This window comes from Zingiber officinale, chromosome 3A (assembly GCF_018446385.1).
Source record: "Zingiber officinale cultivar Zhangliang chromosome 3A, Zo_v1.1, whole genome shotgun sequence".
In the NCBI taxonomy this organism is placed as follows: domain Eukaryota; kingdom Viridiplantae; phylum Streptophyta; class Magnoliopsida; order Zingiberales; family Zingiberaceae; genus Zingiber; species Zingiber officinale.
In genome coordinates, this window is record NC_055990.1 from 106,755,875 (window position 1) to 106,827,963 (window position 72,089).

Genomic DNA, 72,089 nt, shown 5'->3' on the forward strand with positions numbered 1-72,089 from the left:
TCCAATCGATTGGGAATGCTGATTTTGGCTAGGAAAGCTTGATTTCAGCATTTTGAACCATTTTTAGTCTATAAAACCCATCCTTACCCCTCAAAACACATTTGTATACATTTAGGGGGGGTTTTCATGATGAAAACAAGGATGGATTGGTTAAGGGAGACTAAGTAGAGGTTTAGGTTGAGGTTTGGTTTCAATATTAAATTTTTGAACCTCAAAACTTCAAAATTTGGGTTTCCTAAAGGTTTAGGGATTCCAAGTCATTGTTGGTGCAATGACAGAAGTTACGTGCATGTCTTTAGGGGGAGTTACTCTTTAAGGACATGAAAATCTATTTTTCATACACCTTGGAAGGTGATTAACCTTCTTTTAGCGAAAATGCTCAAGGTTGGGCATTTGAATGTAATGGAGAGTGGATATCTTCATTGTTCAACTGGTGTATGCTCACGGATGAGCATTTGATGACAATGAAGGGTATGAGATCTTCATTTGAATCATGTGTGAATATACCAAGTGGTATATGCTCAAGGATGAGCGTTAAAATTAATGAAGGGTATGGGACCTTCGTTATTGTGTTATGAACAACGAGTGAAGTTGTAAACAACATTTGGGTAACTCTGCAGGGGGAGAGTTTTTGATGTGTGCCAATAGGGGAGAATGTGTGGTTAAGTTATGCCTTCATTACCTAAAGAGGAAGTTTGCCCTCTAGAAAAGGAGGAGAATGAAGGAAACCGTCATTCTTACATTGGCATGAAGGAGAGTTGAGGCTATGAGATTAGCCTAACTTAAAGGTATTGTCAAACATCAAAAATGGAGAGATTGTTGGTACAATATTCCCTAGGTCAAGATTGACCTGGTTGACTGAGCTTGAATTGGTTCAAGCTCGAGTCTTGATGTTTGGGTTTCGATGTTTGACAATATATGGAGACAAGATATGGAGATTGCATGTGCAATTGTTCATGTGGTGAGATTGTGAAGAGGGGTCAAGTAGGTCAAGGTTGACTGGATACTTGACTGGAAAATCCTGGTGAGTGAAGCTAGGTGAAAGCCCTAACTAGGAGGTTAGGCAGACTTGAAAATCCTGGTGAATGAAGCTAGGTGAAAGACCTAGTGAGTGAAGCTAGACAGCTGGAAAATCCTGGTGAGTGAAGCCAGGTGAAAGACCTAGTGAGAGAAGCTAGGCAGATGGAAAGTCCTGGTGAGTGAAGCCAGACAAATGAGAAGCCCTAGTGAGTGAAGCTAGGCAGAAGGAAAATCTTAGTGAGTGAAGCTAGGTGAAAGTCCTAGTGAGTAAAGCTAGGCAGAAGGAAAATCCTAGTGAATAAAGCAAGGTGAAAGTCCTGGTGAGCGAAGCCAGGCACAGGAAATCCAAATGGATCAACTTTGATCAGACATCTGGTGTTGGGAAGTCCAAGTAGGTCAAAGGGATTGACCGGATACTTGGCATGGGAAAACCAGGTGGATTAAGGTTGATCGGACACCTGGTGGAGAAAAGTCCAAGTGGGTCAAGGATGACCGGACACTTGGCACGGGGAGAAAAGTCTAAGTGGGTCAAAGGGATTGACTGGACACTTGGTGAGGGAGTCCCAGCAGGTCAAAGGTGACCGGATGCTAGGCATGATGTCCCAATAGGTCATGGTTGACCGGATGTTGGTTTAGGGGGCTTTGGACTTGATTTTTGGCGAAATCATGAGCTAGATCGATCAGCCGATTGATTGGCTCATGCCCAATGTAAAATACCGAAATTAGGCGAATATTACTAAGGGAATTTTCCAAAAATTTTGGAAATTTTTCGAGAATTTTTCGGAACTCGTATGGACGAGTTAACGGGGATAAAATTTGGGTTCCCGAAAAGGCCTGTTTAGGCTACCCATTTAAGTGAGGAATTGTTAATTTTATAAATTCCTTTTTTTTCTTATTTCTTTTCCTTTATTTTTTTTCTTCTGTTTTCTTCTTCGCGAAACCTTGTGCGCCCGACTCCTTCCCCGTGCCCTAACCGGCGCCGCACGAGTGGTTTCCTTTTTCCTCCTCTCCCGAGCCTCTTTTCTTCTCCTCTCACTCGGTGCCGATATCTTCTTCTTCTCCATTTTTGTTTTCCTCCCGAGCCGCACACCCGACGCCAGCGCACACGCCTTCTCTTCTCCTCCGGCCCTACCCAAGCGCCGGCGAGTGCAAGCCATTGCCGGCGATCCATCCTTTGCCCTAGACTCACTCAGCACCGCCGGCCTTCTCCACGCCGAGCTCTGCACAGAGCCACCGCTGACCTAGCACCGCCGCCGACCCATCTCCTCTCCTCTTACCGCCGGCCACAGCCCCGAGCAGTGACGATCAAGTTGACAACTTCTCTGCCCAAGTGCCGTCGATCTTCCCTTGTGCCCTAGCACTACCGCCGGCACAGTGTGTGCATCCCAGTCGTTCCCTAGGTTTGATCTTACAGCCGGCCTTGCCACCTTTTTCTCGGAGACAAACCGATTAAGGTAAGGTTAGATTGTTAATTAGGTTGTTGTTTAGATCTATGATTCCCATGGCTTGATCTCTATTCTTATTTTGATCAATGATATTATTGCTTGATACCATCTTGATCTGTTCCGTGGGAAGAATTCCAGCAAGGTGCTGTTCTGTGGATTGATTGGTTCCAGCATCAACAGTTGGTTGGTCTGTTCTATGTGACATTCTTGTTTCGGCAGGATTTGCTTCAAGTAGTTGAGAATTAAGGTAAGGAGTAGGATAATTGTTACATGTTGATGAATTAGATTCATGTATTGGATTAGGAATACATTGGATTAATCCATGATTAAGTATGATCTTGATACCTATTGATAATTTATTTATCATTAGGTTATGTAGATTAATTAGGTTATATGGATTTAGGTTTTGGATTTTTCTATCAAAAGGGTTATTTGGGGTTAAGGTAATTAACCCTAATTAACTGTTAGAAAGGTTGAGGGATATGGTTTAGGGTTTATCCCTAAATTTCTAATTAGGATTTATTTAGCTATTTGTTTATATTCTAGCTAAATAAAAGTAAATGTATTTGTTTTCACAGGGCTCTGATTCGAGACGATATCTCGACGTCGGATTGGACATTTCTTATTTGGAGGCGGGTACTTTTGACTTATTGTCTTTGATATGCATAGTAATGAAATTAACAAGTTGCATTAATTATGTTCCTCATTTGTTTCGGTTAATCACTACTCGATTACCTGTTACCTGCTTGATTGATTGTTTGTTTTGCATTTCGTGTGGTTATGTACCTGATTACACATGCTCATAGGGGTAGTGATATAACCATGTTTCACCATGTTCAGGACCTAGGTTTGATACCTTATTTGATCAGTGTACTTTGATATGATTTGTTCACTATGGTGCACATCATTATATGTCCATAGATTGGTTTAGTATAATACCATGCTTAGTGACATGCAACATTCGCATGATTGCATGTTGTGTGATAGATTGCTCAATTATTGTCGAGCACATTGCCAGTTTCATTACTGTTCGGTGCTCCGTTGTGATGCTCATGGGTAGCGTGATGCAGCGTGGTAACACGTCAGTTTGCTCTTCCGGTGCTCCGTTGGTCCGCTCAGGGGTAGTGTGACGCAGCGTGTAGCACGTTAGGGACCCCTCCCCGTCATCGTGTACCGAGAGATGAGAGCATTGCGCTCCCCCATTTATGATTTGGGGTAGGAGTATGTGTGTACTCCGACAGCATCCCGTCCACTCGGTCACTCATCAGGAGTAGTGATGCAGAGTGCACGGTTGTCACAGCCCTACCCACTCGGTCCCACTTTTGTTGTGAGTTGGCTGACTGGCGTCAGGGGTGACCATGACATTGGCATCATATGCATGATGCATTTATTGCTTGTGTTTGTGTTTGCTGCATTTATATACTGCATATTGTTTGGATACCTATGTTTGACATGCATACAGGATTTCCATATCACTCGGACTGTTTGTCCTTATACCCAGGTCCTGGTTAGTACAGTATTCTCCTGTTTACTTCAGTTTGTATTCACCTTTATTACATCAGGAGACTGTACGCATGATTAGTGCTAGGTGTTATTTCCTTACTTTGCATATCAGTTGTACCTGCTGAGTGTTGGACTCACCCCGCCTCCATTGTTGATATTTTCAGGTTGAGGCTGTCCGGAGCAGTTCCAGTCGCTAGTCCCCATTTGCACGTAGTGCTAGTCCTTTGCTGGTCTTAAGTTGTTATTTTATCTTAGTTTCTCTATCAGACTTTGTTTTTAGTCTTGTATTGTTTTACTTATGGATATTGTATGGATTCTTATCGTTTGATGGATTTTTGGTATGATTTGGATTTATTCTACTACATGCCTGCCTGGACGGCATAAGAGGTGAGTTCATCGGATTTGAGCTTTACGAGTGTAGTTGAGTAGGGTTGATTTTGAGTCATGGTATTACTGCTTTGGTTTGCTTATATTTATATAAACTGCGTGGTGATGGTTTATTTACATATTATTATCCAGCCGCATGTGGCTGAGGTATATGAGTTTCAGATTGTCCGCCGTACAGGGGAGATGTTGTCGAAATTTTCTCGGACAGGGACTCCTCCGGGGCGTGACACCCAATCGATCAGCTGATCGATTGGACGAGTCTTTGCGACAAGCCCCCTCCCAATCGATCAGTGGATCGATTGGGAGAATCACGCTATCACACAGAACAGCTCTGGATCGATCAGCCGATCGATCCAGAGCCTCGAATCGATCGGGTGATCAATTGGGAGATTCTGTTTTCGCGCGATAAGGGCTGGATCGATCAACCGATCACTCCAGGCAATTCTCAGGAGCACAGAGGCGTTCTAGATCGATCGGTCGATCGATCCAAAGCCTCCCCGATCGATTGGGAGCAATCCAATTGATTGGGATCCGACCGTTGGCGCAGAATATAGCTGTTGGCGTGCGTTCATCTTCGGCAGAGCTCACAATTTTCATCTCAGTTCTTCACAATGCTTCCACAGATTCTCTATAGAGTTCTCACTGCCAGTTCTTGAAGTTCTTGGAGGTTTTTCCAAGTCAAGAGGCAGATCTACAGCAAGAAGAAGAAAGCTAGGGTTAGGGTGTTCTTGTGCAAACCTTTAAGCTTTTGCTTATATTTTGCCTCTTTTTCCTTTTCTTCTTGTAGTGTGAACTTGTAGGACTTCTCTGCCTTCGGTAGTTACCGTAAAGGAGTGTTTTATTAGTGGAGGGTGCGTGAGTGTATGGATCCTTGAACTAGTCACCTCTTCTTGAGGTGGATACCAAGTAAATCCTCGAGTTAGCGTTGTGTGTTTGTCTCTTTGTATTTTCCGCTGCATTTCATCACAAGAAACAAGCAACGATGAGCACGAGATCGCGTCGAGCTATTCACCCCCCCTAGCTACATATTTGGTCCCAACACACATAAATAAACACTATCATAAACCCAACACTATCATAACATACAATCACAGTCATACATTTCTCACACCGATCTCACACATCTATGTATCCTGTCACTGTCTGTGCTATCATGTTAGTCGCAACGTCTCATCTGCCTCAGTCCTCATCATCCCGACATCCTCTCGTATCTCTGGCCGTCCTCCGTTGGTTCAGTGCTAATCGTCAGGTAAGAGTAACAAACAGTGCTCAATCGCCCCTAGCCACCCATGTCCGAACCTAATCGTCATACAATGATCCCTCGGAACTCCGGTAGCCCATCCACGCTCCGGCCCTTCATGCAACTCCACCTTCGATACATATGAATCTCCGGCGATCGTCCATTAAGGCCCCTTGTGATGTGGCGATCAGAAAGTTGTAATATAGCCTCATGACCCTCCCTTCTCTTTCTGCCTTCCATCCTCCAAGGGCCCTGCCGCCGGCTTGACCCATTGCTGGCCAGACACCCAGCTGCTTTGCTGCCACAAAGCTGAACAAAGTCTCCCCTATTCCTCCCACATGACCTCCAGATCTCCCCACTAGCAGGGGATACCATCATAATGGCCCACCATGTTGTGGAGTCCACCCTCAGGAAAAGGCTCTCCGCTGCCTACTGGAGTGCAGTAGTTGGTGGTCACCGGAGTTGAGAAGGGTCTTTGACTTCATGGGTATGGAGTGTGGCTCGAGTGGAGCTCTATTACGACACCCTAAACCTGGCTCCACCTTGGATTTCCCTCTCAATGGATTAAATGTTGGGAGGTTTCAAATTTGAAATTCAAATGTGAAACTCAATTTTGAATCCCCCGATGCCACCTCATCCGGCCCCACTTTCCTTCCAAGTTTGAATTTTGAAAATGTGTGGGAGTTTGAAATCTCCCTTTAGATCCAATGAGGGGAAACATTAACAAAGGTTCGAAATTAAAAAATCAAACTTCATCCCTCTTCTAAGTTTCTCCCCAAATCAGCCCACCTTTGAATCCTGCCGCTCGAGCTTGGCCATTTGAAATTTGAATTTTGAAATCCCCTCCAACTTGGCTCCCTCTCCCAAGTGCCCCCAAGGATGAGCTTCTCCCTTGTCTTCTCCAGCACCTCTGTCAGCTCCGCCGGCCGCCGGAAACTGGAAGCTTTCCGGCCAACTCCTCCAAGAACCAGCTGTGTAGATGGAGCAGGAATAGCGCATGATCTCCGCCGCGTATGAGCTGTCCGCAGTCCACCCTCCTGCCGCTCTCCCCCCCCGTGCCCGGCCTCTTCGCCGGCGCACTTCGTGGCCAACACCGGCGAAGAACTGTTTAGAGTTTCTGCAGCCACCTTCACTGGAAACTTGCTGGAACAGTCCGAAACAAACCATGGCAACCTCCCCATGCGCCTCCTCCGACGAGCTGTCCGCAGGCCACCTCCCCTGCCGCTCTCCCCCCCCCATGCCCGGACCTCCGCCGGCGCATTTCGTGGTACTGCCGGAGAAGACGCCGCATATAATTTTGCTACTTTGATTTGTGCTCCAGCCGACCACCAAACGTCCTTCAAGAGCAGCCCCTTCGTAGACTCCGGAGACTCCCCTTACACGCGGTTAACCTTCTCGGAAAATTTCCTCCGTCTTTGCCGATGATGACTGGTTCTCCGAGGCTTGCCCTCCCTTTGCTTGCCTCCTTCCTCAGCCGCCAAAGGAAGCTGCCTTTGTTGTTGTCACCAGCAGGGACTGCTTCCTCCACCTCCAACAGTGGCCAACTGCTGGAAAAGAGCTCCACAGCCCCTCCTCAAGCCAACGTTGAAGATGATGAGGCTTTGACCAGTGGGGGAGGGGAGCTTCCCCTCCCCCACGGAAGCTTGCTTCTAGGAGTAGAACTCTTCTTGGTCAGATTTGGAGAAGAGAGGGGAAACTCCAAGCTTTCTCTCTAGGAGTTCTAGAGAGAAGGTGGAGCTCCTCTCTCTAGAATTTGGGAGGAGGAAAGAATTGACTATCTCTCCTTTGTAATGTATTTTACAAGGTAGTAGCCAAGGTGTTGGCTAGTCGGTTAGCTATGAATTTGAGAAATTTTTTGAATCTGGCACAAGCCACATTCATGTAAGGGCATTCTATAGGAGACAACTCTTGGTCCCTTGGCGGTCAGTTAGAGGGGGTGAATAGCGCTACAATCATAATTTAAATACCTTTCTCTTGCTTTTGACACTAAGTTATAAAAACACTTTAATAAACAAAATTAAACAGTATAAAAAAAGTACGAGACAAAAAGAATTTACTTGGTTTGCAATCGGTGAGGTTGCTCATCCAAGGCAAATAAAACTCATTTACTAAACTCCTTCTTCGACACAAATTGGAGGTAAAGAAATCTTGTATAAGACGTTAATAGCTCAACCACCAACCAAGCTCCTAGAGAAGTTGCTGCCGGCCACAAGAAGAAGAGAAGAGGGAGAAGCTAGAGCCGACCACCAAGGAAGAAAAGAGAGGAAGAATTAAATAGAGTCGTTAGCTATGAAGGCACCTCTACCCCCTCTTTTATAATCCTTGGTCTTGACAAATAAGGAAATTTAAATAAAAATTTTCTTAATTATTTTGCCATGAAAAAGAAAAATTTTATTAATTAAAATTAAATTCCTTTTTTTTATTACAATGGCCGGCCACATTCAAATCTCCAAGCAAATAAAATTTTAAACACAAATTTAAAATTTCCTTATTTGCTTCCGAAAATTTATAAAAAATTTCTCCAATAATTTTTCCCTTCATGGTGGATTATAAAAAGGAAATTTTATAAATTAAAATCATTCTTTTAAGCATGTGGATAATTTTCAAAAAGGAAAGTTATCTATAAAAATTAAAATCTCCTTTCAATTTACAAATAAGAAAAGATATCAAATCTTTTCTTAATCTTTTGTAGAAACTTATAAAAGAGATATTTAATTTTTAAACTCTCTTTTAAATCATGAACATGGTTAAAAAAGGAAAGTTTTCTTAAAATTAAAATCCACCTTTCAATCTACAAATGAAAGATTTCAAATCTTTTCTTAATCTTTTGTAGAAAGCTATAAAAGGAAAGATTTAAATTTCAAGCTCTCTTTTAAAATCATGATATCCACATAAGAAATAATTTTAATAAAAAACTCTTTTTATTTTCTAGTGACCGACCACCTAAGCTTGGGACCCAAGCTTTGGCCAACCACCTATAATTGGCTCCACCAATAGCTTTGGTCGGCCCTAACTTGGGCTCCAAGCTAGCTTGGCCGGACACCTTAAGGTTGGTAGAAAGGTGGGTATAAATGGGTATAAATCTCTATATATAAGAGGCTACGATAGAGACCGAGAGAAGGAATTGGTTTTGGTCTCCCGATGAAATTAAGCTTCCCGTGTTCACCCCGAACACACAACTTAACTTCATCAATAATAATTCATACCACTAAAGAATTATTATTGAACTACCGCACCAATCCCAAATTATATTTTGGGCTCCTTCTTATTATGAGTGTGTTAATCTCCCTGTGTTTAAGATGTTGAATGTCCACTAATTAAATGAGTTACTAACAACTCACTTAATTAATATCTTAGTTCCAAGAGTAGTACCACTCAACCTTATCGTCATGTCGGACTAAGTCCACCTGCAGGGTTTAACATGACAATCCTTATGAGCTTCTCTTGGGGACATTATCAACCTAGATCACTAGGACACAGTTTCCTTCTATAATCAACAACACACACTATAAGTGATATCATTTCCCAACTTATCGGGCTTATTGATTTATCGAACTAAATCTCACCCATTGATAAATTAAAGAAATAAATATCAAATATATGTGCTTGTTATTATATTAGGATTAAGAGCACACACTTCCATAATAACTGAGGTCTTTGTTCCTTTATAAAGTCAGTATAAAAAGAAACGACCTCTAATGGTCCTACTCAATACACTCTAAGTGTACTAGTGTAATTATATAGTTAAGATAAACTAATACCTAATTACACTACGACCTTCCAATGGTTTATTCCTTTCCATCTTAGTCGTGAGCTACTGTTTATAATTTATAAGGTGCTGATAACATGATCCTCTGTGTGTGACACCACTCACCACATTATCTACAATATAAATTAATTAAACAACTACATTTATCATAAATATAGACATTTGACCAATGTGATTCTTTTATTTCTAAATAAATATTTATACAAAAACTAGGCTTTTAGTATACACTCTAACATATGCATGGAATGAAACTCTACTAATGAAAATTCTATGGGACATTCAATCCAAAACAGATTAACTATGGGTGAGATGGGTGCACCAATACTACATCAAGGGTGTTGATTTTTGGAAATGGGGGGTCAAGCTTTCAAACTCCCCTCTTATTAAGTGGCTGGTGGATATATGAAACAAAATCTTGCAAGGTTCACATGGACAAGGGGCAGCAAACATGGTGTTGATTGAGTGGTTCGCTACAAAGAAGAAAGGGACTGCAAATGCTTATGATTTCTTCAAATCGAGAGTGCCTGTGGTGGCTTGGGTGTCGATAGTTTGGAGGTTGGAGATCATATCAAAGCATCATTTTATTGTATGACTACTTGTACATGAGAAGTTACGAATGATAGACAAGATATCATATGAGTCAAACAAAGCTTGTGTGCTTTGTCATCACCATGAGGAGTCAAATGCCCGCCTATTTTTTGAGTACCCTATCAATCATACTTTATGGGGCAAGGTGAAGTAATGGATAAACATTAGACATGAGGTCAATAGATGAGCTTCTTTTTTTTAGATTTTTAGGCATCACTACAAGGTGGCAACAGCAAAATGAAGGCTCGATACATTAGCATTTCAAGTATGATCTATGTATTATGGAAAGCCCGCAATAGATGTTGCTTTGATGGGATCGTTCCTGATGTCAATAGGATGTTTTGCAAGATCCAGATACATGTGTATCATGTTGTGAACTTACGTTGATCATAGTAATTGTAGACTGCTTGTAATGCTTGTTTGGGTGCTCTTGATTGTGTGTTTGAGAATGAGAGCGGCTAGTGGTTGATAACTCATGTCTAGAGGTTGATAGCTTATGATTGTATGCTTTTGATTGTTTGTTTGAGGTTGTAACCTCTTGAAACATTTATAATACATTTACCTATTTTCAGTAAATGGGAGAGGAGAGAGGCTTACCGGGGCTTAAGAGGAGTTAAAGAGAACCTGTGGAGGAGCCGAAGAGAAGCTACGGATGCGTTGGAGAGAAGCTGTGCTGGAGAGAAGTTGCAACCAATCGAAGTAATGTGAGAAGAAGGAAGGGAGGTTGATGGTCGGGAAAATTAGGGCAACTTCACCAACTGAATTAGGATTCAGTTGCTATCTAGCGATTAAATCATGATTTAGTCGGCAAAATACCGAATTAATCTTAATTCAGTCAGTAAACCAAAATTTTCTTCAATCCACCTACTGGAATATTTAGTTGGTATTTTTTTGATTGAATTAGGATTTAGTTGGCATTTTACCGATTAGAATTAGGATTTAGTCCCTATCAAGCGATTGAATTATGATTCATTTAGAAAAATACCAACTGAATTAGAATTCAGTCGCTAAAATCTTAAGCCTAAACTCATTGGCAACTCCCTTCATGGCCCTACCTCTAAACCAGCGACTGATATATTATTTTGGTCACTAAATTACAATGGAATTAAAATCCGTTGTTATTTTCATAACTATTTGAGGATATTCTTGTAGTGTGAATAATCAATCAAACAAATAAAAGTTTTAAACAATCAAACAAACTTGAACCAAGCTCAAACTGATGACCTAGGGTTTACCCACCATGCATCTGATGCTCCCTCCATATCCGCAGCTAGCATTAGGGGGGTCGTTAATGTAGCGGATCTATATTTGAACTGTTGTACAAAAGGATATCCACATATCTCCACAATAATATGATATTGTCCACTTTGGGCCTATGCCCTGATGACTTTGCTCTTGGGCTCTCCTCAAAAGGTCTCATGCCAATGGAGATATTCTACATTCTTTTAAACTCATGATCTTTATCAAATCTTTTCAATGTGAGACTTTGATTGAACCCTAATATAAACTAAGCTCGAATCATAAAAAATAAATCAACCTAAACTTGAACAATTATTTTAATAATTTGGTTCGTTTTAAGCTTAATTTAATTTAACTCGATTATTTTATCAAATAAATTTAAATACTTTACAGTTTAGTTTGACTGGATTTATTTACCACCCTAGCCATAGTGAAGTGAAAATTCCAATGTCACCCTCGCTTGACTCGCTCAAAACTGCTTCAAACAATCATCGAATGGGAAGAAGTTTAACCACCCGATTCATTATCACACTTATCATTCAAATAAACTTAAATAGTCCACAATCATTATGTTTTTCTTTTTTTTTTAAATTTAAATATCTAAATCTAACTAATTAATTATGGAGATAACCGATTTAATCTCATAAAAATCAAATCCGTCAGGATAAATTTAAAAAGTGCTTACGTCATGCACTCTAGGTTCGACGTTCCTTGTCCCTAATCCCACCGTGGACAATTGCTTCGTGGTATAAGTCTAGCGCACATAATACAATAAGGCCCCGTTTGGTAGGAGTGATAGGATTAATATTATGTTTTCAAAAAGTAAATAATATGTTGTTTGGTAGGGTGAGTTAGGGGTAGGATTAGGGTGGAGTGGGAGTGGGATTCACAATCCCTAGGCATGGGGAGTGATTATTAATCTCACTTCCAATCCTATCATAATCAACCCATTTCTAATCCTATCACCCTTACCAAACACAGCCTAATTTAATTTAAGGTTAATAAAAATAACTTCCTGGAACACACAAAGGTAAATCCTTGACTATTGGGTTAGCAGTTTTAATAGAAAAGTGAAATCTAGCACTCTGAAGGATTATATAGAAGAATGATAAAAAAAAATGATAATATCATTAATATGTGATTGACATGAAATGCAAATCAGTGACACTGCAATTAATTAGGTATAGGTATAATTTCTGAGCCAGGAATTAATCGACGCAAGACTCATCCATAATCTCACTGAATTTTAACCAAAAATTAGTTTATCATAGTCTAATTTAAGAAAAACTATAAATTGCATATGTGAAGAACATGAATCGATCGAATATTAGGAATATTTTAGCTACTAAACCCAACACACACAGAAGGGCAAAATTCTATTAATCAAGTGTTCTCTTTGTAGGATGTTGCAATGCTGATTCAGCCAATTCCATGAAGCTAAATCTACACTTTAACCTCTAGCTGAACTGCAACGTCATCTTGGCAAAATATAAAAAAGTGTAGCTTTACTTCTAGTTGTTTATATTTACTTCAAAGATTTCCAACTAAGTTAGTGCATTAATGGATTAGTAGTGTTTTTTGTCGTTACCCTTATATGTAGTCAAATCATACCAAGGAAATCTCTAATTGGTTGTTAATTCGATCACAAATGGACAGTTTTCTTACAGTGCTCAGTAAGTAGTTGCTCGAGTCAAATCTAACAAATTGGCCCCTTGAGCATTTCCTATGAAAAAATGCCGGTATTAGATATTGTGATCGTGCCACCACTAGTGAAGGGGCCAGAATATGGCACCCTATTGGTCGATTTAGAAAGATAGCTCAAATTGTCACGAAGAAACTTATGGCTACATCAAATCAATAGAAACAGATAGAGTGTAGGTTGTCTAATCATGTCGACAACTATTGGATGGTCTTCAAACTTTCTTGTTCGTTCACTTTGCATATCCTACCCAACATGGTGGCATGCCACTGCCCCCACTCTGTTCGTCAGGTCTGTCTCTGCTCCTCAACTAAGACAAACTTTAAGCATGCAAAGCAAATTGGCATCTCTTATCTTCTTATCTTCATCCCCTTTTGAAATTATTTGATTTAAATAATAACGAAAAAGGTGGCAACAAACTCTAGTGCTCTCCTCTCCTCAATCATTATATATCCACACGCATAGCTCATCGATGATGTATCGGCGAAAAATAGATCCATGTTCCAAATGAGACTTGTCGCGGCCAAGGTTGTAGTAGTCCTGCATCTTCTCTGTCTGGTGGCAGGGGCGGGTGAGTGTGTTTGATTGCATTTGAAGTTTTAGTCGCAGATTGGTACCTGACTGACATGTTTATGAGCTAATTGTGATTGTTGAGGGTGCGAGTGGGTTGATTACCCGGCGTCGGGCGGCAGCACCATAATCCTGGTGGAGGCATGCGTGCCGGGGGATGCCCCGGCCAACAGGGCTTGCATGGATGTTTGCCACTATGGGGGGTGTCGAAAAGGGGGCCGCTGCGAGTTTGGAGGCATTGAAATAGGCAACGCTTGCCGATGCAACTGCTGAGATGATAAATCGTCGTAGTTGTTATGATAAAATATGCTCAATATAGTATAATATATATATATATATATATATATATATATATATATATATATATATATATATATATATATATATATATATATATATATATATAAATATAAATAATTGAGTTAGAGATACTTAATTTTATCTCAATCATTTATGTAAAGAATTGAATTAGCATTTCAATCATTTCGAGCAATTTTAATATTGCTTTAGAATTTAAAATTTTATTTTTATCTCATAAGTTCTAAAAGATAAATATAAAAAGAGAGAAAATCTCAAATAATAAATTAAAATAATAATAAGAAAGATTTTCTTTTTGGTGTGTGTTCAAGAATCAATCAGCGGCGGTTGAAAGTTATCAGTACCGTCACGGCCAACTTCAAGAACACCGTCCCAATGCTTAAGCTTGGCGTCTCCGGCGGTTGTAAATATGATTCCTCTGTTTCTATTAGCTCCGGCGACGGTTAGAATCTCGGCCGTCAATCCAGTGAGAATGTTCACGTCGCCGCCCCTGCTCCATCGTTATCGGCGGCCATCTACTGGATCGCCACTAAACTTGCGGCAGATTACGACCTCCTCGACATAGCTGCACCTGCACCTCGATGGCGCCCGTCGACAGGATGGTTGCTCATCTTATGGCGGACGACGATGCTGCCGCCGTATTTGCAAGCGGCGACGATGATTGGGATATGTTATTTTCCGACGCCCCTGCCCGCCCCACCGTCGACGTCTCATCTGGCTGTGAGCGCCACCGTCGAACATGATGGCGGCGGCGTTAGGCGCTTCGACCGCTGTTGCTGACGTAGTTCCTAACGAAGTAACGAAGGCGACGTCAACGTGGTGCCTAATTTAGGTAGCTGTGTGATTTATTTATTTTTTTTTTCGAAGGAGGGATTAATATTTTTCCCATTTTAGTTATCACGTTGGGCGGGGCCGAGTATCGACGCCGGGTTAACTTTCTCTTCTCTTGTTTTTTCTTTTACTGATTTTTCCCCTTATAATGTCGGAGTCTGGACTTGTACCATATATTCCCCACCATTAATCATTTGGATATTAAATCTGTTGATTCATGCTTGATTATAATTTGAAAAAAAAAAATCAGAAAATAAAAAAATAATCATACTGTCAAGAACTATTATTAGTAAAAAAATTTATCTTAAACAGCAACTAATAAATAATACACTCAAAATTCTAGTTCGTAAAGAAAAAAAAATTCTCATAGGAAGGAAACAAAAAGTAAGACTCATAATTTTAAAAATTGATTTAAAATTTATAAATATAAAAAATAAAAATTATTAAAATTATACTAAATATAAAAAATAACTTAAATAAAGAAATTTAAAAATTATTAAAATAGTATGAAAGATATATATTTGGATCCTTCTAAGTCCATGTGTTATATTTCAAGAACATAGAATATGATTTAATTATTTAATAACGCGTTTGTCAAAAATTAAATAAAATAGTGATGCTTTTAAAAAAAACGAATGCGTTCAAAAGAACAAGCTTCTTCTTATGATGTAGAGTAATCCGATGATATCTTTCGATGCTTAAGTTGAATTCTAATGATGAAACTTAAGAGAAAAACATAGAATATTGTAGGGAGAATGAAGATCTACCCCCTTGTTGATATTTGTTTAATTATGTATGATTTGAGTTTAAAGTTTAAGATTTAAGGTTAGAGGACTATTGGGCCTTGGAGCCCTAGGCCCTCCCCACACAAACATTAGTTTCGTTTAAGAGCAGTCCCGTGGTAGTTATATCTTTTAATAGTCTCTTAGCAATCAGTTATAATAGTTCTGTTTCCCTCAATTTTTTAATGCAACCCTTCAAATAAAACTACAGTAAATTATTGAATTTTAAATTTTATATTATTCAAATTGCTTAGGTAATTTTGAAAATATATAAATCATGTATTTGATACCGATTTTATCCCTCCGCTCATTCATGTTCGCTCTCCGAATCAATTGTTAAACTGTAGCAATAGATTTGTTAAAGTTTTATGAATAAGGACGGTAACTTCAATTGGTTGCTACACTAAAAAAAAATGATTAAAAAACCTTCTATAATAAAAAATTTACTTCTCTCAATGCATTGTATCAAATTGATATGTGACGTCATGAATATAATTAGAAGAACTAGACAAGCACATAAAATATTATTCTATATCATTTCGAACTCTCTAGCCAATTTTAACAAAAATTGACTGATGGACCTAGAAAGCCCGGAAATGATATGGAAAAAGATTCTATGTGTTCATCTAGTTCTCTTGATTATATTTATGCCCTTAAATATCAATTCGATAAACTATATTGAGAACAGTAAATTTTTGAACATGAATCAGATTTTTTTAGACACATTCGTACTCATAAAATTATTGCTCTCAATATTATATATATAAATAATGTTTGAAGGCATATATGTAATCAAGAAAACTACATGAACACATAGGACATAGTTCCATATCATTCTAAGCTCTCTAAGTGTATTAACTGATTTTGACCGAAATCGGCTTATGGATTAAGTGAATTCGGAATGACATGGAATCAGGTCTTATGTGCTTGTCTTGTTCTCCTGATTATATTCATGCCCTCAAACAATATTTTCATACACCATATTAAGAACAATAATTTTTTGAATATAAATTCAACTTTTTAATCGATTGCTATACTATAGTTATCAATTCATTAAATTTCTATGACTATGAACAGTTACTTTAATTGATTGTGACATGGTAACAATTGATTAATTTTTTTTTAATGATTAAAAAGCCTTCTATGATAAAAAATTGAATGCTCTCAATATAGTATATCAAATTAATATTTTATAGTATGGATATAATCAGGAGAACTAGACGAGCACATAAGACCTTATTCCATATCATTTTGAGCTCTCATGATAGAAATCGACTAATGGATCTAAAGTACTCATAATGACATGGAACAAGGTTCTATGTGCTCGTCTAGTTCTCTTAATTATATCCATATCCTGAAACATCAATTCGATATATCGTCTAGTTCTCTTAATTATATCCATATCCTGAAACATCAATTCGATATACCTTATTGAGAGTAATGAATTTTTTATCATAGAAGACTTTTAATTTTTTTAATTAATTGGTATAGTATAACAATCGATTAAAGTTACTATTCATATAATTTTACCAAATTGATTGCTACACAATAGCAATTGATTCGACGGGGCGAAAGCAAATGAGCGGAGGGGGCAAAATCGGTATTGGGTATGCAATTTGGATATTTTCAAAGTTACCTACGCGATTTGGATAATATGAAACTTAAGATACATGGTTCAGTAATTTGCCATAAAAATTAAGAATAAAATAATAATTAGAAAGGTAAGACCCCTTAAGTTTTTTAATGCAAGTTTTAAATAATCCCCCTCCTCCAAATAAAATTAAAAAATAAAAAAGTTAAAGAGCATGAGATATTGAGAAGTTGTCCGAACCCTAAGTCTAATTGATAGAAGTGTCATTGAAAAAATAATGATAATTCCAATTAGCCTCATTGACTATTCTTGGGAGTGACCGGTTCGACTCCATGAAAGTTTTTCACTGACCACCAAGGTAAATTGGGAAGTGCACGCGGCTGCCAGCCCAGAAGCCTAGCATCCTTTGGTTGTATCCCCCATTTGGAGGGAAAATTCCTACAAATACGCCATAGTTGGGATCAAACCACGGATACCTAGGTGATAACCTTGATATCCTACCGTGGCACCATAGTTCTGGGGACGATAGAAGTGGTGTTGAAGAACAAATATAAGAAGCCACATAAGCTTTTAGATAGTTGTTGGAAATTATAGTTTAGAAGTTGTGTGTGCATGCCTTTTTCCATGGACCCGATGTGGCCACTCCGACACTCAAGTTAGCTCTCTATAGAAGGGAAATAGTTTTTGGAAATTAGGGTTTAGAAGTTCTGTGTGCATGCCTTTTTCCATGGAGTTTGCCAACCTTTTATAGGGGCAGGGTGGCTTCATCATGTCCTTTGTGTTATCCACATGCATTACCACGTTCTTCATGTTACTCGTAGACGTTATCACATTCTCTGAAATAAAAGGCTATTATTGTCCATTTATTTTGGAGTGGATGTCTACGTTTTTCCGAAGCTTCTGCCATGATGCTTTCGTAATCCTCGCTTCTCCCTATATAACAGTTTGTCTGAGGACCACCCAGAATTCATGGAGGTCCAGAGTTATGAGTCGGGAGTTGATGGTAGCTAGGAGTCTGGAGTCGGTGATAGTTAGGAGTCGGGAGTCAAGAGTCGGTGGTAGTTGACAGTCGGGAGTCAGTGGTAGCTGGAAGTTAGGAGTCGGTGGTAGATGGGAGTCAGAAGTCGAGAGTCGATGGTGTTGTACCCCGTGGTTGTTTTGATGTGATCAACCAAGTTAAGTTATGTCCTGTTTGTTACTGACTCCTGTGTCTAAGTGTATAGGAGCTTAGAAGCACAGGAAGTCGAGCGGAAGATGCAACTAGCGAGAAGGACGTCACGGGAAGGGAGCCGACGGGCTCGGTGTGTCCGAAGGATGAAAGAGCTGTGGAAGAGTACATCGGTGGACGAGAAGAATGTGCATAATGTTCGAGGGACGAGAAGCTGGGGTGGAAGTCTGCTTGAGGAGAAGGCCGGAAATTGGGTTCGGATGAGCCCTATTTCGGTTGACCGTAATCACCCAAGCAATCAGAACTTCGGAAGCTAAAGTGAAGATGAAGAAATGCTAGAAAAGCAGCTGGAGGCACCTCCACCCTCATCTGATTGAGGGCGCCCTCAACGTCCTTGAAGGCGCCCTCAACACTCGAGATAGAATTTCAAGGAGCTATATAATAGTCCCTAGAGCTAGGAAATAATGAATCAACTCTTGTACTAACTTCCTAGCAACTCTTAGAGCTTTCAGTGTATAAAAGATTTCTCCGCCTTCAAAGAAGGAAATTATTAGTGAGTTGTTCAACTGCCTTGGATTAACAACCACTCAGGTTGTAATCAAGTCAATCTCTGAGTTTCTTCTCTAGTACTTTTATGTTATTTGATTTTATTTTATTGTTGCAATTTAAGAGTTGAAAGTACGAGGACGAAATTTTCTTATTTCAGGAAATTCACCCCTCCCCTCTTGCCGGCCCGTTGCACCAACAGGTGGTAGCCGGGAGTTAGCGGGAGTCGATGGTATATGGGAGTTGGGAGTCAGTGGTAGTCTGGAGTTGGGAGTCAAGAGTCGGTGGTAGCTGAGAGTCGAAAATCGAGAGTTCGTGATAGTCGGGAATTGGGAGTCGGTGGTAGATGGGAGTCGGGGGCTCAAAGTCTTCCCTTGTTGACCCTGCCTACCATCCTTGCCCAATTGTTGACCTTCTTTTGGCTATATTATCTTGATTCATAATGCATATTTTAATGATATTTTCATATCTTAATCTCACATTTTACATCATATCTCAATATTACATTTGATTTTGTACCTAATTACAAATTAGCTAATTTTCATGGTATTTGGTGTTAATATTTGATTCTTATTTTGTAGGCATCAAAAGGGTCATGGACCCGATCAAATCAGACCACATTTGGGCTCGATTCTAGGGTTAAACGAGGTGATCAAGCTATGGATCGATTTGGACTATCCGTTGAAGATCGGAGAGATTTGGGCCATCCATTGAAGATTTGGTCCATCCAACCTAAGAGAGAGTAGATCTAGACCGTAGATGAAGATCAATACCCTTAGATCGGATTTTAGGCAATCTTTCACCGTTGATTTATCTCAGAAGCATCTCAGTCGTCTGATCAAAACTGAGGAGGTTTAAAAACCTGCGTGAGAAGCTACAGTAGCTCGGGCTCAGTCGCAATTTATTCTACAGTGTCTTCATCTTCTCCGTCGCAGCGCCGAGTTCCCATTCCTCAATTCCAGATCCAGATGCTAGCGATCTTCACCGGCGGCGATTCCTGAGCTCCGGCGATCATCGTCCGAGGTCACAGAAGTGGCAAGGGCGTTCTCCAGTCCGTGTAGTTGATGTTCTGACCATTTCCGCAATCCGGATACAGGGGCGTTCTCTGATCCGTGATTTCCAACATCACCGGAGCTGGATGGGCGTCCTTTGAGGCTCCGACGACACTCCCGTTTCTTCATTCCATCAGCAACTCCGGAATCGATCTGATCAATCGATTGGTGTCGCAATTTCCAGAACACAACGCTGTTTCCTTGTGCATTGTAAACTCCAGCCGATTGTGAGCTCGAGGGCGTTCCCAGAGGCTGTGAAGAATCGTTTGGATTAGTTGGAAGCTCGAGATCCAAGCCAATTGTCCTAAGGGCGTTCTCAAAGGGCAATTATGAAGTGACAGCAGGGTGAAGAAAGCTTGCGGCAAGGTTTTGGTTTGTGGAATGCCATAGATTAGGTTTTCTTTATCTTGTCCTTGAATTGTTCATCACTTTTCTCAGATCTATGATATGATTTTCTTCTTTGTAATTTCCGTTTGAATTCTTGGCTTTGCTATCAAATTTCCTTTTGATTTCTGTAATCCAAACCCCTATTCAGCTACTTGGTGTTTTGTTTGAAATTCATTTCTGATTTCTTCATGTTAACTTTGATTTGTTTCTTTAGATTGTTGCAATTGTTAGATACTAACTATTATTTAGATACTAACTAGTGTTTAGATGCTAATTAGTGTTTAACTAATGTCTAGTTTTGAATATTCATGTTACTAACTTGGTTTTGCTTATTTAGTTTTAATTCTTAAATGTGTGATCAAACTCTTGCTTAAGATATCAGAGTTTATTGATTGAGATTAAGTTTGAATGTTGGATAATTCACTTGAGTTTTGAATTGTTTACCTCCATAATATGTTGTTGTTGTTGGTTAGTGAGAGTTGAAGACTTAGTGAGTGGATTAAGTGTTGAATTTAATTGTGATAGAGATTGAAATATAATTTCTGAATTTAGTAAGTGAATTAAGCTCATGAGTTCAAAGGGTATTGTGATTTTAGTTGAAGAGTTAGATTTAAGGAAGCATTAGAATCCGAATGTGATTGTTGATCAATTTGTAATGAGAATTAAATGGGAAGGGTAATCGATCTTGTTGATGGAGAAATCAATTTGAATCAATTCTAGAATTTGCACACATTCACTAGTATACCTTGGAAAAATACGACTTGGGACTCCTTACTACACATGTTTGCTTTAATTACAATGAGTTTCAATCTTTATTAATTTGATATGCCAAGTGACATGCAAAAAGGCCGACACCAAATTTTGGCGTCGTTGCCGGGGAACAACTATTAATGTGTGTTTATTTTAGATTGTGATTGTGCATTGATTGGTTTATTTTATTAGCATTTTGATTGATTGAATTGCTTATTTCTTTTTGTATTTTCATGTTGGTTTATTCTTGAATTTTAAAGTGCTTTTAGTGTTCATATTATCATGTGTTTGAAACTTTATGCTTTTAAATCTTCTAACATTGAGTTTTAATGTTGTAGTGAAGAACAGGAGATTTCTTTAGCATGGATCCATATTTTCAGAATTATGGAGGTGGAATGGAGAGTTATCAGTGTTTTCAACCTGATTATCAGTTCTACCCAAGCATGGATCAACAAAATAGGTATGAATCATTTTCAAATGGTTTTAATGTTAATTGGGTGGATAATTCATGTTTCAGGTATGAAAGTGCACAAGGACCATTTATTGAGTCATATTCAACTTACCAGAGTTCATATGAGTTTCAAGAAGTTTCAACATCTTTTACCCCACAGCCTTTTCAACAAAACGAACCTCGAATGGATGACACAACATGGAAACTCAAGGAGATTATGCAGCAAATGAGTGACCATCAAGAGCAACAAATCTCAAGGATACAGAACCTACAGTTACAATTAGATCAAATTGCGTCATCCATCAATCAGCTGCAAGCACAAAATTCCAGTGGAGAGATGGAAAGTAGCGATTCTGTCAGGCCTGACCCTACTTCCATTACTTCACATGATTTTTCTAGTATTTATTGTGATGATTATGTGATTATGTAAATTTTTGATCCTACTGATTTTGTTGTTGAAGATGTTGTTAGTGATTCAGGTTTTGAACATATTTTTGAAGATGATTTAAGTGTAGGGGAGTGCTTACTGGAAGCATTACCTCAAGAATCACCAAGAGTTGAAGATGTAAGTGTAGGGACTTGTGCTATGGAGCCAAACACCCAAGAATCACTACATGAGGATGAACATTCATCAGAACCACAGTTTGAGCTATATCATGATGAAGAGGAGGTAACAATCACCACTCCAGGTATTTTTCAACAAGACAAGGTGAGCAATTTTTGTGATACATCAGAAAATTTCATTGAGGTACCAATTGTTGACTTTATTAGATGTGATTCATTTCTTGATACATATTTTACCCACACTAATATTCTCCTATATTCTTTTTACCCCACATGCGTGTGGGAGGTGTTTTCTTTTATTGATGTTGTAGGAGAATTTAAGCTTCCGGAGTGGATGGTTGAACTAAACCGGCTCCGTCCTCCGGAAAAATTTTTCAAAGGAAAAAGGATGAATAAAAACAAGACAATTTTCAAGGATACTCCACTACGGGCATGGATTCTCCTTTTAAATCTACTACAACCACCGGGAAAAGGGAAAGTTTGTTCCAATTTAATTTTCTTTTGGCATTTTAACTCATGCTTCATGTTTAGTTTTTTCTATAATAAATTCTTTGAATATAAAGGTTGATTTTCTTGTTGCATTTAGTTATGTTTACAATTTGTAATTTTCTTATTGCATTTGATTTTGAGTGTGAATAAGAAAATGGCACCCCTAGTAATTTTTCTATAACATGTTAGAAATAGAGAATGTGAGCTAGCTTTGAGAATCTATTTTGGAGCTTAATGTCAATAATGGATTTTTAATTTTCTCAAGGTTTCTATTTAATAATGGACACTTGATTGATAAATTGGATTGATACTTTTTCATGCCTAGTGAGGATGAGTCTTAATTGAGTGATGCACTTGTGTCATTGCACTCTAGAACTTGTTTTGATTCTTTCAAAATCACAATTCAATGGATTGAATCATGTTGTGAAGGTAAATCAATTTGCTTAATATTCTTCCACACAATATCTTGCTAATCTTCTTGTTAATCATCATATTATTTCATTATCTCAACTTTCTTAATCTTTTGGATATGGATATATGGTTTGTTATATTATGGATATTTTGGCCAAGGTGGATTAAGTTGAAGTGTGGGGGGAAGAGTTTTTGGAGTAATGGGATGCATGAAGTAAATTGGAATGGTTCAGATTTTGGAAAATGGTTGAACAAGGGTTGGTTTTAGGAGGTGTTCCTTATGCAAAAATGCTGTAAATCTTTTGTGAAGGAATGACTCTTACAATCTAGTGCTAAAAGTGTCTATTCTCTGAGTTTGAACATGTAAAGAGCAAGCTTCTATAGCCTTGAATTTTAGAAGTTTCAAATTCAGGAATCACTTAAAAAAAATGTGGAATGCTAGGTGGTTACAAATGCTATGGACTGTGCAACCATTGCAAGACCTGCAAATTGCTCAATTCTGCGGAAGCATGTTTAAAATCAAAGTTGCTTGCTATGGAGAAATATGGAACTTGATCATTGCTTTGTGTATCAAATGAGTAGCAAGATTTTGGAGTAGCACTAAGTCATTGAAAAATTCAAGTGGAGCTCTTGTACTTTCAGTAACAAATGGGATTCTTGTCTTTATATGTCTTATACAAATTGAATGAGCAGATTTTTCAAAAATCTGTTGCTGAAAAGTGGAAACAAGGAGTTGGAGGCTGGAAATCTGTTAAAATCTATTGAATGCAGTAGTGGCAGCATGGAATAAAAGCAGGATTCAGTTTTAGAGTTGTATCAAGTTGTTTCAATCTTTTATCACCGTTGTTAAAGTAATGAGTAAAGACAGAGAAGATCTTGCATTGGCAGTGGCAAATGGTGTTGCATTGCTTATCATGTCTTTACAAATTGCATGGGACGGAATTTGGTAAAATAAATCAGAAATGCAGAAGCTGAGATGGTACATGTAATGCTTAATGGAGCAGTTTTTATGAGCTGAATTTGTAGATGTTGTTGAGATCCTGATTGTGATTGTTCATGCTGTTTCAAACTTTAATTCGGCAGAAGCAAAAACAGAATGCAGTAATGACAGCAATAACCTTAAATTTGGATGTTAATGTTTAGCAGTTAAGTGTTATATGCAAAGATAGATTTGAGGGTTGCTGCTGATCCGGAATTGGACAATGCTGCTTTATTCAGCAGCTGAATTTAAAACTGAATTCCTAACTGCCAAGAAGGAACAAGAGTTTGATCATGGTGCCAACTCCTCATGCTATTTCTGAACAACAATATTTAGAATAAAAGCTTCCATCAATTCAATCCTAAATGGTATCTGTGAGTGAGTCTTATTCTCTATGACTTAAGCTATGAATTGCTAGAAGTTCGAATTCAGAAATGAAGTCAAAATCAGAATTTTAGAATTGAAGGGTTTCAATGTATTTCAATTGGTGATAATACTCAGAGATGATTGGTTGATAATTGATACATTAATGGAAATATTTAGAAAGGGATTATTGAATCTGAAAAGAAGAAAGGAAGGGTAAAACCTGATACTTAAAACTGAAAGCTGTTGAAACATGGATCTGCTGCTGAAAACCTGATCAAGGAGCAGGAATTGAACTGAAAACTGCATTAAACTGCAGTTTTGTTTGAAGAGTATACAAAATTTCATCAGTAGTTCTAAAGTCAGAAAGGAATTTAGTAAAGAGCCTACATACCATGTAACAAATGGTTTTTCAATGTATTTAATGTCTTTCTCCAACTAAATTTCATAGATGTTGTAAGTATCAAGTTGCTCAAAGCAGTGAATTATGAGTTACTGAAATCTGATCAAAATGGATCAAAAATTCGAAATTAATTTGTAGAGAACCATTCCACTCATGGAGCACTTTCAAATTGGAACATAAATCCTTAAGAAACAAAGATAAGAACAACCACTTGATACAAAGAAGTGCAGCAATTTGAGTAAATTGGAATGTTTGATATCAGAATTTCTGAAACCCTTGCAAAACAAGGTTTTCTGAAGCATCTTTGACTTCTGTGAATTTGAATGTATAAACCTTTTGACAGATGAAATCCAGTGAATCCTTGCTGAATTGGACCTGAAATGCAAAGTGACATCACTGCTGAGCTAAATTCTGCAAGAATGAAGATGCCTACTGTGCAGTTGTGCTAAATTCTGTGAAGTTGCAGAAATTTGTTGAAATTGTTGAGTTGATTGAGCATTTGTTGAGTTTTATTGCTCGAGACGAGCAAAGATCTAAGTGTGAGGGAGATAAGGTATGATCCGAGTGTCTTATTGATGGATTGAATGAAAAATCAGAGAACAAGGGAGTGCAAATTAATACCATATCTGTTGATGAAATGGTGACATGTTGAGTGGAGTCAGAAATGTAGATTTTATATCAAAGGTGTGTTTAAATCCAGAGGGAAAAGCAGTGATGTTCTTGTATTGTTTGAAGCAAATGTTGTTGCATTTTCTCAATGCTGTTGCAAACTTATGTGACAGAATTTTGAAGAATCAAAGTGCTAAAATTGAATTGCACAGCTGAAATTCAAAATTATTTTGTAAAAGGATCAGTGATGTAAGGTGAACAAATGGTCAAAAATTTTCAAGGATTTGTAGGTTCATTGGTAGAACTTGAAAGAAACAATTAAAAAGGAGATGCACAGGGTAATAAAGGTCAAGTTTTTACTGAGCAGGTTGTGCCAGAATTTTGAAAGGTTAAGAATTGCAATTAAGGAAATGAAGATTGGTGGAATTGGGAATGAATAAAATATTTTTTTTTAAGGAATGAGAAACTGAAATTGTTGATCAGTGGTGAAGCAATTGGAAGAATGTTAAGGAAGAAGTTAAAAGAGGGAAGTATGGTCAAGTATTTATTTATATAGCACTCTTTTGTATCCATGTCTTCCACTAGAACTAAAGCTCATACTTTCTTTCTTATCTTTTCTTTGTTGCTAATTCTTTCTTTTCTTATCTTTTCTTGCAACTAATGCTTTGATGTGCATTTAATTCATATTTCCTATTTCTTCAAGATCAACCTTCATATTGTGATTTATTTCCACGATCATGGTAGAGAGTAGAAGATAAGCAAGCATATGGTAGTTCAAGAAGCACAAGTAGCATGAGTGCCCTCCACTTTTGTGACTACATGTGAGATAGGATGAGGGCCACAAAAGTTCTATCTTGTGAGGTTTTTAGTGTGAAACCAATTTCAATTTATTCATGATTGATGGAAATTATTATGTGGTTAACCAAGAGTAAAGTTTTAAGTCCATGAATACTTGAGATTTTGGAATGTCATAATCTTAGATAGTTTACTTTCTTTATTTTCTAATCATGTTTAGGAATTTGTTTAGGGGGTGCCATTTAAGTAGGATTTTTAGTTTTCTTGACTTGAACTGGACGTCCAAGATTAAGTGGGGGGGATTTGATAACCATGATTTTGGCTATATTATCTTGATTCATAATGCATGTTTTAATGATATTTTCATAGCTTAATCTCACATTTTACATCATATCTCAATATTGCATTTGATTTTGGACCTAATTGTAAATTAGCTAATTTTCATGGTATTTGGTGCTAATATTTGATTCTTATTTTGTAGGCATCAAAAGGGTCATGGACTCGATCAAATCAGACCACATTTAGGCTCGATTCTAGGGTTAAACGAGGTGATCAAGCTATGAATCGATTTGGACCATCCGTTAAAGATCGGAGAGATCTGGGCCATCCATTGAAGATCTGGTCCATCCGACCTAAGGGAGAGTAGATCTGGACCGTAGATGAAGATCAATACCCTTGGATCGGATTTTAGGCAATCTTTCACCGTTGATTTATCTCAGAAGCATCTCAGCCGTCTAATCAAAATTGAGGAGGTTTAAAAACCCGCGTGAGAAGTTACAATAGCTCGGGCTCGGTCGCGATTTCTTCTACAGTGTCTTCGTCTTCTCCGTCGCAGCGCCGAGTTCCCATTCCTCAATTCCAGATCCAGATGTTAGCGATCTTCACCGGTGGCGATTCCTGAGCTCCGACGATCATCGTCCGAGGTCACAGAAGCGGCAGGGGCGTTTTCCAGTCCGTGCAGTTGATGTTCTGACCATTTCCGCAATCTGGATGCAGGGGCGTTCTCTGATCCGCGATTTCCATCATCATCGGAGCTGGATGGGCGTTCTCTGAGGCTCCGACGACACTCCCGTTTCTTCATTCCATCAGCAACTCCGGAATCGATCTGATCAATCAATTGGTGTCGCAATTTCCAGAACATAGCGCTGTTTCCTTGTGCATTGTAAACTCTAGCCGATTGTGAGCTCGAGGGTGTTCCCAGAGGCTGTGAAGAATCGTTTGGATTAGTTGGAAGCTCGAGATCCAAGCCAATTATCCTAAGGGCGTTCTCAAAGGGCAATTCTGAAGTGACAGCAGGGTGAAGAAAGCTTGTGGCAAGGTTTTGGTTTGTGGAATGCCATAGATTATGTTTTCTTTATCTTGTCCTTGAATTGTTCATCACTTTTCTTAGATCTATAATCTGATTCTCTTCTTTGCAATTTCCGTTTGAATTCTTGGCTTTGCTATCAAATTTCCTTTTGATTTCTGTAATCGAAACCCCTATTCAGCTACTTGGTGTTTTGTTTGAAATTCATTTCTGATTTCTTCATGTTAACTCTGATTTGTTTCTTTAGATTGCTGCAATTGTTAGATACTAACTATTATTTAGATACTAACTAGTGTTTAGATGCTAATTAGTGTTTAACTAATGTCTAGTTTTGAATATTCATGTTACTAACTTGGTTTTGCTTATTTAGTTTTAATTCTTAAATGTGTGATCAAACTCTTGCTTAAGATATCAGAGTTTATTGATTGAGATTAAGTTTGAATGTTGGATAATTCACTTGAGTTTTGAATTGTTTACCTCCATAATATGTTGTTGTTGTTGGTTAGTGAGAGTTGAACACTTAGTGAGTGGATTAAGTGTTGAATTTAATTGTGATAGAGATTGAAATATAATTCTGAATTTAGCAAGTGAATTAAGCTCATGAGTTCAAAGGGTATTGTGATTTTAGTTGAAGAGTTAGATTTAAGGAAGCATTAGAATCTAAATGTGATTGTTGATCAATTTGTAATGAGAATTAAATGGGAAGGGTAATCGATCTTGTTGATGGAGAAATCAATTTGAATCAATTCTAGAATTTGCTCACTAGTATACCTTGAAAAAATACGACTTGGGACTCCTTACTACACGTGTTTGCTTTAATTACAATGAGTTTCAATCTTTATTAATTTGATGTGCCAAGTGACATGCAAAAAGGCCAACACCAACGCCCTCAACGTCCTTGAAGGCGCCCTGAACACTCGAGATAAAATTTCAAGGAGCTATATAATGACTCCTGGAGCTAGGAAATAATGAATCAACTCTTGTACTAACTTACTAGCAACTCTTAGAGCTTTCAGTGTGTAAAAGGTTACTCCGCCTTCAAAGAAGGAGATTCTTAGTGAGTTGTGCAACTGCCTTGGATTAACAACTACTCAGGTTGTAACCAAGTCAATCCTTGAGTTTCTTCTCTAGTACTTTTATGTTATTTGATTTTATTTTATTGTTGCAATTTAAGAGTTGAAAGTACGAGGACGGTATTTTTCTTATTTCAGGAAATTCACCCCTCCCCTCTTGCCGGCCCGTTGCACCAACAGGTGGTAGTTGGGAGTTAGCGGAAGTCGGTGGTATATGGGAGTTGGGAGTCAGTGGTAGTCTGGAGTTGGGAGCCAAGAGTCGGTGGTAGCCGGGAGTCGAAAATCGAGAGTTCATGATAGTCGGGAATTGGGAGTCGGTGGTAGCTGGGAGTCGGGGGGTCAGAGTCTTCCCTTGTTGACCCTGCCTATCATCCTTACCCAATTGTTGACCTTCTTAGCCACGTAGCTTTTAGAGAATACCCCTTATCACTAATCTTCCCTTTAAGTTTAGTTGAAAGAGGTGCGAGTCCGACTGACTGGACTATAGCGTGATATGACCAGATCTCAATTTGGCTCTTTGAACACATGGCAAAGAAGAAAATCCATGACAATCCTCACTTTAATTAATGACACACCTCTTAAATGCCAAACAAGCTTTATTATCCTCAGCTTTCGACCCCCAAAGAGTAACCCTATCTCTGAGGTTATATCACATTAATATGATGTGACCCTTAGAGAGGGATAATGACCGCCCATCTCAGTATAATGATTACTAAAATTTGAAGGATCGATAGAAAGCGATAGAAGAGAGGGGGGGGTGAATATCATACGTTAAAAACTTTTTCTTTTTGTATCATAAAAATAAGAGAAATGCAGTGGAAAATGAAATACATGTTTTGATTACTTGGTTCAAAGCGTAGGTTGACTCCTACTCCAAGACCCGCGATCCTTGATCATATCGTTGGGCAATCCACTAAAACTCTTCTTTCTGAAGTCCTTCGGAGAGAAGCAATTCGTACATATGCAAAGTTTAAGATAGTAACAATCTACTATCTTATTTTAATCTAAGTACAATGCAAGCTAATAAATAATAATTATACCGAACAAAGAATATCGATGAAGTTTGTCGGCGTTGTGTTGGAGTAGTAGCTTGCTTGAAGGTGCATTGTAGAACAGTAGCACGAATAGAGCTTTTACATAGAGGTGAATTGAAAACTCATTATCTGTCTCGGACCTCGAGCTCCTTTTTATAAGAATCGTCAACATTTGGTTGACCGATCCTCGAGTTCAGTTGACTGAACTCGCTCCCTTCTTCTTCGCTGAGATATAATCTTCGAGCGTTAATGGTGTTTAATGGTTCGGTCGACTGATCACCTTGTTCGGTCGACCGAACATTGGACCTTCCCTGTTTACTGAGATTCACACTTAATGCTCCATTAATGAGAGATCTTTTGGTCAACCGATCCTTCGATTCGATCGATCGATCCTCCGGTTTGGTCGACCGATCAACCAGACTTCCATATCTGATCTGTGCCACATCATCATGGTTCGGTCTACTGATCCTCAAGTTCGATCAACCGATCAACCTTTGATTGGGTTGTGCTCTGTTTTGGTCTAAACTAGTCTCTAGTCTGAGTTAGCCTTGTTTGGTCAACCGATCCTTTGGTTCAGTCAACCGATCAGGTCATTCCCTGCAATATAGAGTTAGACAATTTCTTGCAAAACAAATGTTAGCATAGTAATATGAGGTGGCACATTGTGATTGGGTGGTGCACATCTGTTTTAAGACGCCTGGGAGGATCCATATGCTCGAGGAGTGATAAAGATGCGATGGAAGAGCTTCGTCCAGATCGTGCAGTGTTAGCAGACCAGGAACTCAAAAGTGATCCAAGAGCCCTAAGTTGGTTAACACACCGATGTAGGTGGATCATATAAGACAAGCTGAGGGCGCTTGAAACTGGTCTAAGTGCCCAGAATCATCTTTAAAAAGGGATTCGAATAGTAAATTCAGATTATCCTTTTTGCGTGTCTTAGCTTCCATTCCGTGCCAAAGCTCTGACCTTCAACGACATCATTTGAAGAATTCAAGTTCCACCACGTGTTGTTACACCATCAAAAAGCTACTCTCAAACTACAACTACACAATGCTTCAACACCGTGACTACAAGCTCTAACGAGCCTAGTTTTTGTTAACCTTCATTTGTTGTAGTTAACTCATATTAATTGCTTTTGTACTTATCTATCTAAGCGTTGGTACCGTATCCTGCCATTGTAAAAGAAACAAGTCTTTTTTGAAGAAGAAGGTTAATAGTAATTATCCATCAAAAATTGTCAAATTGATTGCAGGATTTGGAATAGTAGTTACGAAGTTATGAATCAAGTAAAATCAACATGTTTTTTTTTCTATTATATTTTTTATCTTTTTGTTGTACGATTTTATTTTTTGGATGATTTTTGAATGAGTACGAATTTATTGTTCATCCCATCTAAGTACTTTCTTGATCCAACATATTTATGTTAAAATTAAGCCGTTGATATTATAAAAGTTATAAACTGTAGTTGTTATAATATAATGTTATTAATATTTATCATAATAATATTAATCAGAACTGAAATATTATAACCGTTATAAGAACACAGTTTATTAGTGTTGATCAAATTTAAAATATTCATATTGTCATAATTATAATTCATGTATGCTACACTAAGAATTTATTTGTGCTAATTATGTAACTATAAACACGTAGCTATTACATCGACAATTTAGTCATTTGGATTATTAAAAAAACATGTAAAATGAGGTACTTTTTATAATACATTGAAAGAGAATTTTTTTAAAGATTTTAATTAAAAAATGTCATTTTAAAAATATCTTTTTAATTTTGCCCTTCAATAAATATAAATAAATAACATTATATTTGCTAACACCTGGCACGTAAAGTTTCCTCTCCAAATGCTTCCAAAGTTTAATCATAGGTGAGGTGATTAGTCACATTCCTCTTATATCTCACTTGATCCCACCAATCAAATCATCATTATTTCTCACTACAATAAATGAATATATCTTTTAAACCAAAAAAACTACATTATACAATTTATTATTTTTTCGAATTACATATTATACAATTTCGCATCCTCTCGTAAATCGTTATCTATACGCGAATCGTTACGAGCTAAGTCACGAACTGAATAGGCAGCCAATTTCCCTAACATTTATGACTCTGTTTTGCCTCCCAACCTCGCTGCCACGGCGGCGATGGACGCCGACGCCGTCGCCCGCAGCATCCCAACCACCTCCGCCATCGTGGGGCGGAGGCCGGGGTTATTCCCCAGGCACGCTGCGGCCGTCGCTAGCATCGCCGCCGCTTCTCCGAAGTCGTACGCACCGCCCAATCCGACGTCCACCGCCTCCGCGGTCCGTCCCTCCGGATCGCGAAGCACAGGAGCCATCTCCGCTGTTAAACGGCGCTCGCGCTCGGCGTCGAACGCCTCCTCGCCGGTGACGAGCTCCAGCAGCAGTACCCCGAAGCTGTACACGTCGCTCTTCTTGGAGACCATGCCAGACCGGAGGTAGTGCGGGTCGACGTATCCCGGCGAGCCCACCACCATGACCCGGCCGGATCTGGGCGGCGCCACCGCCGCCGAGAATCCCACCCGGGCCGATCCAAAGTCGCACAGCTTCGCCTCCATCCGCGCATCGAGGAGCACGTTTGCGGACTTCACGTCACCGTGCACCACCTGGGGGTCGCAGCCGTCGTGCAAGTACTCCAGCGCCTGCGCCACCTGGTGCGCGATCGCCATTCGCCGCGCCCACGGCAGCACCTCTCCGCTGCCCTCTCCGTGGAGCTGCTCGTGGAGGCTCCCTTTCGGTAAGTACTCGAACACCAAAGCCCCTTCTTCCTCTGCAATCGCGATCCAAACTCGAAATTAGGGATGGAATTAGTAAGGAAGAAAACAAAATTAGGCGAGAGATCGCGGACGGACCACGCTCATCGCAATAGCCGACGAGGCGGACGATGTGGGGGTGGCGGAGGCGGAGCAGAACGTTGAGCTCCTGCCGGAAGGCGCGGTGGAGGCGCTCGCTGGGGCGGTGTAGCTTGACGGCGGCAAGGGACGAATCCGGGAGACGAGCGAGGTAGACAGTGCTGGTTCCTCCCTCCCCGACCACCGAGGAGGTGGCAATCTCGACCTCCTCCCAACCGAACCGCCGCGGCACCGCCGCCCCCTTCTCCTTCTCCTCCTCCGGCTCGGTTTCCGGTTCATCGCCGACGCGGGCCTGGGCCGGGCCCAGATCCGAGTCGCCCGGATTCCCGAAGCATCCGCAGAGCGGTATTCTGCACCCGCGGAACATCCTAACTTAGGCGAGAGTATCGGAAACAAGATTGCAGCCGGAATGTCAAAATGGATAATAGTGAATCAAATGGCAGAAGAGAAGAGCAGAGAACGAGAGAGGAATAGAGCTGAGAGAGGATATTTATATGAAGACTTGTATCTACCTAATTTATGAATACAATTGAATAATAAATGGCGAAGGAGGAAGGAGGAAGGAGGAAGGAGGAAGGAAGGGGAATGGGACCATTAATTTGAGAGTGATTGGAAAGGGCTAATTTCGATGGTTCACTGTGTGGCGGTGGGGTGGCGGAGTCAAAGTAATGGAGGAGGGGTTGGGTGGGTGAGAGGTCTCCGCCATCACTTTAGTTTAAAAATTTTGAACCCGTGGATTTAATGTCCCTGGTGGGGCCATAGATAGCTTATTTTATGACTTGAGAAAAAAATAATAATTAATTAATTAATTATTTATTTATTTATTTAAAAGAGCTCATATGATTATTTGAATTGAAAGTGTGTCTTTTGGTGAGGCATTATTATTATGATATTTTTATAGTGATCATAGAGTAATTATTTTATATATATATCTAAGACACTGAAATTATTATAATAATTATTTAATTGTTGTAATAATTATTATAGTAGCCATTTAGAATGGTTTTAACCTTTTCAAAGCCACTTTGATCAAAATATTAAGTAATATTAATCAAATTGATTAAGAGTTTTTTTTATATACAAGTAATTTTTATATACTTTTTTTTGATGAAATTAAATTATAAAAATGATTAAATTTTATATTTTGCAGCAATTTATTAGTGTCTACTACTAAAACAATAACGTTGAGACATTTTTGGTAATTTTAATAATTAAGAGTGTCTTTTTTAATTTTTGCAATTGCTTCACAAGACAATTATCATCAAGTCCTTATTCATTTTGGTAAAGCTACCTATTACTGTCCTTTTCCTCCTTTATATTTGCTCAAAGTTAATGCTTAGGAATGAACAAATCTCAGTATTAGTTTAAGGTGGCTTTTCTTTAAGGGGAGAGGAGGAATTAGATGAGTCTTTACTCTTTAGTTTGGGGTCAGTTGAGTGAATGTGATGGAGCCTTTCGCCTTTGCTTGTTCCCTCAGAGGTGAAACAACACCTTTGCTTCTTCCATCAATGGAGGGCTGACTCCTCCAACTTAGCTTTCTTCATCATCACCCTTGCAATACTACTTCAATCCAGAGTCATCTGATTCCTTTCAAGTAAACAAAGATGTTGGAAACCCTCAAGTCACTGTCAGAGGAAATGAGCAAGAAGCTTCTGAAACAATGAACATATAAACTATACATAAAACCTCTCCTCATTCTTTTATGCAGATTAAATGAATGCAACATGAATGCATTTCCAACAACAACGTACAAAATCTTTTGAATAGCAGACAAGTGTTAATTTGTAAGTCGGAAGGTTGCTGACCAAATATGTTTAGTATCAGAAGATGTCTTTTGTCTGCTGCTTTCCCTGCAATTATTTTATCAAAGGGAAGGATGGATCATCACAAGGACAAGAGGACTGATGTTATCTATAGTCAATCTCTCTTATTGCTTGCAATTATTGCTGATATTAACATTGTTAGGATCGATTACTGTAATTTTATGATCATTTCAAACCACTCAGTGACAATTGTTGGATTGTGTTCTTCGTCAGGTGGGCTTATATGTTAAAGTTGTAACACATGGATTGGCCACAAGGAATTGGCATGATAAAGTGATCTAACTATTGGTTTGATATATGAGATGAATTAATGGATGCAGATATTATGTGTGTAGAAATTCCTTAATCCGTTTTTCATTATTATTATTGATAGGCTGATAACGGATTTCGGTTCTAAAGACATATAAAGGATTGTAATTCTCGTAGGGAAACAATGATCTTAATTGGCTACCTGTGTTTTAACCCCTACAGAAGATCAAGCTCACTTATGGTTCCCTTCTTGATCATCAAGTTGACTTTGAACCTCGATTCAAGTTTGAATTTACAGTTTTATTCACACTATATTGTTTTTCGCAATTTTGCTATACATCTAAGATAAGCTTCTGTATTAGAATTGTTGGCTTTTTTATGATTCATATGTGATAGCGCAAATTCATGTTTAGGAAAATTCCAACGGCACTTTGATTAAGATGGACTGCAAGGTTGCTGGGTTTGGCGAGGAGGGTCATAGAGGTGGATGATTATTCTTTGTTGTGATCTCGCTCGCTTAGTGTGGTCAAAGTTTGTTCGAGGTAAGAGATAGGGGGACCGAGGGCGCGCCCCCTTTTGTCTCACTCACTCAAGGGAAACTACTAAATCTATACTTAAGAATTAAACTATGTTCCTCGCTCAGAAATCCATCCTCCACTTTCATTAGTCATATAGAAACACAAGTGAAACAAGTCAAAATGATAAACATAGAAAGAACATGGCCGAAAGTGAAATTAGCTTATTTAATAATGTTAAGATCCAAGAATTGCCTGTCAAATATAACCTGAACAACAATAGGTTTAATATGGGAAAAAAAAAACATGAGCCAAATTCAAATTAGCTAATTTAATAATGTTATAGTGCACGAAGAGAGACAGATCTTGCTTAGGGCTACACTAGATTCTAACTCAGTCCAATTTATTTTAATTATCTATATAAATTTTTTATTTATCCCCTTAAAAGTTCACTCCTTTCATACTCAAAGCTCAGCCTACCTCATTAAGTTTAAGTCATTGTAAATGAATCGAACGTTCATGAACAAATTTAATATTTAACTTGATAAGAGTTTGTTTGTGTTCATTCAATAAATATAAAATTAATTAAATGAATAAATTTGAACAACTCGTTTAATTAAACGAACAAGGTTAAACACATGTGTTCAGCTCGTTAATGTTCATGAACAGCGTTTGTGAACAATATTTGTGAACAATATTCATGGACAAGATTTGTGAATCATGTCCGTGAATAAAATTTTTATCAACTTACTAAATAAATAAAGAAACTTTCAAAATGAACAAATAAATTTGTATTATCAAGCTTAAACTAATCAAACAAGCTTAAAATATAAAATAAAATTAAACAATTAAATAAATTTGAATTAAGAACTTGATAACATCTAAATGAACCAAGTACAAGCTCATAAAAAAATGAAATCAAACTTGTACAATCATTTTAATGACTTAGTCATTTTATGCTCGGCTTAGTTTGAATCAATTATCTTATCAAATAAACTTGAACACTATAAAATTTGACTCAACTTAGCTTGGTTACTGTCCTAAACCCCTTCTCATTCTAATTCTAATAATAATTCTTCTTCTTCTTCGATATGTGCCTATGCAGGAATAAGTGTTTGAAAGTTATGTTCACTCTTCCTTCTAAAATTAAACTAAATATTTAATGTTTTCACAACTAACAAAGCTAGAGGTGGTTAAGTTCATTGACATTCTTCCCTAAATTAAAATAATATGATAACTCGCTCATGTTTTTCATTTTTCTATTTTCAAGTTTCTTTCAAGAAGAGGGAACTCTTTGACAAAATGAAAACACTACTTTCTCGTGGTTAGCTAGCTAATTACCTCCTTTAATTATTATGCACGATGATATTTAATTAATCCTTTTTAAGGAATCTTTGGCCATACTTTTTGTTTGTTTGTTTGTTTGTTAGTATGATATTGTTTCTTTTCCTTTGTATCTTTTGATCTAGACTTCATATTCAATGAAATGAAGGATTAAATGCAAGATGTAAAACCAAATAATTGAGTTTGTAAATTTGGACGGGAGCGAGGGGCAATGAACCTAATAATGGTGGTGCTTGCCTTGTGTTTCATGCTTTGCCGAACCATATAGTCAATGACCTTGTGCCTCTCTAAGATATATGAAGCTTTTGTCTTTCATGTCGCCAGGGCCCCAAGGGTGTAAACAAGCTGAGCCAAGGTGCATGCTTTGCCGAACCATATAGTCAATGACCTTGTGCCTCTCTAAGATATATGAAGCTTTTGTCTTTCATGTCGCCAGGCCCCAAGGGTGTAAACAAGCTGAGCCAAGGTGAGTTAAGTTTAATTGTGTTCAAACTTATTTATCTAATTAAACTTATTCAAGTATGTTTATAATAATTTTAAAATTTTAAATAATAATTATCCAAATAAAGCAAATTCAACGGATCAAACTACAAATAAAATAAACTCCAATTCTAAGAAGATAAATTTTAAAAATTTTAAATTAAATCTGAAAAATCTAGAAATCAAATCTTTAAATTGTAAGAATACTAATTATGCTAAAATTTTAAATTTAATTAAGTATAATAAAATATCTATTAATTATAAATAATAAATAATTTAAATTTAAGTCTTAAAATTTTAAAACTAAATTTTAAAAATTTAAGAAATAAAAGTTTAAATTTTAATTATGCTAAAAATTTAAATTTAATTAATTATAATAATATACCATTTAATTATAAAATAATGAATAATAAATTCAATTTTAAATACTAAAATTCAATAAAAAGAATCTACAAATTTTAACAAATTAAATCAAAAAATATTACTAATAATAAAATAAAATAATTGATAAATTCAAACCAAATGATAAACTCTAATTTAAATACTAAAAAAATATGAAATTAATTTGTTATAATTAAGTGTTGTTTAATTATGAAACTATGAATTCAAGATTAAATCTAGAAAAATTGAAATTAATTACCATAATTCAACAATATAAATCAACAAATTTTAACAACTCAAATCAAAATTTAAAACCAAAATTAAATGTTAAAATTAATTAATAAAATCTTATCCAATGAAACAATTAAATTAATAAAAAATAAAATGTGTCAAATTGGGTTGACACATTCACGGGTTTACATGAAATGTATCAAATCGAGAATTTGATGTGTCTTTAGAAATCAACTATAAATTGTTTGACTTGTTTGACACATTCATACTTGCCATGTACATATATTTTTTTATATCTATAAATGTCATATCATTCATACTAGTATTTTGTTTATATTTAATCTAGAATGGTTAAAGACTTATGTTTGATTTATACTTGTCCAACCTAATACCAAGATGGGGCAAGATGATAGTACATTAGGGAAGTTTGGTCTAGGGAGTCAAGTGAGGTAAGGCATACTCCTCTTGGTCTACTTAGCTAAGGGAAACTAACTGAAGCTACCTCGCCACATCCTAGACTAGTTAGTCCAGGGTTTCTCAGCAAGTTGATTAAACGTATGATTTTATTAAAAAGTTTTATCTTAGAAAGTGATCGTTGCTCCGATATCCAAGAAGACCCCTGTGCCTCGCTATTACTTGAAAGCTAATTTTTGAAATATACATTTAATTGACTAATCGTTAAACTTAAATCTAACACAAGGTCAATCAATTCTTATATTCAAATTTAAATTTTAAATCAGATAAATATGAGAAAACATCTCACAAAACCCATAAGATTATCATGATTAATTGTGCTAAAACACTTATAATCGGTGAGATGACAAGCACTATTAAATTGAAAACACTTTGAAAAAGGTTTTCAAAATCCATAGATAATTTTCTATAAATTATTTTTAAAATAGTGATTTAAAATAATAATGTTTTAATGAGTTTCATGCTTGATTGGCTTTATATATATAAATTTTAAAAATCTATATACTTGAAAAATATTGATTGTTGACTAGTACTTAGAAGTTTACATCCCAAGGTCAATACTAGAACTCAGTTCCCTAGATACTTAGATAGATTTCCTTGTAGTTAACAAAGATAACTAAGGTATGTCAGGTCAAGGGAGCGGTGCTTTTGAAAATTCAAGAAAATACTTTTAAAAAAATTTGGAATATTTTTTTAAAAAAATAGAATTCTTTTTAAATCTTTGAAACTCTTTGAAAAAATCTAGAAATATTTTCTTAATTTTTTTTAAAAAATATTTGAAATCTTTAAACACACTTAAAAATCTTTTGAAAATTTATGTTTTAAAAAATATATTTTAACTGATCTTTTGATTTGAATCTGTTGGATCGGATGAGTGCGATAAAAAGGGGGGGGTGAATATCACGCTTTTAAAACTTTTCTTTAACTTTAGAAAATAGAGTCGTGCAGTGGAAAGTAGAATGAAAAACTCGTTCGGTTACTTGATTCGAAGTCTAGGTCGACTCCTACTCCAAGGCCCACGATCCTTGATCGCACTGATAGGCAATCCACTATAACTCTTATTTCCGAAAACCTTGGAAAGAAGCAGTGCGTACAGATGAGCAAGATAGTAACAACATACTATATTACTGATAAATGAATATAATGCAAGCTAAAATAATATACCGACAAATGTGAAAGTTAAAGCGTAGGTCGGTACTTCCGGACGGAGTAGCTTGAAGAGTTGTAGAAGACTTGTAGCACGAGCAGCTTACGTAGAGGAGAGCTTTGAGATGATTAGAAAGTATTGTACAGCCTCAGATCTCGAGCTTCTTTTTATAAGATTATCGATGTTCGGTCGACCGATCCCTGAGTTCGATCGACCGAACCAGCTTCCTATTGGAGCAATCCCAATGGTCCGTGCGACTATGTATTTTGGTGTTTGGGCAAAGACTTTAAGTTAGGTTCACCCTTGTTATTTGATATGTGTACTTGAGTTGTGCATGACTGCAGGATACATATGTGACTCAGGTTGACGGCTTCGGGTCCAATGAAGGATGGAGCATCCAAGGGACCATAGACAAGGCAGCGAGGACAAGGCCTGAGGGAAACGACTTCGAGGCATACGCGAAGGATGACATTGGGACGAGCCGCGGGCTTGAATGCATCCGAGGGACGAGAGCCAAAGGAAGTAGACTTGAAGGCAAGATGTCAAGGTTGTAAAGAAGCATCAAGTGAGTCATAAAGGTGAGGGTACGAGTGCACGAGATATTATACTCAAAGTAAAATCCTAGTTCTAGGGTTTTACCGTAGCATTTCTGTAGCAGTACTGTAGCGTTATTGTAGTAGTACTGTAGCAGTCGACTGCATGTTTTAGCAGTCGACTGGGTGCAAACAGAATGATTATGTTCGTTCGGTCAGTGTGGATCAGTCGACTGCATGTTTTGGCAGTCGACTGCACCAGTCGACTGTAAGTTTTAGCAGTCGACTGGTATCGAGCCATTAGGATGTAACGGTCGAATTTCCACAGAGGGCAGTCGACTGCATGTTTTGGCAGTCGACTGGTAGGCGGGGTTTTCAACCCGCGACCTATATAACCAAAGCTTGGGAGCTTGGTTATAGTTGACGAAATTGGACTTGGTTAAAATCTAATTAGTAGTCTTTTGTGCTCAAGAGATCTTGTGTGCCAAGAGGTCTTGGTTGGAGTTGTGGTGAGGTTTCTCCACCCACAAGGAGGTTGAGCTAGCCGGAGTTTGCCGGGGACTAATCCACTGACGGATTGAGGGATCGTCCACCTTACAGACACGCCGTGGAGTAGGAGCAAGTTATCTCCGAACCATGTAAATGAACGTGTTAGCGGTTTGCATTTCCTTTCTTAGTTTTAGTCTTGCTACTTGTTTGTTTGTATTTCCGCTTGCGCACTAACATTGTAGAAAGAAGTGAGTATTTGGGGGTGTCGTCTATCCAACCCGCCTTCAAGCCGGCCACCGATCCCCTACAAGTGGTATCAGAGCGAGGACGCTCTCCGTTGGACTAACCGCCAAGGAAGCAAAGATGACCGGCTTGATAGAACCGCCAAAGTTTAAAGGCGGAGGCTTATGGGACTTCACATATTGGATGATGAAGATGGAGGTCTTCTTCAACACGGATTGGGACACCATGATGGGGGTCGAAGAGCCGTTCGAATTTTTGAAGGACAAGAAGGGAAAGAGACTCCTACCACGTCATTGGACAGAGGAGCAAACCTCACGGTCAAAGGCAAATTCAAAGGTAATATCGATTTTAATTGATATTTTACCTAATGACATGATGAGTCATGTAGGTGAATATGAGAATGCCCATGATTTGTGGAGCAAGATAAAGAAGGTTCCATGGGAAGAACCTTTGTCTACACAAGAGGAGGAAAAATCCGAAGAAACGGATGAAGAAGCTCAAGTAGAGAAGGATCAATCGGATGTGGAGACCAATTCAACATCAAAAGAAGAAGAGGAAGTGAATTTGGTCACATTTGAGGAAAAGGATGAAGAAAGGTCATCCACAAGTGTGGATGAGGAAGATATAGCATCTACATCCTCAAAAGTTGAAGAAGAATCCAAGACAAGTGAAGAAGAAAAAGAAGAAATCTTGGAAGAAGTCAACCTAGTGAGCACCTCCACCGAAGCAAAGTCAAAATATCACATTGTGTGCTTCGGATGCAATGAAAGGGGACATTACAAAAGTAGATGTCCAATGGGTAAGAAGGTAACTCCTAAACTCACTCAAATTATTTTAGATACTAATATGGGTTGTAGGAATGATGGTGCCAATAAGAAGAATAAGAAGAAATGACATATAGTGTGCTTCACGTGTGGTGAGCGAGAACACTACCACACCAAATCCCCAAAGAAGAAAGAAATCAAGAAGTTGGCGCATTTGAAGAAGGAGGAGAAGAAGTGGAGGAAGAATGGAGGCTCATGTCAAGGAGGAGCTCCAAAGGTAAAGGGTAAGGTAAACCCTAGTTTAAATTTGAATTCAAATTTAAATTCCTCCATGCATACTAGGAAAAATAATGATTATCATTATGTAGCAATGAAAAAATTTGGATTTAGATATCATGATAGAAGTAGGGTAATTGTCGATTAAAACCCTAGGAAATCTATGCATGAAAAATCTAGAAACAATAGACCTAGGGAGACCCAAGGCATTAATCCCAAGAAGGGGAGACATATGCCTAGAAAAGTGGGTAGGTCTAGGAATGTCCAATGTGGACAAATTAACTCTCAGGTTAGGAACCTCGAAAAGGAGAATCAAGATTTAAGAGAAAACCTTGGTAAGTTAGAACAATTCCTTAAGAGATTCAATGTTGGATCTAAGGAATTAAGTATGGTGTTGGGTAGTCAAAGACCCAACAATGATAGATCGGGCTTGGGATACCAATCTAGTCCCTCCAAGGCTAAGGAGAGATCATATGCTAGGGTGGCAAATGATCATGGCAAGGGAGAGGTCTCCAAGGCTAAGGGAAAGTACTATGCTAGGGTTGCATATGACTATAGCAAGGAGAAACCAATAAATGACAAGGGAAAGTCATTTAAAGGTAAGGAGAAATTAACTAAGGACAAGGTGTCCAAGGTTAAGAAGGTTAGGTTTGTAGGTCAAGTGTCACTGGAGGTGCACCAATGTGGCCTAGCCATTGTAGATGAGTCACCTAGGGAGGTGGCTAAGGCTAAGAACTCTAGGGGGAGCTCAAAGAGTCAATTTGGGACTCATGGCCAATGGATCTCAAGTGGTTTTTACTTGGGAGTCTAGGGGAGTCATGGAATGTGCCAAGTGGTTTGGAGACGGACTTAGTCTCAAACCTAGGGTTTTGACACAATTGGGTTGTGTTTCATGTAAGAAATATGACATTGGGGTCATATTACATGATAATTGGTTTTGGATGTATAGATGCCATATAAACTAATGCTAGGGATGCATTATGGGTTAGTATGGGCAAATACATCAAGAGAAAGCAAAAACTAGGACTTTAGGTCAAGGTTCAATTGAACTTTTTAGCTAGTTTTGTGTTTTGTGTCAATCTTGGGATTTGTGATAAATATATTTTTATATATATTTTTTCCAAGTAAACATTGATAAAATAGACCTCTCCACAAAATTTTAGAATTTTTGGAGGTTTAGGGAATTTCTGGCGCATTTTTGAAGTTGGCCAAAAAAAGATCGATTTTTGCATGAATAGTGTACCAGTCGACTGGTACAGTTACCAGTCGACTGGTAATAGTATTTTTGAGCACAGAATGTCTCTGTAAGCTCATTTTCATGGGGGCAGTCGACTGGTACTTCTTGCAGTCGACTGATACCAGTCTGAAAGTGTTTTCAGCACTGGATTTTGACCGGGTCAGCTCGTATAGATGTATGGGATCCATGGGGGATAAATACATGAGTTTAGGGTCACTTGGATGATAAGTTTTCAACAATTGGGATATTGTTCGAAAGCTTTTTGGATGTTAAGCAAAGGGAGAGAAGTAAGGTTTAGTTGGGAAAACCTTAATACCCTTGCGTAGGGGGAGCCTTGGGATAGGTTCTTAAAAATCCCTGTGGAAAAATTCCTAGCTCAATGGGGAGCATAGGTGTAGGGGGAGCCTTGTGAATGTGATAGGTTCAAATGCATGTTGCATTGTTTTTCATTCGGTAGTGTAAGTCCAAGTGTGTAGCCTTGGCAACGTAAGTCCATTCGGCAGTGTAAGTCTAAGTGTGTAGCCTTGGCAACGTAAGTCCATTTGTTTTAGCATATTTATTTGCTATGTGTTTTCTCTAACTTAAACGTATTACCAAACATCAAAAAGGGGGAGATTGTTGGAGCAATCCCAATGGTCCGTGCGACCATGTGTTTTGGTGTTTGGGCAAAGGGTTTAAATTAGGTTCACCCTTGTTATTTGATATGTGTACTTGAATTGTGCAAGACTGCAGGATACACATGTGACTCAGGTTGACGACTTCGGGTCCAGTGAAGGATGGAGCATCCGAGGGACCATGGACAAGGTAGCGAGGACAAGGCTCGAGGGAAGCGACTTCGAGGCATACGCGAAGGATGGCATTGGGACGAGCCACGGGCTTGAATGCATCCGAGGGACGAGAGCCAAAGGAAGTAGGCTTGAAGGCAAGATGTCAAGGCTGTAAAGAAGCATCAAGTGAGTCATAAGGGTGAGGGTACGAGTGCACCAGAGATTGTACTCGGAGTAAAATCCAAGTTCGAGGGTTCACTATAGCGCTACTGTAGCAGTCGACTGCATGTTTTAGCAGTCGACTGGTGCAGTCGACCGTGCAGTCGACTGGGTGCTAATAGAATGATTCTTTTCGTTCGGTCAGTGTGGATTAGTCGACTGCATGTTTTGGAAGTCGACTGCACTAGTCGACTGCATGTTTTGGCAGTCGACTGCACCAGTCGACTGCAAGTTTTAGCAGTCGATTGGTATCGAGCTGTTGGGATGTAACGGTCGAATTTCCACAGAGGGCAATCGACTACATGTTTTGGCAGTCGACTGGTAGGCGGGGTTTTCAACCCGCGGCCTATATAACCAAAGCTTGGGAGCTTGGTTATAGTTGACGAAATTGGACTTGGTTAAAGTATAATTAGTAGTCTTTTGTGCTCAAGAGATCTTTGTGTGCCAAGAGGTCTTGGTTGGAGTTGTGGTGAGGTTTCTCCACCCACAAGGAGGTTGAGCTAGCCGGAGTTTGCCGGGACTAATCCACCGACGGATTGAGGGATCGTCCACCTTACGGACACGCCGTGGAGTAGGAGCAAGTTATCTCCGAACTACGTAAACGAACGTGTTAGTGGTTTGCATTTTCTTTCTTAGTTTTAGTCTTTCTACTTGTTTGTTTGTATTTCCGGTTGCACACTAACATTGTAGAAAGAATCGAGTATTTGGGGGTGGCGTCTATCCAACCCCCCTTCAAGCCGGCCACCGATCCCGTACACTTCCTTCCTTCCTGGCTAAGATCCGATGCTGATTTGATCTTCGGCATTAATTGATCATTAAGAGTTCGATCGACCGATCCCTTTGTTCGGTTGACCGAACAGGTTCCTTCCCTGTTCGTCGAGATTTTCCATGATTTGTATTTACTGTGCCTTTAATATTGATCGTTCGGTCAACCGATCCTCTGGTTCGGTTGACCGATCAGTGTAGCTTCCTTCTACTTTTAATCGTTGCTAATTAAACTGACCTGTGCTGAGTCATCCTGGTTTGATCGATCGATCCCTACATTCGGTCGATCGATCTGGCCGAACCTGCAACACAGAGTTAAACAAAGTATCCCTGCAATACAAAGGTTAGTACAGTAATATATAATGCATGAGTAATATTAGACAATAGAATTGTCTTGATCTCAACTTGGAAACCTTCCTGGTTTCTTCAGTTGGATCAGCGACCTTAGGTTGTTACCTTCAGGAACTCGACTTCACTATCACTCCTCCAGTTGTTTACCTCAACTTACTTGACAAACATGGTCCTCCAGACATGTTTGGACTTTGCCTGCTCAATGTCTGATCACCTGATCCATTAAGACCTTTCCTGCAATACTATATTAGCCAACAGCAATAATAATGTAGAATACAATGGTAAACCTAAACCTAGATTTACCGAGATCCGCTGGTCCGGTCGACCGCGCGCGGTCGACCGGAAACCATCTGATCAACCTTGCTTGGAGTTCACTCCTCCAAGACTTCTCGTTACCTAAGGTTATCTCCCCCTAGATTTTTCACCACTTGGCTTCACTCACCAAGACTCAGTATTCTGCTACCCAGGGATCAGGTCCTCCAAACCTATCCACATGGCTTCCTCGATATACCGAGATTTCCCTTGCCTCAGTATTCGACTACCTAGGGATCAGGTCCTCCAGACCTATCCACCTGGCTTCTACGATCTATCGAGATTTCTCTTGCCTAGCCTACAACTAGGACTTCCCTTGTCTAGCCTACAACTAGGACTCCCCTAGATCAAACTCCATACTTGACATACTTAAACATATTTGTCTGACATTAAAACCTTGGAGGTCGATTGCACCAATAGAATCAACCCCTAGACATATAGGGGGAGTTCTAATTAAAAGATGGCATATATACTTTTTAAAATTCTTTAAAAAATCTTTTTGAAAAAGTTTGAAACTCATGCTTCTCAAATAATTTTTGAAAACATTTGAAAACACTTTTGAAAATTTTTGAAAATACTTTCCTTTAAAAAATTTGTTTAGAAAATATTTTTTTAAAAAATACTTTAGTTGTTCTTTTAATTTTAATTTGGATCAACTCCTAAGACACATAGGAAGTGTTCCTTATGGTTAATAAGGATTTCTAAAAAAGTGTCAGATTGAAGGAAAATCTGATTGAAAGATCAAACATAATTTTTAAAAAAATTTTAAAGTTAATATTTAAAATTCTTTAAAACTATGCTTAAAAACTCTTGTCTCTTTTTAACTACAATTTCAAAAGTGATATTTTTAAAAATATCCTATTTAAAAAATAATATTTGAAAACAAATACTTTAACAATGATTCCTCATGTGTTTTCAGAATTATTAGTACAAAACTAAGAGAATCTTAGGCAATTTTTTTGTTGTGTGTCAAAGGGGGGAGAGTGACCTTAAGTTAAAAATATTTCGACTCCTTACTTTAGTATAAAATCTTAAAGACCAAATACCAAACTTAAGAAAATTATCAAACATCAAAAAAGAGTGAGATTGTTGGTGTAATCAGCTTCTAGGGTTTTGATGTTTGACAATATACCTAAAATTGACCACTTTGACGAAGGGTTGATCCAAACAGAACTTAATGTTTGGAAGAGAGAAGTCTAGTGAGGATTAAATAACTAGCAAGGAAAAGTTCTAACTTGGTTAGGTAAGGGTAAGTCCTAATTAGAGGTTAGGCAAGTGAGAAGTGTATGGAGTGACTAGTCCTAACTAGAGGTTAGGCAAGGAGAAGTCATAGTGAGTGAAGTTAGGCCCTAGTGAGTGAAGCTAGGTGGTGGAAGTCTTAGTGAGTGAAGTCAGGTAATGGAAGTCCTAATGAGTGAAGTTAGGTGGTGAAAGTCTTAGTGAGTGAAGTTAGGAAGTAGAAAACCCTAGGGGGAGATAACTCTAGATAATGGGAAGTCTTGGAGGGATTGAATCGTAGGTGGTAGACTTGGAGGAGGGACCTTCAATCTAAAGGTAAGTCTAGTAAGTCGGGTAGACTTACAAGAGTGCATATTGATTCTAAAGAATTAACCCTTAGATAGTAGACTTGGAGGAGAGACCTCCAAGCTAAAGGTAAACCTAGTAGGTTAGGTATATTGGACCACGTTGGCCGGCTAGAAGGGGGGTTGAATAACTTGCCCAAATACAAAACAAGACTACCCTTCTCGGACTTTCAAAATAACACTTGCATTAATTAAAGAAAGAACTAAAAAGATAGAGGCACAAGAATTTTTACTTGGTTACAATCGGGGATGTTGTTAATCCAAGGAATGAACTGCACTAATATCTCCTTCAGGCAGAGAAGCCTCTTATAGCAATGTCGTACAAAAAATAGAAGCTAAACTAAAAATGGAAGCGCACAAGTGCTGGTTTGCTAATTGCTTGAATGAATTAATAGCTTCTAAACTAAGGTTGTATTTATAGCCTTGGTCGGGGCGCCTAGAGGGTTCCAGGCGCTTGAGGGGGGTAAAATTTTATCCCTTTCGTAACAGATCGCGGTCAAATATGATCCGGTCAAAATCGGGTTCCGGGCCCCCGGAATGGGTCCGGGCCCTCTGCTCCAGTGCTGCTCGCCTCGGTCCAGGTCTTCCACTCCGACTCTGTTTGTTTGGGTGATCTCGGCCATCCAGAATAGGGCTCACCCGAACCCAACATCCGGTCTTCTCGAACGTGCTTTCGCTCCGGCTTCTCATCCCTCGGAATTGTCGCGTGCTTCCTTCTCGTCCGTCAGCGTACTCATCCGCAGCTCTTCATCGCTTGGACACACAGAGCCCGTCAGCTCTCTCCTATGCCGACCTTCTCGCTAGCCGCGTCTCTTGCTCCCCAAGTAATCTTCCGCTCCGGCATTTCATCCCTCGGAAACTCCGCACGCTTCCTTCTCGTTCGCCGGTGTATTCTTCCGCAGTGCCTCGTCCCTCAGACGCACCGAGCCCATCAACTCTCTCCCATATCGTCCTTCTCACTAGCTGCGTCTTTTGCTCGATCCCCTGTGCTCCTAAGCTCCTGCACACTTACACAATGTTAAAACACCGCAGGACCTAACTTAACTTGTTGATCACATCAAAATAACCTTGGGGTTCCAAAAATCTCCCCCTTTTTGATATGAGCAACCTAAGTTAAGTTAGGGTAAATAAACATAAAAGAAAAACAAATAATATTGTAATAAAGTACAAAAAAAAAAATTATAATCTACCTCCGTCTAGACTTAACCTTTTCCTTCTCCCCCTTTGATCACATAAGAAATGGGGTACCAAGAGAAAATCTAAGGGTAATAATTTTGAAAAACTTAAAAAGAAATTCCTTTCTCCCTCTTTGTAATAATTTTCAAAGAAAAAATTTCTAAGTAAAAATGTTTAACAAGTATTTTTGAGAAATTTTTCTAAGTTTTTGCAAGCAAAATTATTTTTGAGAATAAGTAAAAAATTTAAGCAAGAAAATTTTCTAAAAAGAAAATTCTGACTTAGGCAACTTTTAGACAATTTTGAGAAATTTTTCAAAAAAAAAAATATTTGAAAATCTTTTTAAAGTATTATTTAATTTCAATGTTTTATCAGTAAGTTAATTAAACATTTTATTTCAATATTTTAGCTTCCAGACAGTGGCGAGACACTAGGCCTTCTTGGTTATTGGAGCAACAACCACTTTATTAGACAAAACCTCATAAAGAATTTTAACGTTTAATTTTCTCGCTAAAAGCGCTAAGTCTAATTCAAAGTTTTAGGTTAGTGATGTTTAAATTTCCATTTTAGTTTATTCTAATTTCCTAAATTTAAAGCAGGGAATTTTGAACATGCAGAAAATTGTATTTGTTCCCTTAACATGTCATTTTCTATTATTAGTGTTGGAATGCGTTGGCCGGCTAGAAGGGGGGTTGAATAACCTGCACAAATAAAAACAAAACTGCCCTTCTTGAACTTTCAAAAGAACATTTGCATTAATTAAAGAAATAACTAAAAAGGTAGAGATACAAGAATTTTTACTTGGTTACAATCGGGGAGGTTGTTAATCCAAGGAATGAACCGCACTAGTATCTCCTTTAGGCGAAGAAGCCTCTTACAGCAATGACGTATAAAAAATAGAAGTTAAACGAAGAATGGAAGCGCACAAGTGTTGGTTTGCTAATTGCTTGAATGAATGAATAGCTTTGGGTCCAAGGTTGTATTTATAGCCTTGGTCGGGGCGCCTGGAGCGTTCCAGGCGCTTGGGAAGGGTATAAAACTTTATCCCTTTCGTATAGATCGCGTTTGACCACGATCTGGATAAAATCCAAGTCCGGGCGCCCGGAAGGGTTCCGAGCGCCCCGGACTGGTCTGGGCGCCTCGGACTGGCCTGGGCGCCCGGACTAAGGAACTCAACAATGTTGACTTTTTCGGTACGGACCCTTTGCTCCGGTTCAACTCGCCTCGGTCCGAGTCTTCCGCTCCAGCTCCGCTTGCTTGGGTGATCTCGACCATCCGGAATAGGGCTCACCCGAACCCAACTTTTGGCCTTCTCGAGCATCCTTCCGCTCCAGCTTCTTGTCCCTCAGAAACGTCGTGTGCTTCCTTCTCGTTCGCCCGCGTACTCTTCCGTAGCACCTCGTCCCTTGGATACATCGAGCCCGTCAGCTCTCTCCCATGTCGTCCTTCTCGCTAGCTGCATCTTTTGCTCGACCCCCTGTGCTCCTAAGCTCTTGCACACTTAGACACAAGGTTAAAACACCACAGGACCTAACTTAACTTGTTGATAACATCAAAACAACCTTAGGGTTCCAACAGTTAGTTTGTCAAAATCCTTTAATCGACAAGTTGTTGCTAGAGTTTCTTTTAACTCACTATTCTTTGTTAATAACTTTTTAGGTTTTAATTCACAAAAATCTTTCGACAATATAATTTCTAATTCACAAAAATCTTTCGACAAAGTTTTGATTGAATTAATCAATTGGTCAGGAGGTGGATGTCATACATGACTTACCTTATCGGTTGTTGATTCTCCCCCTGTTGAGTTGTTTTCTTTCGAAGACTCTCCTCCTTCATCGATGCTCATCTGGGATGAGCTTTCTGTGTCCTCGGGATGGAATTCAGCTGTTAAGGCTGCCCCGGTAATTTCCACGATCTCGGACTCTTCTGACGACGACTCGGTGCCCATCGAGGAGTCGGATTCGGCTTCAATCGGTTCTTTGTAGAGCTTCAAGAACTTTTCACAAAGTTCGTTTGCACTTTTGTATTTTCCGACTCTTTCAAGATCCTGGGCAGGTAGTACACTCAGAAAGCGGGATTCAACCTTACCGTTTGTCATGAATTCGTCGCACTGCTCATCAGTCCATTGATGCTCCTCAAGTTCTTCTCGTTTTGTATCCTTTGGAGGTTCATAACCATAATTCATTATCAATAACGTATTAAAATCATTTTTAAAATAAACCTCCATTCGTCGCTTCCAAAATGCGAACTCCCCCTTGAATGTTGATGGATAGATGTTAGCTCCGACCATTTGTTCAGTGCTTCAATCGGCGGTTAGTTCTCTTGAAGTGTCCTGGCTCTGATACCACTTGTTGGACCGCATTGGCCGGCTAGAAGGGGGGTTGAATAGCCTGTCTAAATACAAAACAAGACTACCCTTCTCGGACTTTCAAAATAACACTTGCATTAATTAAAGAAAGAACTAAAAAGATAGAGGCACAAGAATTTTTACTTGATTACAACCGGAGAGGTTGCTAATCCAAGGAATGAACCACACTAATATCTCCTTCAGGCGGAGAAGCCTCTTACAACAATAATGAACAAAAAAATTTAAGATAAACTAAAAATGGAAGCGTACAAGTGTTGGTTTGCTAATTGCTTGAATGAATTAATAGCTTCTGGACTAAGGCTGTATTTATAGCCTTGGTCGGGGAGCTGGAGGGTTCCAGGCGCCTAGGACGGGATAAAATTTTATCCCCTTCGCAACGGATCGTTGTCAAACGCGATCCGATCAAAACTGGGTTCCAGGTGCCCGGACCACTAAAGTCAACCTACTTAACTTTTGGTCTGGGTCCTTTGCTCCGGTGTTGCTCGCCTCGGTCCGGGTCTTCCGCTCCAGCTCCACTTGCTTAGGTGATCTTGGCTATCCGGAATGGAGCTCACTTGAACCCAACTTCCGGTCTTCTCGAGCGTACTTCCTCTCCGACTTCTCGTCCCTCATAATTGTCGTGTGTTTCCTTCTCGTCCACCAATGTACCCATCCGCAGCTCTTCATCCCTCGGACGCACCGAGCCTGTCGGCTCTCTCCCGTACCGACCTTCTCACTAGCTGCGTCTATTGTTCCCCGAGTAATCTTCCATTCTGACTTTTCGTCCCTCAGAAACACCGCACGCTTCCTTCTCGTCCGTCGGTATAATCTTCTGTAGCGCCTCATCCCTCAGACGCACCGAGCCCGTCCCTCTTTTGCTCGACCCCCTGTGCTCCTAAGCTCTTACACACTTAGACACAAGGTTAAAACACCACAGGACCTAACTTAACTTGTTGATCACATCAAAACAACCTTGAGGTTCCAACAGTTAGTTTGTCAAAATCCTTTAATCGACAAGTTGTTGCTAGAGTTTCTTTTAACTCACTATTCTTTGTTAATAACCTTTTAGGTTTTAATTCACAAAAATCTTTCGACAATATAATTTCTAATTCACAAAAATCTTTCGACAAAGTTTTGATTGAATTAATCAATTGGTCAGGAGGTGGATATCATACATGACTTACCTTGTCGGTTGTTGATTCTCCCCCTGTTGAGTTGTTTTCTTTCGAAGACTCTCCTCCTTCATCGATGCTCATCTGGGATGAGCTTTCTGTGTCCTCGGGATGACATGCAGCTGTTAAGGTTGCCCCGGTAATTTCCTCGATCTCGGACTGTTCTGATGACGACTCGGTGCCCATCGAGGAGTCGGATTCGGCTTCAATCGATTCTTTGTAGATCTTCAAGAACTTTTCACAAAGTTCTTTTGCACTTTTGTATTTTCCGACTCTTTCAAGATCCTGGGCAGGTAGTACACTCAGAAGGCGGGATTCAACCTTACCGTTTGTCATGAATTCGTCGCACTGCTCGTCAGTCCATTGATGCTCCTCAAGTTCTTCTCCTTTTGTATCCTTTGGAGCTTCATAACTATAATTCATTATCAATAACATATTAAAATCATTTTTAAAATAAACCTCCATTCGTCGCTTCCAAAATGCGAACTCCCCCTCGAATGTTGGTGGATAGATGTTAGCTCCGACCATTTGTTCAGTGCTTCAATCGACGGTTAGTCCTCTTGAAGAGTCCTGGCTCTGACATCACTTGTTGGACCGCATTGGCCGGCTAAAAGGGGGGTTGAATAGCCTGTCCAAATACAAAACAAGACTACCCTTCTTGGACTTTCAAAATAACACTTGCATTAATTAAAGAAAGAACTAAAAAGATAAAGGCACAAGAATTTTTACTTGGTTACAACCGGGGAGGTTGTTAATCCAAGGAATGATCCGCACTAATATCTCCTTCAGGCGGAGAAGCCTCTTACAACAATAATGTACAAAAAATATAAGCTAAACTAAAAATGGAAGCGTACAAGTGTTGGTTTGCTAATTGCTTGAATGAATTAATAGCTTCTGGACTAAGGCTGTATTTATAGCCTTGGTCGGGGAGCCTGGAGGGTTCCAGGCGCCTGAGAGGGGATAAAGTTTTATCCCCTTCGCAATGGATCGTTGTCAAACGCGATCTGATCAAAACTGGGTTCCGGGTGCTCGAACCACTAAAGTCAACCTACTTAACTTTTGGTCTGGGCCCTCTGCTCCGGTGTTGCTCGCCTCAGTCCGGGTCTTCCGCTCTAACTCCACTTGCTTAGGTGATCTTGGCTATCATGAATAGGGCTCACTCGAACCTAACTTCCGGTCTTCTCGAGCGTACTTCCGCTCCAACTTTTCGTCCCTCAGAATTGTCGTGTGTTTCCTTCTCGTCCGCCAGCATACTCATCCGCAGCTCTTCATCCCTCGGACGCACCGAGCCTGTCGGCTCTCTCCCGTGCCGACCTTCTCGCTAGCTGCGTCTCTTGCTCCCCGAGTAATCTTCCATTCTGACTTTTCATCCCTCAGAAACACCGCACGCTTCCTTCTCGTCCGCCGGTATAATCTTCTGTAGCGCCTCGTCCCTCAGACGCACCGAGCCCGCCCCTCTTTTGCTCGACCCCCTGTGTTCCTAAGCTCTTGCACACTTAGACACAAGGTTAAAACACCACATGACCTAACTTAACTTGTTGATCACATCAAAACAACCTTGGGGTTCCAACAAGGTAAACTTACAGATATAGGCTAGGTTGCTTGTTTATCTTTTATATGATTGTTTTGTAGGAACCTAGAGTTGGAAGTAAAACAGAGAGCAGACAAACACAAATGGGTGAATCGGACTTGACTCAGGTTGAATCGGAATCAAACCAGTTCAGTAGATCGAACCAGTGGTTTGGTAGACCGATTAAGTTTAGTCGAAATTACTGAGTTATGAAATATTAATGTGGAAGATGATGTGACAAAAGATCTGATTCATATTTATAATTTAGATGAGGATAAGGATAAGTTAGATGATATGGATAGAGATAAGGTTTCATCCAAATAAGATTTCATCTAGATAAGAGTTTATCCAGATAAGGATCTGATCTAACTCTATAAAAGGAGATGAAGGATTTATGTTCAAAGCATCCATTCAACTACTACTCATACTCTATGTGCTCAAAAGGAAAGCTACGACGTGAAACTCTATGACTGGGGAAGCTCTAGAAAGGATGCACTACACTTAGGACTTCCAGATCGGCTTGGCAAAGTATTTATTTGTTTGGACTTTTATTATTACAAGATGTAATTATTTTATCATTTTTTTATACTTGTGATTGATAAACTATAAGTTAGGTTTCTCCGCCTATGAAAAGTTTCAGAAAGGAGACCATTGGTGGACTTATGCTTGAGTGCATAGGCCTTGGACGTACTGACCATGGGGGGTTGGGAATCAAGTAAATCTCGCGTGTCTTTATATTATTTTATTTACTATTATTCCGCTGCATTCTAACAATTTTGATAGAGCAAATGAAAGTGCACAAAAAATAATGGTCGATATTCATCCTCCCCTCTATCGATGCGAAATGATCCTACACAACCTGCCAGCCACGACCAACAGCTGGCCGTCACCCAAGCTGCCATTGGCCAAGCTGTTGGCCCTAAGCTACCGGCCGCCCAAGTTGTCGGCCCCATTCTGGCAGTCGGCCACATTGCTAACTGTGGCCAAGCTGCCAATCACAGCCAAGCTCATGGCCAACAGCTAGCGATCGGCCAAGCCCTCGATCGTGAGTTGGCGATTGACCACGCCGCCGACCTCGTGCTAGCGGTTGCAGCCGTGTGTTGGTGGTCGAAACCACATGCTGGTGGCCGACAAAGCCGCCAACTTCATGCTGACGGATTCAGAAAGAGGGAGTGACGACAGAGAAGAGAGAGCTTATCGATCGTCGGAGTCATTGGAAGATAATTCGGGAAGAAGAAGTCGCACACATGAGAAAAATCGGGGCTATGCCCTAATTTTTCAACCCTACTTTACCAACATAATTGAGATTCCAATAGAATAACATTTTGGTCGGTAGCTTGGGCTAGGGCATTCTGATAGAATCACAAATTCTGTCGGTAATATGAGTTGGATATTAGGGTTTAGTGGCACGCGCTCTACCCTTCCTGATGAAATTTTATTCCGTCGGGAGTTACCGACGAAATCTCAATTCTGTCGATGTATTCTGTCGAAATACATCGATGGAATAAAATTTTATAGTATTCTGGGATATTCTTGTAGCGGATCTAAATAATCATCCTAACTAGTAATATAATAAAATAAAGTTTATATTTTATAACTCTTCTTCTAAAACATGAAAGAATAAATGAATAATTTATTCCTCTTGTTGTTATTATAGTTGGACAAAGTGGAAAAAATGCTACTTGTAAAGAGTTTCTCGTTGGAAAAAAAAAGATTGTTGCTTTTGAGAAAAATAGTGAAGAAAAGATGGAGGAAGAAGCAAAAAAAGGACAGCTTTACCTTCTTCATTAGTAACCTTGACTAGTTTCGATGAGCTCGACAATGATACAAAGAGAGCAAGCCAAGGTAAAGCAGGATTATTCTTATGGTGCCAATAAAATCATAGAAAACATGAGAAGAGAAAGAAGATGTGAGAGCTGCCAAGAGCTACTCTTATTATTAGAAGAGGATAATAGTTGATACTGTGTTCCTTGCTTGTTGGAGAAAAGAAATGAGAAGAAAAGAGATCTCTTGTGCTTGAAAAAAGGAGAGGAAAAATTGGAAGTTTAGTATCGTTGGAGAAGAGAATGAGAAGAAGAAAAGGAGGAAGGTAAAAAAAAAAAAAAAAAAGAAAGGGAAGGAAGAAAGCACGATAGTGGTGTATAACAAGATGGGGCTGAAGCGTGCGTAGGGTGAAAAAAAAAAAAAAGGTTTTTCAAATATATGCTAATTAGTTTAAAAATAATCAAACTTGTGTAAACTTTAAATTTAGTTCGGTCACAATTTAATCAAATCAACTCTAAATCAATCTCAGTTTGAACCAATATAATTTTTATCTTTGTACCTACCTATTAGATTTAGTTCGAACTAGATTCAATTTTAATTTAGAACTCTTACTTTATGTTCTATAATTTAATTCATCTATTTATTATTATATATTTTATTTTTAAAATTTAATACCTAATATTTTAAGTCATGATATTTTATCATTGATATCAATTGATAGCTTAAATCGGTAATTTTTTTTAATATATGGTTAATTTTAATTTTTTAATAATGAATGGTGATGAATTAGAAGTCAAATGACAGTGAAATATAGTATTATTTTTAATATATATATATATATAAACGGTCTTACCCCGACTACGCCCCTACCTAATATATATATATATATATATATATATATAAACGGTCTTACCCCGACTACGCCCCTATCTATCACCTAACTATCAGGTAAATTAAAATCATAATTTATGGGCACTCAGATATTAAATGTTTTAATACTGCATCAGACCTCGTGGGGGCCGCAACACTCCCACCAAGGGATGACGAGAAAATTGCTTGGGTTTAGTTGACAATCCCAGTTGCAACCATTTTGTGGTGTCATGTCGTTATAATGGTCTCCACGTAATTAAAGCTACTAACATTACTCTTCTAACTTGTGTAGATCTAATTGATTGTGCTTGATCAAATCTCATCAATGCAATGTTTGGCATGCTCATAAATAGAATATTCTAGATGCTTGTCACATGAGGTCGTGGGGTCGAAATTCAGGGTAGTCGAGATGTAAATCCCCGGTCCTTGTGTAACTCACCCCACCTGCCACATGCTCGCTCAGGATGCTGTGATTTACCTCTCTCGTGATGACCTTGGATCAGGTGCGGCGGGAGCGCTGGGGGCGAGCGATTTCACCTTTTGCCACATAAATAGAATATTCTGGCCTCGGAGTAAAGATACAGTGACTTGACATCTTTTTAATTTCTAAATATCTAAAAAATTTTAATAAATTAATAAATAAATATTTTTATTAGATGATTGAACTAAGAACGTTAGATTGATAAATTACCTGTTACAAGTAGACATGCAAATGAGTCAAGCCACTCGTGAGCCGCTCGCGAGTGATTCAATCAAAACTCGACTCGAGTTCGGAGTTGACCGAGATCGAGCCGATCTCGAGACTATTTAATGCTGGCTCGAAGGCTCGTCGAGCCTATTCGAACTCGGTTAATTTAATATTTTAATATTTAAAATAATTACTATTTTAAAATTAAGTAATAAATTGAGAAGGTATTTGTGGCTAGAGTGTTTTATAAGATTGTTAGAGATTGAAGGTTTAAATCCCAATTTGTACGCATTTGTTTTTATATTTAAATTCATTATTTTCGAGCTGAGCTTGAGCTCATGATTAAATGGTCAAGCTGAACTCGAGCTCAAATTCAGAAACTCGCTCGAGCCGAGCCTTTTTAATTTGCTCGAGCTTAGGTCGGCTCGAGCGCGAGCTCGACTCGGTTCATTTGCAACCTTAGTTACAAGTATTTTCTAATTCACTCTGATAGTCAATGAGTAACTTCTGTATAGTCGGATTAATCTCTCTTAAAATTAATCCGGATTAGTCTCCTCTAAAATTAGTTAACATAAGTTGAATATATGATATTAACTATAAAAAAAATATATATTATTCTCAATTACAGCGCATTATAGGTGGGCTATCTATTATGAGCACTTTTAAATTCATTCTAATTACCGATCAAAATTTATATTGGAATCATTTTCAGGATTAGTTAGTGCAGTGCTAACTAAAAAAAATAATAAATAAATAGAATATTCTTTTATTCTATGGATTTTAATTATCCTTTATAATGTTAACAACTAAATAAATAATTCTTTTAAAAATATAAGAATATAAAAACGTGTAGCAAAGTTACTAAACTGCCGCAATAATATTAGATCGAGTAATTTTGATTAATTAAAATATGTTTTATTAAATTATAATAGGATATTTTGATATAATATTATTTTATATATAATATTATTTTTATTATAGCAGTTGTAGTCAAAATTGCTACCAAAAATAAATAAAAAAATACTTCAAAGTTAGAATTTTATTTTGCACGTCGAGTTAAAATCAAAATTATTTGTATTTTTAAAACTTCAAATCAAATTCAAATATTCCACATATTATTTTAATATTTTCTTCGACATGAAAAGAAGGTAAGAGATTTCTTTTTATTTTATTTTTTTTAAAAAAATATTTTTTTGATAATAATAATAATAATAATAATAATAATAATAATTGCGTGGGTTGAACGGCTCCTAGGTACCGCCTCAAGCGAAACCAATGATCTCCGAATTCCCATTCCTATGGGCCCCCAGCAAACCTCCAAACTCACTCTAACCGCACGCATCAACCCAGCCACAGGAGAAGAGTGGAGGGCATAGGGGACCACCGACCACCATCACGCCCTTCCTCTAATTTAATTCAGCAATTAGCGCGTTTAAAATTACGATATTCTCAAATATATAATGATATTGAATTTTTAAAAAATAGTATCACTGTATTGTATTTCAAAAATAATATTGACTTTAAAATTTATATGTTGTTTGTTTTTTTAAATGATATTGCTTTGCTACAATTTTAATATGATATTATTCTTTGAATGCAGTACCGACAGAACGAACGAGTAAAGAAGAAGATATATATATTTTTTTAAAATTTAAAAATTAAATGTGTTTTTTTTTCTAGAATTCGACTTGTTTAAGGGCATCTTTTGATTATTCCAAATTTATTTAATTTAATCAAACTTGCCCACAAATTCATCAAACTTCCTCCCTCTTCACCATTATGAGCAAACCAACAAAACGATGCGCACAAGCCCTCTTCAAACACCACCCTCTGCCTGACTGCCTACTCTCATGCTAAAGCCATGCCATGCCTTGTAGTCCAACGCCTACACGTATAATCCCCATGCATAGCTTGTTTCTTTCTCTTCTCTTCTCCTGCTCTGCAACTTCTGCTGTTGTCGTTGCTGTTGGGCTCCACCAGTTTGCCTGCCTCGCTCAGTCTCTAAAAAAACTCCACTGCTTCTGCTGCTGCTGCTCGCATCGTCATTCTGTCGAACACCATGCCTTCGCCGAGCGACGTCGTCGCGGCCAGCACCAATAACACGTGGGGCCCATACACCAGCGGCAAGGACTTCGGGGTCAACATGGCCACCGTCCTGGTGGTGCTCCTCGGCGCCACGGCCCTGGCTTTCGCGCTGCACGTCGCGTACAGGTTCCTCGTCCGCCTCCTGGGCCGCCGGAACCTCGGTAGAGACCGCGCGGGGGCCCCCCACGATGCTAGCGGTGATCAGGATGACAAGTCTACGGCGGCGGCGCAGCTACCGGGGCCCGTGGTGTCGTTCTCCTCCGGGGCGACGAGGGTGGCAGGGGCGCCGGAGTGCGCCATCTGCCTCGCCGAGCTGGAGGAGGGAGACCTCGTTCGCGTGCTCCCGCCCTGTAGTCACGGCTTCCACGCGCAGTGCGTCGAAGCGTGGCTCGTCGGACGCTCGTCCTGCCCCACCTGCCGCACCGACTGCCGCCCGACGCCGGAGACTTGAAGATCGCCGCCATTTCTTTTATTGCTCTGTTGCAATTACTGTAACAAAAGATCTACGGTAGGCAATAAATTAATAAAGATTTTGTGAACTACAGACGATTAAATATTTGTACTTAATTTAATTTAGGAGTGTATTTAATGTTTGACTTTTGTGAATTTAAAATTTTAGTTGTATCCGATCTAAATTTTTATAAATTTTATAGAAATTTAATGGTATTTAAATTAGATTTTTATAAATTATGTGGTAAAGAAATAAGTTTCTTTTATTTAAATTTAATTTTTTTAAAATTCTATGAAAATCTTTTAGTGTTCAAAATTTACATAGATTTTCATGATTCTTTTATAATTTCTTAAATATAAATTTTAACAATAAAAACTCTCCAAAATACTTGTACAACTTTAAAAATAAAATAAAAAGTCCTTTTCTCACCCTACATATTTCTATAGACTTCAAATCGTCTTAAATTTTTTACGAATAAATCCTTTATCTTTCCGCTCCTTAATTTTGATTATTTCTTTGATAAAGATCTTGTCCTTATTCAACATCTCAGCGGCCTACATCAACCTCTCAATATGCATTTCTTTTAGAATTTTTTGGATATAAATTTTAACCAATAAGAACTCTCCAAAATACTTGTACAACTTTAAAAATAAAAATAAAAAGTCTTCTCCTCACCCTAGATATTTCTATAGACTTTAAATCGTCTTAAATTTTTTTTACGAATAAGTCATTTCTCTTTCCGCTCCTCGATTTTGATTATTTCTTTGATAAAGGCCTTGTCCTTATTCAACATCTCGACGGCCTGCATCTCTCTCAGCATGCATTTCATGCGAAGCTGAGAGTCCTCTGAAGCATTTTGTCGAGTGTTGTCACCATGGTTCGTCGGAACGGAAGTGGAACAGTCGGAACGGGCATTCCATCACAAAACACCTCACACCGTTCCAAAGTTCCGGTAAATAATGTGGCTTCCTTTGAAACGTTGTTCTCCGACATTATAACGATAAAAGAACGGATCGGAATGGCCACCGCTTGCATCCTTTTCTCTGGCTGTGACTCACGGCGGTAGGCTACCGGTGGAGATTTTTCTCCGATTGCTTGTGATGGAAAAGAATGAGGAGTGTCATCCGGTGAAGTTTTTAGTGCGCTGGAAAGGAGGAAAACAAACAGAAAAATTATTTGAGGAGACCGGTGAAGCTTCCATCAGCTACTTGTAAGTAGGTCGAAGTCGAAGTCGAATTGGACGACGGAGCTATGCATAGAGGGAAGAGAAACTTGAGACATTAGATTTTAACATAAAATATATATGAATAAATCAAATTAATTCTCAACTTAATTAATAGATAATTTAACAAAGTCTAATAAAATTAGACCCTAAAAATATTCTATAAAATTTATTTAAATTTTAAAAATTCCTAAATAAATTTTATATATTTATATTTATTTGAATGATATTATTACTAATGAAATAAATAATAATATTATTAATTTTATTACTAATCAAATTTATCAATTCAACCCTTTATTAAAAGTTTGACCAACATTTCATGATAATTTAGATTAAATTTGTAAATAGAAATATTTAAAATTACAATAATATTGTTGTATTTAAAATTATATTATTAAAGTTTTTTTAAATGATAAAATGAGACATTATTCTCTCTTTATTTTTAGTCAAAACAAGATAAAAGTATAAAAAGTTAGAAAAAGTTTTTTATGGACAAGTATGCTATTATTATTTTATTTAAAAAGTTAATTTAATTAGGTATTTTAGGTTTTGTTTGAAGATAAATATCATGTAAGACCAAAACTACCTATGTTTTTCTAAGATTGAATGCACTCTCTTTACCTTACACGTCTCTCTCTTTTCTTTTCTCACAAGACGAGACGTTTCTTTCTCTCCAGAAAACTACACAATCGAGGGTTATCCTGTAAATCCATAAGTTTCCATGAAATTTACAAATGTATGTAAAAGTCTTGTAAAAAAGTCTATAGAACTTCATGAAATTTTTTTCACAACTATATGAGATTTTATAAAAGTCAATAAAAATCTATCAACTCTACAAAAGTCTATCATTTAAAAAAATCAATAAAAATTATTCAATTTCTTGATTAAATACACCCTTTAGTGTCATGCTGAGTGACAATTTAAGAGATCTCATTCACAGAGGTTTGAACTCTAAAGAATAAACAAGAAATTCATCATCCCACATCCCACATACCACATGTTAATTACTACATCGGTTGGACTGCTATATTAAAAAAATTATTCAATAATCTAAATCAGTAATTATTAGAATAAATTAATTATCTAATTAATTATCTAATTTTCTTTTATTACTTTATTAATTGACTAAGTATATATAGATTGTATATCTCATGATAAATTAATTAAAATTTTTATCTTTTTTATTTCTTCTCTCTTGTTTAGCTATCTTTATATGGCTTTTCTGTCATGCCCCAAAGGGATCCCTGTCAGAGAAAAAATCCGATAGCATCTCTCCTGTACCGATGACAATCTGAAACATAACTACATCCACAAACAAAATGCATCAGCGCATATGGCTGGTGTAACACCTACCCTTCTAATAGCCTTAACTTACAAGATAGATGTTGCCCTTTCTGTATATCTAAAATTCAGCATTCTTATCTATTATATGTTGCTCAGTTCATAAATCTATTCTAACTTGTTACGACTGGAAGGACATGACTTGGAGCCAAGCAGAGTTGAAAGGGAGTCTAAAGCTTATAACGGGTCTGGACCGTGTGCCCCTGACAAGTAGTGTACTCCCGGCTGGCGCAGGGTACGACCATGTGAGGGTCACACTGTAAAATACTGGAAAAATGGTGAATAAATATAAGGGAGTTTTCAAGAATTTTTGGAAATTTTTCGGGAATTTTTCGGAGCTCGTATGGACGAGTTTACGGGAATGGAAATTGAGCCCTGAGAAAGCCTCTTTGGGTTATCCCGTTTAAGTGAAGAAATGTTGATTTTCTTTTTATTCTTACTTCTTTTCCCTTTTCTTTATTTTTTCGCCGTTTCCTCTTTGCCCGCGAGCCCTAACCTCCTTCCCCGAGCGGTTTCCTTTCCCCTCTCGCGACAAAACTCCTCGACTTCTTCTTCTCATTTCTGCCCTAGCCATCTTCTCGGCTGAACTTTCTCCACCCGACGGCGCCACCCCCCAGTACATCGCCAAGCTTTCCTTTCTGACCCAGCGCCACCCTTGCCCCGCCATTTCGCCGAGCAACGGCGCCACTACAGTCAATCGCCGAGCCCTAGTGCTGACCACCGTTGAGCCCTCTACCGATCGTTGATCTCCCTTCTTCCCCTAGCGACACTACCGACCAACGGAACAATTCGGTGCCATCCTTACTCTTGTGTCGTGCGCTAGTTTTGGTCTCTCGCCGGTGCGTATCTGCTTGGGTTTAGTTTCGGACAGGAGCAAGGAGTGCCGAGTCCTTCTTGTGTCTCTGCTTGACAATGCCGAAGACAACACAGAGCTGTGTCTTAGCCGGATCTTGGAGGTAAGTATGGTTGGTATTAGGTTAATAGGGATTTAATTCTATACTGTGGTTGAATCCCGAATCTGATTTGTGATCTCCACTCTTGACCTCACTTTTGATCCGAACAGGGTACTGGAATTCCAGAAGAGGATAAGACTTGCTGTGGGGTTTTTCTTGGATCCGGCAGTCACTGCTTCCAGCAAACTCTTAGATTTCCAACAGCAAGAACGACTGTGGAATTTGAGGTAAGGGAAGGGTTTTGATTATGTGTTTATTAGGGTTCGTTAATTGTGTTGGATTGGTTAATTGGATCCAATTTAGAACTTCTTAATTGGATTAGAATTTAGTTTAGCTAATGGTTGTATGATAAAATTAGCTAAACTAGGCATTATGTTTGATACCACAGGACTTTGACGCGAGACGAGTATCTTGATATCGGATTTGGGCATTCCTATTGGAGGCGGGTACTTCTGACTTTATGTCGTTTGATATACATAGTAGTGAATTTAACAAATTACAATAATTATGTTTCTTATCTGTTTCGGTTAGTCACTACCCGATACTTGTTACATGCTTGGTTGATACTTGTTTTGCATTTCATGTTATTTCTTACCTACTTATACATGCTTATAGGGGTAGTGATATACCATACTTCGCCATGTTCAAGACCTAGGTTTTATACCTTATCTTATCTGTGTATCTTTGATTTGATTCACTGACTTGAGGTGCACCTTCTATATATATATGGTTTAGCTCAAGATATTTACATGGTTAGTGCCATGCACCATTCGCATGATTACATGCTGTGTGATAGTCCGCTCCATTATTGTTGAGCACATCGCCAGTTACATGGATCTGCACACACCACCACTCATGGGTTAGTGGTCGATTCAGGCAGAGTGTGTTGTAGCAGGGACTTTGTTTGGCTCCGTTGGTCCGCTCATGGGTAGTGTAACGCAGCGTGGTAGCCGGCAGAGATTCCTCCTCGTCATCGTGTACCGGGAGATGAGAGCATTGCGCTCCCCCATTTATGATTTGGGGTAGGAGGATAGGTGTACTCCGACAGCATCCTGTCCACTCGGTCACTCATCAGGAGTAGTGACGTCAGAGTGCACGGTTGTCACAGCCCTACCCACTCGGTTCCACCATTGTGTGTGAGATGGCTGACTGGCGTCAGGGGTGACCATGACTGCATTGGCATCATACACATTGATGCATTTATTTCTTGTGATTGTGTTTATTGCATTTATTTGCTGCATATTGGTTGGATACCCATGCTTGACATGCATACAGGATTTCTATACTCTCGGACTGTTTATCCTTATACCAGGTCCTGGTTAGTACAGTATTCTCCTGGTTATTTCAGTTTGCATTTACCTTCATTACGTCAGGAGACTGTATGCATGATTAGTGTTAGTTGTTATTTCCTTACTATGTATATCAGTTGTACCTGCTGAGTGTTGGACTCACACCCTCCTCCGTTGCTATTTCAGGTTGATGCTGTCAGGAGAGAGTTCCAGTTGCTAGTCCCCTGCAGCCCACGAGGCTGTTATTTGTCTTTTGGCTTTATGTACTAGACTATGTTTTGAATACTTTGGATCCTGTATGGATTGTACTTGTCGATGGATTTTTATTCGATATATTTTACTACATACCTGCCTAGACGCCAGAAGAGGTAAGTGGATCTTATCGTCGGATTTGTGCTTTATGAGTGTAGTGGAGTAGGGTTGTTTTCGAGTCATCGTACTACTGTTCAGTTTGATTGCTTATTAAACTGCGTGGATGTCTATGTGTTGTGGTTTGTTTATTATTATTATTATTCTAGCCGCATGTGCTGAGGTATATGGTGATGTCGTAAGTTTCAGATTGTCCGCCGTACAGGGGAGATGCTGCCGAAATTTCTTCGGACAGAGACTCCTCCGAGGCGTGACAATTTAGAAATTGGTATCAGGTTATTCCAAATATCCAAAATACGAAAACAAAGATCGTAAAACTTAAACTCTGATACCACTAATAGATCATCAAAACAAATATCTAGTAATAGATCATTAGACAACCACATAACATTTACTCTCATAAATCATTAGAAATCAACATATCACAATATCTGATCTCACAATATCCCTCAACCTCAAACCATTCTCAACAATGATCAAACATGATTACTTCCCAATGACCAATTTCCATCGTATCGGGTACCCTAATATCCAAAAAATATGAGTATAAAAACTCTACTAGCTAAGTCAACAGGAATATGTAGGTATCATCCACTACCCAGCTAACAATAGCAAAGGCTGGTATGTGCCTCCATCTCCTAACCAACTAGTAGTAACAGAAGCTAAAACTACTGGTGGTAAGATATATAAAATCACCAGAGATTATAATCCTTGATCTCTATTAGGGTCGACCAAGATCAGTTGCTAACCCATCACATGTAATATGGGCTACAACAACCAGACAGGTACTAAAGATAAAGTGCTAATACATGTCATATCTATCATAAAATAAACATCATACCTATTTTCCATCTGGAGATGTTTCGTCGTTGTCTAATCCCCAAATTGACCTTAAAATTTTCGAATGAGAAAATCACCGGAAATCTATATAAATCCGAAACGGAAGTCCAAAACATAATATAATGGAAATCCGTGCTAATCCGAAATAAATACCCAGTTTGACTCGCAAACTTAGGCTAACCCAAAAATCCAGAACACCATAAGTAGGTATCATAACCCGTCTGATACCAAATAAATCGGTATCAGATAAATCTCGAAAATCTGTAACACGAAAATCAAACAAGTATCACCAACTTGGCGCTCTGATACCAAATAAATTGGTATCAGGTTATCCCAAATATCCAAATTACGAAAACAAAGATCGTAAAACTTAAGCTCTGATACCACTAAATTGTCACACCCCGGAGGAGTCCCCGTCCGAAGAAATTTCGGCAACATCTCCCCTGTACAGCGGACAATTTGAAACTTACGACATCACCATATACCTCAGCCACATGCGACTGGAATAATAACAATAATAAACAAACCACAACACATAGACATCCACGCAGTTTAATAAGCAATCAAACTGAACAGTAGTACGATGACTCGAAAACAACCCTACTCCACTACACCCATAAAGCACAAATCCAACGATTAGATCCACTTACCTCTTCTGCCGTCTAGGCAGGTATGTAGTAAAACATATCGAATAAAAATCCATCGACAAGTACAATCCATACAGGATCCAAAGTATTCAAAACATAACAAGTTCAAAACATAGTCTAGTACATAAAACCAAAAGACAAATAACAGTCTCGTGGGCTGCAGGGGACTAGCAACTGGAACTCTCTCCTGACAGCATCAACCTGAAATAGCAACGGAGGAAGGTGTGAGTCCAACACTCAGCAGGTACAACTGATATACATAGTAAGGAAGTAACAACTAACACTAATCATGCGTACAATCTCCTGACGTAATGAAGGTAAATGCAAACTGAAATAACCAGAAGAATACTGTACTAACCAGGACCTAGTACAAGGATAAACAGTCCGAGAGTATAGAAATCTTGTATGCATGTCAAGCATGGGTATCCAACCAATATGCAGTAAATAAATGCAGCAAACACAATCACAAGAAATAAATGTATCAATGTGTATGATGCCAATGCAGTCATGGTCACCCCTGACGCCAGTCAACCATCTCACACACAATGGTGGAACCGAGTGGGTAGGGCTGTGACAACCGTGTACTCTGATGTCACTACTCCTGATGAGTGACCGAGTGGACGGGATGCTGTCGGAGTACACCTATCCTCCTACCCCAAATCATAAATGGGGGAGCGCAATGCTCTCATCTCCCGGTACACGATGACGAGGAGGAATCTCTGCCGGCTACCACGCTGCGTCACACTACCCATGAGCGGACCAACAGAGTCAAACAAAGTCCCTACTGCAACACACTCTGCCTGAATCAACCACTAACCCATGAGTGGTGGTGTGTGCAGATCCATGTAACTGACGATGTGCTCAACAATAATGGAGCGGACTATCGCACAACATACAATCATGCGAATGGTGCATGACACTAACCATGTAAATATCCTGAGCTAAACCATATATATATAGAAGGTGCACTTCAAGTCAATGAATCAAATCAAAGGTACACAGATAAGATAAGGTATAAAACCTAGGTCCTGAACATGGTGAAACATGGTATATCACTACCCCTATAAGCATGTATAAGCAGGTAAGAAATAACATGAAATGCAAAACAAGTATCAACCAAGCATGTAACAAGTATCGGGTAGTGACTAACCGAAACAGATAAGAAACATAATTATTGTAATTTGTTAAATTCACTACTATGTATATCAAACGACATAAAGTCAGAAGTACCCGCCTCCAATAGGAATGTCCAAATCTGACATCGAGATACTCGTCTCGCGTCAAAGTCCTGTGGTATCAAACATAATGCCTAATTTAGCTAATTTTATCATACAACCATTAGCTAAACTAAATTCTAATCCAATTAAGAAGTTCTAAATTTGATCCAACTAACCAATCCAACACAATTAACGAACCCTAATCAACATATAATCAAAACCCTTCCCTTATCTCAAATTCCACAGTCGTTCTTGCTGTTGGAAATCAAAGAGTTTGCTGGAAGCAGTGACTGCCGGATCCAAGAAAAACCCCACAGCAAGTCTTATCCTCTTCTGGAATTCCAGTACCCTGTTCGGATCAAAAGTGAGGTCAAGAGTGGAGATCACAAATCAGATTCGGGATTCAACCACAGTATAGAATTAAATCCCTATTAACCTAATACCAGCCATACTTACCTCCAATATCCGGCTAAGACACAACTCTGTGTTGTCTTCGGCACTGTCAAGCAGAGACACAAGAAGGACTCGGCACTGCTTGCTCCTGTCCGAAACTAAACCCAAGCAGATACACACCAGCGAGTGACCAAAACTAGTGCACGACACAAGAGTAAGGATGGCACCGACTTGTTACGTTGGTCGGCAGTGTCGCTAGGGGAAGAAGGGAGATCGACGATCGGTAGAGGGCTCAACGGTGGCCAGCGCTAGGGCTCGGCGATTGACTGTAGTGGCGCCGTCGCTCGGCGAAATGGTGGAGCAAGGGTGGCGCTGGGTCAGAAAGGAAAGCTTGGCGATGTACTGGGGGGTGGCGCCGTCGGGTGGAGAAAGTTCAGCCGAGAAGATGGCTAGGGCAGAAATGAGAAGAAGAAGCCGAGGAGTTTTGTCGCGAGAGGGGAAAGGAAATCGCTTGGGGAAGGAGGTTAGGGCTCGCGGGCAAAGAGGAAACGACGAAAAAATAAAGAAAAGGGAAAAGAAATAAGAATAAAAAGAAAATCAACATTTCCTCACTTAAACGGGGTAACCCAAAGAGGCTTTCCCGTGCCCCAATTTCCATTCCCGTAAACTCGTCCATACGAGCTCCAAAAATTCCTGAAAAATTTCCAAAAATTCTGGAAAATTTCCTTATCTTTATTCGCCATTTTTCCGGTATTTTACACACACGGCCGTGACCCTTGGCAGAGGAGAAGAGGGGCACGGCCGTGTGAACCCACACGACCATGTCACTTCGGCCGAGAGGAAGAGAGACGCGGGATTCACACGGTCGTGTAGCTTTGGCCAAGAGGAAGAGGTGCACGACCGTGTGATTCCACACGACCGTGTCACCTTGGCCGAGAGGAAGAGGTGCACGACCGTGTGATTCCACATAGCCGTGTCACCTTGGCCAAGAGGAAGAGGTGCACGACCGTGTGATTCCACACGGCTGTGTCACCTTGGCCGAGAGCAGGCAGTGGGAGGCCGTGTGAATTCGCATGGTCGTGCGGAGGGTTACGCCTTGCTCTACCAAAAGAGCTTGTTCTCCCCTTTTTCACTTATCCTTGACACTCTAAATTCTGCCAAATCGATAAATTCATCCTAAACAATTAGTGATAGTATTTTATGTAAAGCGAAGAGAAGAAAATGCTCAAGTTTTAACATGTTCCCCACAATAACAAATTCTCCGATCTCCTTCCATTGTTCCTTCACACACACACACAAACACTGCTCCTGCTGCCTCCTCCTACTCAAGTTTTCCTTTTCCTTTATCTGTAGTATAAGGAAATGTAAATCTATAAGCAGATACTTAGTAAGTACCATCTACTCACAAAACGATATATTAAAAGAGGACATGCTTTTTAAAACTTCTTGAGGAAAATACAACAATGGAAACATGCTTTTAAAACTGCTTAGGGAAAACACAAACGTGCACTTGACAGTAACTCATGCTAAAACGCATAATTCAAAAATATGTGCATGACATGTATTTTTAAACAGGTTTATCATGCAAAACAGCAACTTAAAAGCATGCTGGTAATGTAATCAAAACAGAAATCTTGGATTGTTATAGAGTTCATTAATACTGCGCTTTATAACTTAGGTTCTCAACCATAGGAATGCTTCCACTAAAGCAAACAATGAATTTTGAAAGCTTTATATTACATAACTAGTGAAAATAATAAACAACTTGCTTTGGGCCCGACATTGTACCACTTTACGCGCATCCTTAATAAGATCCGAGGTAGCTAATCCCGAACCCATTAAAGTACTACTAGGCGATCTAGGGGCCTAGGGATGATCTAGGATCCCACCCATGGACCTTGTGTCCACTACATGCCTTTCTAAAGTACAATACTTTCTTTTAACTATTGATTTCTTTTACTTGCACTTGCTTGTCATTTAAACAAACACCTTATGTGTGCTTAATCCCCCTATACTTTTAGGGAAGCACTTTATGGCACTTGAATCTGCTTCTTAGCCCCAAAACTAAATGGGAAGCAATTCAAGATTTCCTACACATGCTCTTAATCTCCAAAACTTTAGAGGGCATTATACATAACATGACATGCATCTTCCTTAACATGTCTAAAGCATATCTCAACATGTATCTTCTAAATCATGCATAAAAGACATTAAAAAAATGCATCTTTGAAGCAACTTATACTGCAGGTGAGGGGTACTTACATCCTTTCGCTATATCTTACTATTATAAGATGTAGGGAAGAAAAAATCCTCCCTCGTATGCCTTAATCTCCGATGCGCCCTTCACCCGCGTACCAATCCTTGCAAAAACTCTCCTCTTAGATCCTCCACTTGAAGAACTTAGAAGCTTGGACCTAGGTTTCTTAATCTTGGCTGAAACCACAAAGGGGACAAGAGAGGATTCGGCTAGAGAGGAAAGGAAGAGGAAGATGAAAAGTTAGGTTGTCATCTCTTCCTTTCCCTTTTATACCAAGTGGAAGTTGAAGCATCTCTCCACATATAATGAATTATTTCATATTGCTCATGTGATGCTTTACCACCATCTAATGGCTACTTAAACAAATATCAAGTAAGAGGTCTAGGGTTTAATCCTAGTCCGGGTCATTTATAAATATATTTTTATTTCTTTTCTTTTTACTCTTTTGGAAAAGAGAAAATTTATGGATGTTACAGCTGGAATATACACAGCCACGCAGTTATATATTAAACAACCTACACGGTTGTACTAAAAACACAACCACACAGTTATATATACTAAACAACCCACACGATTGTACTAAAAACACAGAAAATGAAAGAAAACTTATACAAATAAAAACAACACATAGATTGCTAGCCAACTAGGCTTACACAACCCCAACAAAACCTGACAACTCCACCAAGCAACTCCAAAACAAATTCGAACTTATACAACACCAAAACAATAAAATAGCCATATGGCTAAACACCATCATAATGCTAAAAAAAATAAAGAATATATGAAAAGAAATCATGATGCAAGGTAAATCGTCTTCTGATGTGACGCGGGATCGGCAGACAGGATACCTCTAAGCAACTGCTTAATCATCTACTTGTAATATGAATAATGCAACGGGGTGAGTTCAACAACTCAGCAGGTATCAATCTAATATGCATAGTAAGAAATAGCTATCAGTAATAATCATGGAGTACAATCTCCTGAATAATAATAGATAATGCAAAACTAAAACAAGGAAAGAAGAATTGTACTCACCAGGGTCTCCTATCATGACATAAGGGTGGGAACCACACCAATAGATGCCGGGTCATCAAACCTAATACATCATGTATCCTGTATACATGTCAATCATATGCAACCACCAAAATGCAACATACATAATGCTGCAAGCACAAACAATAAATGCAATCCATGCATATGATACAAAAATGACATGATAACTCCTGACGCAATTAGCTATCTCACACACGATGGTAAGACCGAGTTGATAGGGCTATGACAACTGTGCACTCTGTCATCACTACTCCTGAGTGACCGAGTGGACAGGATGCTGTCGGAGTACACCTATCCTCCTACCCTAAATCATAAGTGGGGGAGCTCAATGCTCTCATCTCCCTGAGACAGTTCAGAGGAGGGATACCTGTCGTGCTACCACACTGCGTCACGCTACCCATGAGTGGACCAGCGGAGCACTGACAGAGCAAATTGCCACACACCCTGCCTGATATACCACTAACCCATGAGTGGTTGTGTGCGCAGATCCATGTAACTGGTGATGTGCTCAATAATAATGGAGCCGACAATCGCTCAACATACAATCATGCAAAATGGCGCATGACACTAAGCCTGTAAATCCTGAAAATACCAACCTTCCCATAATATGTACCAAAAGGAAACCAAGTTCATAATAATGATCTAGGTACACATGCCAGAAATTAAACCTAGGTACACATGCAAAGAAATAAACCTAGGTACACAAGTCAGACATGTCAAATAACTAGACTACTACACAGTAGGGCAATGTATGCCACTATTTTTATAAACAGGAGTAAACATGGCAACAAACAAGAGAATATAAGTATGAATGCATAATAGATAGGAATATAGATAGACTACAAGAACCAAGAAGTGACATACCAAAGTAGAAGTAAACATAACCATTACTACTAGTATAACCTACTAAGCAAATCAGAATGATAATATCTAAAGAGATAAGTCAAAGGTACCCGTCTAAATGTAGATCATGATAAACCAATCCCACGTTGAGACGCCCATCTCGAATCAAAGTCCTGTAATCACGCAATGTGGAGTTTAGCTAGTCACATCTACAATAATTAGCTAGACTTCAAGGCTCAAACATATAGGAAAAATCCTAATCCAACCGATCATTAATTAATCCTAATTTAATGATCAACTTCAATTAATTTAATCCATGAATCCTTTAAAATCTTCCCATCATAATCTCATCAACTGGCAATCTATCATGAACCAAGCATACATAATACATCTCAATTCAAGATCATCAACCAAGTATAGATTAATCGACTAATCCAAATTAATCTTTCTTTAGGATAATCAATACCAACTCAATTACTCATAACCACTAATTAAATCTATAATCAAATCAGATTAACAACCCTATCATGTCACCGATCAGTCTAGTTTTAAATTCAGACATAATTCAATCCAAAACTCACCTAAATCCGTTGCACAGTCCCTTGACCCGCTGTTGGAAGCAATGGTTGGAGCTAAGTTGAACCACTGACCTACAAATCGAACACCCCAAATTTGTATTCAATACATCCACTTCTGAGAATTAAACCCTAACATTAAATCTACAATCTTTAAACTAACAACTTACCCCAAACCAAAGACTTGGTCGAAGAAGTGTTGTTGGAAAAGTAGCCCAAATCAACACTTGTTGTCCCAATTCAACAAGGGTGTAATTCTATAGATCAGATCTAGAAGAAGGGGCAGATTAGGTGGCTCGGCAGAACCTGCGACCATAGTGATCACAGACACGAGAAGCACCTTCGGCGATGGGTGGTGGTTGTCGAGTGAGGCTGGTCGGCAATCGGGCAGCCCCCGATTGTAGGCATCGGGATCAGATGCGAGGACCTAGCTGCGACGATGCTAACTGCATCTAGGGCAGAGACAATGTTGTTGGTTGCTACTCAGAAAGCCTAATGGTTCTACTGTACAAAAATTTTGTACAAAGGT

General features: G+C 38.9%; 2 protein-coding genes across 2 annotated transcripts; one reads left to right on the plus strand and one right to left on the minus strand.

Moving 5' to 3' along the window:
• Nucleotides 1–31,306: 31,306 nt before the first annotated feature.
• LOC122052241 (salt tolerance receptor-like cytoplasmic kinase 1) lies at nt 31,307–32,866 on the minus strand. Its single transcript, XM_042613682.1, has 2 exons — nt 32,253–32,866; nt 31,307–32,170 (listed from the first exon to the last, which is right to left on the minus strand). The coding sequence occupies exons 1-2, from the start codon at nt 32,617–32,619 to the stop codon at nt 31,482–31,484; spliced, it is 1,056 nt and encodes a 351-aa protein (XP_042469616.1). The 5' UTR covers nt 32,620–32,866; the 3' UTR covers nt 31,307–31,481.
• LOC122052242 (RING-H2 finger protein ATL79-like) lies at nt 31,999–58,726 on the plus strand. The gene is made up of 3 exons (XM_042613683.1): nt 31,999–32,137; nt 36,508–36,649; nt 57,623–58,726. Exon 3 carries the CDS (start codon nt 58,082–58,084, stop codon nt 58,556–58,558), a length of 477 nt encoding a protein of 158 aa, XP_042469617.1. The 5' UTR covers nt 31,999–32,137; nt 36,508–36,649; nt 57,623–58,081; the 3' UTR covers nt 58,559–58,726.
• The last annotated feature ends 13,363 nt before the right edge of the window (nt 58,727–72,089 follow it).

Excerpts from the sequence above, each read along its gene's own strand:
- LOC122052241 (XM_042613682.1), bottom strand. The coding sequence starts at position 32,619 with ATGTTCCGCGGGTGCAGAATACCGCTCTGCGGATGCTTCGGGAATCCG. Across the intron at positions 32,171-32,252 it reads CGGCTATTGCGATGAGCGTG|AGGAAGAAGGGGCTTTGGTG; the intron begins GTCCGTCCGCGA and ends TCGCGATTGCAG.
- LOC122052242 (XM_042613683.1), top strand. The coding sequence starts at position 58,082 with ATGCCTTCGCCGAGCGACGTCGTCGCGGCCAGCACCAATAACACGTGG.